Raw genomic sequence first — 66,216 nt, forward strand, 5'->3', positions numbered from 1 at the left:
AATAGTCTGGCTAAAGCTTCTATATTGTGACCATTCTTTACACTAGGTCTGGATATTGATAAAACTAGAAAAAAAACAAGAACGAAGCATAGTATACAGTACATTCTCACAAGCCTTTGTCTGGCTTAGGGCCTAGCAACATATATATATATCAATTCATAACTTCAAATTACTCCAACTCCCCTTATATAATGATCTTGCAGTGTGAGGTGAATCCAAATTTTCTTTTCTGCCGCCTTTACTGCCATCGGAGTAGTTAGGAGAACTTGATAAGGACCTTGTATCTGGGTCCTAGGACTTTTCCTTAGATGCTTCTTTATCATGACCCAATCACCTGGTTGCAATGTGTAGGTGCTGCAATCTGAATTGGGATCTAGAACATAAGAAAACACCTGGTGGTGGACTTTGGTTAATTTCTATTATATATGCATCACATATTGAATCAAGTCACCATGCTCATATTGTAACACTTGTAGGAAATCACATATTGTTCTAGCAGCTATACTAAATAGTATTCCGTAAGCTATCATCCTACATTTCACACTGGGAATGTTCTTGACTATCAATCACATTAAAAATAAACATTCTAACAAACTATTCATAGTTCAATATGATTATATAATTCAGTTTTTACACTCTATTATTGCTTTGGGTCCTATTTATTCTCAGATTATCCAAGATACATTCTAAAAATGTTTTCAATAAAATGTGTACCTTTGTCACTCTCTATACCTCAAGTACTTCAATTGTATGAATTACTTCTGTAATTTATTTTCCTTTTTCCTATTGTTCCTATTGTTTCCATTGTTCTTTTGTGTTTGCTACCTTGCAAAACCATAGTCAATTTGACAACAGGTCTTAGCACAGAACATACCCAACACTTAACCAACTATATTAAATCAATCTTTAGTTTCTGGAAGGAATAACATCTGTGAGGTACTCCTTTCTTTCTTCTTCTAGTACCTTGATCACTTTTCCTGGGCTGTGCACCGATTAGGTATAGGCTCACTAGCCTCCGGTGGTTGTTAGCTGAATTACATATTTCCATTAGGGATGTGCAGGCTCGGACCCTCCCAATTTGCATATGCTGTGCTGCTAGTGTTTCTCTCATATGCCAGCATCATCCCCTTCTCCCTCCCTCCTCTTGAATACATAAGAAACAAAGTGACGACTGGATTCAATCTTAACTAACTGCAGTAATATAGCAGAGCTAAGTTACTTTTAAATTCCTACTGTTCTGTGAATATCAATGACCCCTGCTATCACCTTTCAAGTACATCAATATACAATAAGACCTAAAAATCCTCTCAATTGTTTAAATGTTTTTAGTACAGGCACTTTTTGTACGACTTGTTTCCTTTCCTCCCTTGGGGTCCACACACCCTTTTGGTTAGGTTGGGTTGGGACTTTGGACCAAAAATTATTTCTGTTTGTCTTACTTATTCCTAATATTCTATTATTGATTTGAGTACATTAAGCAAATCAGTCAGAAGCATACAAAAACATCCGGCATGTTTTAAGTAGTTCTGGTTGCATGCCTGTAAACAAAATTAGTTTCAACATCCTGACAAGGGTGAAAGTACCTATCAATCCATCAATCCCTTGATCTGTGTCTTTTTTTTAACAGTTTCTCATGATATTCTACAACTGAGGCTAATGTCTTCTATAGTGGGTTACCACATTCCCTTACACAGCAAAGCCTATAGCATCTGGTTCTACTTATTGGATTTTTCTTTTTTTCTCTTTTTTTCTTAAAGCTAACTTGTTACTGCGCAACTGCATTGACAATATGCATTCCTCAAGCTGCTTCTAATCAGTTCAGTCATCGCTAAACAACAGCCCTATTCTGCCTATATTCTTAGATTTGTAAGATCTTGTTCTACTGGTTTGTCTAAAACAATTAACATCTTAATTTGTAAGCATGCATCATTCAACAGTTTAAAGAAATCATGAACTGAACTGATAAAACATTTTGTTAGGGAAGTTATACAATAATTTTACTATTATTAATCCCTCCTGCAGCAATCAAATATAATTACTGGGGTTTTTTAGAATTACAACTTGTCTCTGCATTCTCTTAATCTCACAAGTTACAGAAACAATATCAGTTTTCCTAGAAAATATCAAATACAGCATTTTACTATTAATGCATTCAAAATCAATCCTCTTTTTTTTTTTCAATGCCAATTTTTATTTATGGGCGTCCCCATGAAAAAATGGCAACTCACTCGCACTAACACATTAACCCTTTCAATTCCTGCACGTCTCCACAAAGCATAGTACAACTTCTCCACGCACAATCATTTACACATGTCACATCTGATCAACTCTACTTTCTCATAAGTTCATTCGACTCTCATTTATCACATACATATGGGCCCATCTCATTCACAAGCAAACATTCAATTCAGCATGGCAGCCATTTTCTGTGACATCATGCATTCCATTGTCATCAGCAAAGCACCTCTATCACAGCAACGGCTTCACAATACAAATTAAATATACATTTTGAGAAGAAAAGAAAAAACAAAACAAACAAAACACTAGTTATATAAAACGCAACATTCCTCTGCAGTGGTAATTAAGTAAGTGGGCATCTGGGGGTCATTTCTATATTCTTATTCAAGTTTATTACATTTCTCAATCAGACCTTTCAGTGTGTCATCTAGGTTATATTTATTAACATAACCTCTGCTTCTCTGCTTCTCATTACATCTCATTTTGTGATGTTAAACCAGTCAGTCTCTAGATGTCAGCCTTTTTAAACACTCATCAAATATCCTGCTTTATGATTCCCATAAAGCTTTGCTAGAACATTCCCTTGTCTAGCTTAATGAGTCAAAATCCCTTATGACTCAAGTATCAGGCCAAATGGCCCCCCTCTTTTAGAGGTGGTTATTCCCGTGCACAGGAATAATATCAAATGTTTATCTATAGGCTGACAGCTACGCAATTACTTTTTCCTGCTTCAGTTATTAACACTATTGACTGGAGGTAACTCTCCTAGGGTCTCCCGTTCTGTTCTTTCAGACACTAATAAATGAAAACACATTTCTGTAAATGTATCAAATCCTTCTCTGATGTACTTTTCTAACTCAAATAGAATTTCATGACGTTATTCTATTTCATAAACAAATCACTGTGTGGGGCCTTATCTAAAGTTAAATCAGTGAGTATTATCAAAGTTACTCTAAAAACACAATTAGGACAGGTTTGTTACATAACAAATAGACAAACAAGACTTTAAACATTCACCCATCATTCACTGAACATATAACAACAGATTATAACACTTTTAAATAACAACACCTTTAGGATGACCAAAAAATACCCAATGATTGATTCCAGCAGGACAGGACATCAGCTGCAATGGGGATACAGCTACCAGGAGAGCAAAACATTTGTTTTTACTCACCCGGGAAATTGTCCTGGCAACTCCGTCCCCAGAACATGATCCCACGTCTGTCCAGTGGTCGGTACTGCTGGGCATCTCAGTGGTACCTCCACGTTGTCAAATCTGATCACTAGCTATATAATGTATTGAGTTCTTTCTTGGTCACCCTCAGGGTCTTGATTGCTATAGGCTACATATGATCATGTGGAGGAAAGAGACACTGGCCACAAATGTGTATATGTAACCACAAGCATCTCCTCCTCTCTGCTTTATTTAACAGACAGACTCACATTTATAGGTTCCGAGGAACACATCTGTTGTTCATTATTTGCAGTGAAACTGATGAGCTGGCAGTCTCAAGACTTCCTAAGATTTGAATAACATTCCCATATATGTACATATGCTTTTCTGTGTATGTAACAGGCTCTGTACAATGAATTAACCCTCTCCTGTCCTGTACATTTACTTTCAATGAATACATGGCATACTTTAAAACAAAATGGCTTCTTATAGGATACAAAATGGCTTCTATACTTTCACAATTTTTATAGTGAATGTATTTTAGCAATATACCAATGACCTGCCTCAGCTTCACACAGAAGCAATTCTATCTCACCACAGCCCCCTGCATCTCATAAGAACCTACTCCATGTCACCACAGTGCCCTGCATCTCATAACAACCTACTCCATGTCACCATAGCCCCCTGCATCTCACCACAGTACCCTGCAGCTCACAGCCCCCTACATCTCACCACAGCCTCCTGCTTCTCACTACTGCCCCCTGCCAGGGGCATCTTAAGAGAGGAGGGGGCCCGTGTGCACTCCCCATGTGGGGTCCCCTCCTCTCCCCCTGGTGGCCATCAGCCGACTGACACGGTTGGCCAGCCACCAGAGCATTAGTAGACTCTGGGCACTAGAGTGTGCCCAGAGTCTACTGCGCATGCACAGAACACCAGCACCCATTATAGACATGCCACTGCCCCCTGCATCTCATAACAACCTACATCATGTTGCCATAGTCCCCTGCAGCTCACAGCCCCCTGAATCTCACCACAGCCTCCTGCTTCTTACTACTGCCTCCTGCATCTCATAACAACCTACACCATGTAAACACAGTCCCCTGCATCTCAAACCCAGCCCCCTGCATCTCATAACATTCTCCTGTTTCTCACTACTGCCCCCTGCATTTCATCGGGTGTGGATTAAAAGATCTACAGTAAAATGGTAGACAATTTCTAGATAGACACCAAATTTTAGAAGTCAATAGGTCAACAGGTACAAAAGGTCGACAGGGACAAAAGGTCAACACACTAAAGGTCGACATGTAAGAATGTCGACAGGTACAAATGGTCAACAGGGTAAAAATGACAACAAAAAAAGGGTAGACAAAAAAATGGTCGACACATTTTTTTGTTTTCTAACCCTAATCTTCACCCTAACCCTCCCCTTGGTGCCTAACCCTAACCCTCCCTCCTGGTGCCTAACCCTAACTATTGGGGTAGGTTCCTGACCCTAACCATTCCTTTTAGTGCCTAACCCTAACCCTCCTGTAAGTGCCTAACCCTTCCTCCTGGTGCCTAACCCTAACCGTCAGGGTGAGTACCTAACCCTAATCAATGGGGTAAATGCCTAACCCCCTGGTAAGTGCCTAACCCTAAAAAAAAAAAAGTGTTGACCATTTTTGTATCTACCATTTTCATGTCGACCTTTTGACCATATCGACCATTTGTACCTGTCAACTTTCTTGCATTGCATGCTGACCTTTATTGTGTCGACCTTTTGTCCCTCTCGACCTTTTGTCCCTGTCGACCTATTGACTGTCTAACATCTGTCATCTATCTAGACATTGTCTACCTTTCTACTGTAGATCTTTAGACCTAGATGTGCCATGTTGAAAGGTAAGCTGCCAGGTGTTTGTGTCACCCACTGCTGTTGCTTATCCAGCTAGCTCAGTCAACCTTCTGGCCTAAACTGGATGAAAACATTATTGTGAGCTGTGATGTGGCTGGAAATGACTGGAAATTAATGTTATTGAAGTTAACATACTGTAGGAACAAAAATGGGCCAAAATTATGAGATTTTAGCTGTTTTTATCTATTTTTGAAAAAAATACAGATCCAAAACGAAAATACGCATGGGTGGTTTTGGCAAAAGCAAAACCTGATGATGAATTAAAACCAAATCACAGGGGTCGGTGCACATCTCAAGTTCAAACACCAAAATCTTCCCTGACCAGTGCTATATATAATACTAAAAACCCCATCGAAATCTGTCAAGTGGTTCAAAAGATTAGCCCAAATGAACACACAGAACCCAGAACCTTGAATTTTATTTTATATATATTGAGATTAGTTTGGTGCATGGTTACAGAGTTTTCTAACACCGTGCAATTCTGCTATATTTTATTTTTAACAGCAAACATTTTATATAATTACTGCCCATGTACAGTGCATCCGGAAAGTATTCACAGCGTGTCACTTTTTCCACATTTTGTTATGTTACAGTCTTATTTCAAAATGGAATAAATTCATTTTTGTCCTCAAAATTCTACACACAATACCCCATAATGACAATGTGTAAAAAGTTTTTGAGATTTTTTCAAATTTAATTAAAAAAAAAAACACTAATGGTGCGTACACATGTAATGATTTTTTTAAAGATTTAACTATAACAACGTTGTTATCATTCAATTGTTTAAGTTTCTGAGTTATAACGATGAACGAAATTGTTCAAGCATGCTCCCATTTGTAGTTTGTAGTTTTTAGTTCATCGTTCATTTCAGACTGTCCAACACAACTATTTTCATTAAGGGAAGTTACTTAAATCGTTCATCGTTCATTACACTTCAAAAAATCTGATAGATAATCTGACAGAAAATCGTCCATAAAATTGTTCAGAAAATCGTTGGTAACAAAATCGTTACATGTATATGCACCTATAGAAATCACATGTACGTAAGTATTCACAGCCTTTGCCATGAAGCTCAAAATTGAGCTCAGGTGCATCCTGTTTCCACTGATCATCTTTGAGATGTTCCTACAGCTTAACTGGAGTCCACCAGTGGTAAATTCAGTTGATTGGACATGATTTTGAAAGGCTTACACCTGTCTATATAAGGTCCCACACTTGACAGTGCATGTCAGAGCACAAACCAAGCATGAAGTCCAAGGAATTCTCTGTAGACCTCCGAGACAGGATTGTCTCAAGGCACAAATTTGGGGAAGGGTACAGAAAAATATCTGCTGCTTTGAAGGTCTCAATGAGCACAGTGGCCTCCATCATCCATAAATGAAAGAAGTTCGGAAACCTCCAGGACTCTTCCTAGAGTTGGCTGTCTGTCTAAACTGAGCGATCGGGGGAGTAGGGCCTTAGCCAGGGAGGTGACCAAGAACCATATGGTCACTCTATCAGACCTACAGAATTCCTCTGTGGAGAGACGAGAACCTTCCAGAAGAACAACCATCTCTTCAGCAATCCACCAATCAGGCCTGTATGGTAGAGTGGCCAGATGGAAGACATTCCTTAGTAAAAAGCACATGGAAACCCACCTGGAGTTTGCCAAAATGCACCTGTAGGACTCTCAGACCATGAGAGACAAAGATTGAACTCTTTGGCATGAATGGCAGGCTTTCTGTTTGAAGGAAACCAGGCACCGCTCATCACCAGGCCAAAAAACCATCCCTACAGTGAAGCATGGTGGTGGCAGCATCATGCTGTGGGGATGTTTTTCAGCGGCAGGAACTGGGAGACTAGTCAGGATAGAGGGAAAGATGAATGCAGCAATGTACAGAGACATTCTGGATGAAAACCTGCTCCAGAGTGCTCTTGACCTCAGACTGGCATGACGGTTAATCTTTCAGCAGGACAACGACCCTAAGCACACAGCCAAGATATCAAAGGAGTGGCTTCAGGACAACTCTGTGAATGTCCTTGAGTGGCTCAGCCAGAGCCCAGACTTGAAACCGATTGAACATCTCTGGAGAGATCTGAAAATGGCTGTGCATCGACGCTTCCTATCCAACCTGATGGAGCTTGAGAGGTGCTGCAAAGAGGAATGGGTGAAACTGCCCAAAGATAGGTGTGCCAAGCTTGTGGCATCATATTCAAAAAGACTTGAGGCTGTAATTGCTGCCAAAAGTGCATCAACAAAGTATTGAGCAAAGGCTGTGAATACTCATGTACATGTGATTTCTTAGGTTTTTTTAATTAAATTTGCAAAAATCTCAAAAAAACTTTTTACACAAGTCATTATGGGGTATTGTGTGTAGAATTTTGAGGAGAAAAATTAAATTATTCCGTTTTGGAATAAAGCTGTAACATAACAAATTGTGGAAAAAGTGACGCGCTGTGAACACTTTCCGGATGCACTGTATATGTGTGTACATTCTAGATTTATTTTTATTATTTATGGTATAAATAAATTCTTTGAATTAATAGATTAATTGGCACATTTGCATATATAATATAAGAAAATTGGTCACATACAACCACCGCGCTGTCTGTTTCTCTATATTTATCTATCGGCAAGCATTGGTTTGATGTGTAAATCATAGTTACTATTATTATTACTAGCTGATGTCCCCGGTTTCACCCGGGTAGACCTAGATATTTGCTATTTCCATTTCCTTCATCTCATTCTAACTTACAGTAACATATATCAAGACTGTGCTGCTCTGTGCACCTCAGAGTAATTTTACTGGTACTTGACCACCACTGCTCTGTTCACCTCCAGGTTATTTTGATGGTACAGTACATGGCCACCATAGAACCATGCACTGTAGGATTACTCTGTGCCTCTTTCCTTGTCGCATTCTGAGATTGCTTCCTCCTTTAAGCGTGCATGACGTTTTTCAGGAACCTTCTACAGGACAAGAAGAGATGATGCCTGTGAGAGGTCTGAGGTGGAGGTGGGCTGAGAGATTGGTGGTATGGTGGACAACTCTTGAGGTTCACGCAGCAGGTACACATCACAACAGCCCTTAGAGAGGTCCTGCATAAAGTGTAGCCTCCTCACGGGAAACGTTCAAAACCAAAACTCTCATAGAGCTCACCATTGCAGATAACAATTGAAGATGAACACAAACAGTTGCTCAGCTGCCACCAGTTCTTGGTATCCATCATAAGTTATGGGTTGTTAAGGAGCTGGTGTACATGTCACCCTACAGTAGCTGTTGTGGTACATGATGGAGAAGTCCACCCAGTCATTCACCACATGCCTCATGATTAGCTCTTACACCTCCCTGGCCATTAGCTGAGTGCCATACATAAAATAGGAGAGGGAATGGAACAGGCAGGCTCCATCTCCTGTCACGGGGACAATGGTGTGAGGCATCAACTCCCCATTAACATTCAAAAACTTGATTATTATGTTTAAAATCCAAATCACAGAGAAAAAAGCTAGTAGAAGTGTTAAGTCAAAAGTGACAGTTCCAGAGACGTGGCTGCAGCGCAGTCCAATATTCAGATAGGGGAGCCACACCAACTGCCACCCAAAATGCTGCCAAACATCACTGGCAGTTGGTGTGGCTCCCCTATTTGAATATTGGACTGCGCTGTAGCCATATGTCTGGAGCCAATACTCATCCCAGGCAATGATCTTACAGGCCCGCAACACCTGATGCTTCGTCACCTAATCACTCAGTCAAGAGGAAACATTTTGCCACTTTCAGCCCTTAGGAGTCAAATTTTTAAATATCTCTGCTTAGTGGGTGCTTAGGTCATGGAAGGAATATACTCCCCAAATTTCATGTTTCTATATCCGGAGGATCGGACAAGTTGATGAGGTTGATGAGTCAGGACATTGCTTTTATATATTAAAATTATAACTAATAAAGTGTCTAATTCAGCCAGAGGCAGATATAGACCTCATGGGGCCCTAAGCAAAACACCAATTTGGGCCCCCCCCTCATCAAAGAATCCATAGCACTATATCCGCCCACCCCATTGTAGCAAACAGGGCCAGGCACAGTCAATGACAGTGTATGCCCCCCCATTTGTAGAAAGCAGGGCCAGGCTTTCAGTGTATGCCCCCTCCCACCCTCAATTTGTAGCAATCAGGGCCAGGCTCAGTTAGCGATAGTGTATGTCCCCCTCCCCCAATTTGTATAAAGCAGGGCCAAGCTCAATCAGTTTATACACCTCCCCCCTGAGTGTAGCAGTCAGGGCCAGGCTGGCCCAGTCAGTTTAGGTGCCCCCTCCACCCCTACCCACACCCCTTATTTGTAGCAGGTGGCTGATAAAGGACTCAAACAGTGCAGGCTGGCACAGTTGGCAACCGCTGCACCAGAAGCACATACCTCAGGGCTCAGGCCCTCTCCACTCAATTTCAGATAGTTCTCCTTCAGTAGATGTATTCAGACTTTGTCAGTTTCTCCTTTCCACTCTCTTCTGGGCATGACCCAGGCTGGCTCCTCTCATTACTGCTCACATGCACAACACACGCACAAGTCCATCATGACGACTCACACGCACAACACATTGATCGGGATGCAGACTTGCGCTGGAGCAAGCACCTGGCAGCATTCTAATTACTGACAGCTTGACGGGGGACCAGGGCTCAGCCAGCCCAGTGCTCAAACATTTCCAGTGAAGCACTTTAGGATTTGCCACTGTTGACGGGCCCCCTGGGACCCCTGGGACAAACCAGGCCCTAAGCAGCCACCTTGATTGCCTAGCAGTAAATCCGCTACTGAACTAAAACTTTTAACATCTATGGTATCTTAGACCGTCCTATGCTAGGGAAAGCTGTCCACAAATTACCCCAGCCTTGCCTTTTCTCCATCACATAACCTCCATGGTGTTGTGGCCCTGGAGTACAGTCTGCATGACATCATGAGGTTGCTACTCATCTGAGTAAAAAGTTTTAGTTGGTCAAATCCATCACTTTGCCAGGGGTGATTAGACTCCTACATATGGTACTTGATCAGTATCATAATTACTGGAGGCCATGCATATATTGGCTTTTGGGTGCCAGCTATCAGGAGGGCATTGACAAGGGAGGAAGGAGCAGTGGTGGATCACTCTGCGCATTTCGTAAGTGAGTTACTGCTGTCATTGCTCAGCAGCCCTTGGTGGTCCCCCAGCAGGGATGGTTGACTTCTGAGTCCATGAGTTTAGCTGCCCTAGACAACTGACACCTATCCTGATACAGTAGTTGTAGACAACCTCACTTGGAAAGAATCGTGGGGAAAAAAAAATATATATATATATATATATATATATGTACAGTATATACATATTATTGTGTGCAAAACTTGTTACAGAGTAAGAATGCTTCCAAAAATCGAAGCGTTAATAGCTTATTTTTATCAATGAACAAAATGCAAAGTGAATGAACAGAAGAGAAATCTACATCAATACAATATTTGGTGTGCCTTTGCCTTCAAAAACAGCACCAATTCTTCTAGGTACACTTGTGCAAAGTCAGGGATTTTGTAGGATTATAGTCAGATGTAGGATTAACCCAATCATACCAAACAGGTGATAACGATCTTTATTTTATTTAGTATGTAGGTTGAAATACAGTCATTAACTGAAACAGAAATAGCTGTGTAGGAAGCCTAAAACTGGGTGAAGAACAGCCAAACTCTGCTACAAAGGTGAGGTTGTGGAAGATAGTTTTATGTCACAGGTCATGCACCATGGCAAGACTGAGCACAGCAACAAGACACAAGGTAGTTATACTGCATCAGCAAGGTCTCTCCCAGGCAAAGATTTCAAAGCAGACTGAGGTTTCAAGGTGTACTGTTTAAGCTCTTTTGAAGAAGCACAGAGAAATGGGCAACATTGAAGACCATAGACGCAGTGGTAGGCCAAGGAAACTTACTGCATCAGATGAAAGATGCATCATTCTTACTTCCCTTCAAAATCAAAAGATGTCCAGTAGTGCCATAAGCTCAGATCTGTCTAAAACCAATGGGACCCAGGTACACGTTCGGAGAAGTCTGGCCAGAAGTGGTCTTCATGCAAGAATTGTGTCCAAAAAGCCATACCTTTGACATAGAAACAAGACCAAGTGACTCAACTAGACACAAAGTCATAGGAACTGGGATGCAGGAAAATGGCAGCAGGTACTCTGGACTGATGAGTAAAAATTGTAAATATTTGGCTGTAACAGGAGGATGTTTTTTTTTGCTGTAGAGCGGTACAATAATGAGTGTCTGCAGGCAACAGTGAAGCATGGTGGAAGTTCCTTGCAAGTTGGAGGCTGCATTTCTGCAAATGGAGTTGGGGATTTGGTAAGAATTAATTGTGTCCTCAATGCCAAGAAATACAGGCAGGTACTTATCCATGATGCAATCAGAGATGATGCAAGGTTTCTTCGCACCCTAGGCATAGCTTAAGCCTAGTGCCTCAACCCCCCACCACACACACTCTCACCTCTTTAGTTGTAAGGGTACAAAGTGCACCTGAACTGTGCACAGACGCTTTTGGGAATGCTCATTTTCTGAGCATGCACAGTGTAAATTCCTATAACATACAGTATGCTAGATAAACAGGTGTGCATTCAACACCGCATCAGCACCATTGTTCATACTGAATATTAGAAGACTCTTGAAGTTATCATCCATCCAATGTTCAAAGCAACTTCTGTAATAATGTGTTAGCTGCTCCAGAAAGTGTCTGACTGTAAAGTGAGCTGAATATACCATAAATGTTTTTAAATACCTCAGGTCACCTCTGTACTTTCAAAGAGGGGGAGAGGGGAAGAGGACGAACACTGCTACCTGTCTGTAATGCTGAACTAGCCAGGCATGTTATACATGAATAGAAAAGTAGGGGAAAGTACAGAGGCAGCAACTGTCCATATACTGTAATCCACTTCTGTTGTCAGTAGCTGAAGGATGTCTCTTTGAGAAACTTCTTTAAGTTTTATGCAGGTGACCTCAGGTCACCTGAATGGCCTCCTCAGGGGGCCCTGCATGCAATACCGTCAGGGAGGCGTCTGATTGGCTCCAAATTTATTCTGCAGCAGGACAACGACCCCAAACATACAGTCAATGTCATTAAGAACTAACTTCATCGTAAAGAAAAACAAGGAGTCCTGGAAGTGATGATATGGCCCCCACAGAGCCCTGATCTCATCATCATCGAGTTTGTCTTGGATTACATGAAGAGATAGAAAGATTAGAGCAAGCCTACATCCCCAGAAGATCTGTGTTTAGTTCTCCAAGATGTTTGGTGCAACCTCCCTGCCGAGTTCCTTCAAACACTGGACCTCATTCAGAGTCGATCGCTTGCTGCAAGCGATCGCTCTGAATGAGGGCAGCCACTTACTTTTTTAAGTGCCGCCTTCTGGTCAATCGTTAGGCTGTGGGTTACCACCTACAGCTCTAGCGACCGACCAGGGTGATGGTCGCGATTGTCCAGACCATCGCGACCATCGGGGCTTGCGACGAGACCCTAAGGTTGGGTCTCGGCACTCGCAAGCCCCAGGGAGCTTCCTGGTCTGATCGAGCAGGAAGCTCCCCACTGACATCAGCAATGATGTCAGTGAGGCCTCCCCCAAACGGTAAGCGTTCCGACTGGAATGCCTCCATTTGGCCGGGCATGCCCCCTACCCGCCCACCAAACGAGGCGAGCTGTCACTCACCATCGACAGCTCGCCCCCTTTTGTGCGAGACCCCTAGCGATGGAGGGCCTGTCACTAGCCGGGTCTCGTGCATGCGCATGTCGGAGCCGGCTCCAACATGCGCAGGCCCAGTGGGGCAACATCAACCTGGTTGCGAGTGCTCAGCGCTTGCGACTGGGTCTGAATGACCCCCCTCTGTTTGCAAGTGTACCTAGAAGAATTGATGCTGTTTTCAAGGCAAAGAATGTTCATACCACATATTGATTTTATTTAGATTCATCTTCTGTTCAATCACTTGGCATATTGTTAATTGGGTTAATTGGGTCGCGTTACCTGTCGGTATCCCGGGGAACGGTTGGTGCTTTGCCTGGTTGGTTTTACTTACACCATGTGGTAACCAGTCCACCCAATTTACAACATTGGTACGAGTACACTCTGTTGAGAAGAGTAACTGGTTTTAATGCCATGGTTTGAATAAAACATACTTTTATGCACTATGGAGCACCCCCATTTGTTCTTTCTTTTCAGATTCCACATGTCCTGAGGGGTCCAGGATTCTCTTACGCATTAGGGGACCAGCAGTCCTTTATAAACAGTGGACTCTAGTACTAGAACTTTTTACATGGTGCGGTGAGCTGTATAATCACTCACTCATTTTATCACCCAAATTGGTATATTAAGTGCCTATCATATCTATCTATATAAAATATATATAAAAATATATACAGTGCTGCTTGAAAGTTTCTGAACCCTTCAGAATTTTCTAGCCAAAATTTTGCCTAAAACTACCTCAGATATTCACACAAGTCCTAAAAGTAGATAAAGAGAACCAACATAAACAAATGAGACAAAAAAATTAGACATGCTCATTTTTTTGGGAAGAAAATGATCCAACATCACATATCTGTGAGTGGCAAAAGTATGTGAACCTTTAGGCTTAGCAGATATTTTGAAGGTGAAATTAGAGTCAGGTATTTTCAAACTATGGTATGACAATCAGGTGTGAGTGGACAACCTGTCTTTTTAAAAGAACAGGGATCTATCAAGTCTGATGTTCACAACGCATGTTTGTGGGAGTATATCATGCCACGAACAAAGGAGCTATCTGAGGACATTAGAGGAAGAGTTGTTGATGTTCATCAGGCTGGAAAAGGTTACAAAACCATCTCTAAAGAGGTTGGACTCCATCAATCAACAGTAAGACAGATTGTGTACAAATGGAGGAAATTCCAGACCATTATTATCCTCCCCAGGAGTGGTCGATCAACAAAGATCACGTCAAGAGCAAGGTGTCTAATAGTCTGCAAGATCACAAAGGGACCCAAAGTAACCTCTTAGCAACTGAAGGCCTTTCTCACACTAGCTAATGTTAATGTTCATGAGTCCATCATCAGGAGGACACTGAACAACAATAATGTGCATGGCAGGATTGCAAGGAGAAAGCCACTGTTCTCCAAAAGAACATTGCTGCCCATCAGCAGTTTTCTAAAGATCTCCTGGACAAGCCAGAAGACTATTGGAACAATGTTTTGTGGACAGATGAGTCCAAAATAGAGCTTTTTGGTTTAAATGAGAAGCGTTATGTTTGGAGAAAGGAAAACACTGCATTCCGGCATAAAAACCTCAGACCATCTGTGTAACATGGTGATGGTGGTATCATGGTTTGGGCCTGTTTTTCTACATCGGGACAGGACGACTTGCCATCATTGATGGGACAATGATTTCTAAATTATACTAGAATATTCTAAAGAAAAATGTCAGAACATCTGTCCATGAGCTGCATCTCAAGAGAATGTGGCTCATGCAGCAAGACAACGACCCGAACCACACAAGTCATTCACCCAAGAATGGTTAAAGAAGAATAAATATAGTCAAGTCAAAGTCCTGACCTTAATCCAATGGAAATGTTGTGGAAGGACCTGAAGCGAGCAGATAATGGGAGGAAACCAACCAACATAACAGAGTTGAAGCTGTTTTGTACGTAGGTATGGGGTGAAATTCCTCCAAGCCAATGTTCAGGACTAATCACCAATTACCAGAAACAGTTAGAAGCAGTTATTGCTGCACAAGGGGGTCTTACCAGATACTGAAAGCAAAGGTTCACTTCACATACATTTGCCACTCTCAGATATGTGATATTGGATCATTTTCCTTAATAAAAAAAATATCATGTATAATTTGTTTGCCTCATTTGATGGATTTGGTTCTCTTTATTTAATTTTAAGACTTGTGAGAAAATCTGTGGTAGTTTTAGGCCAAATTTCAGAAGAAAATTCTGAAGGGTTCACAAACTTTCAAGCACCACTGTATACTGTGGCAATAAGAAATCTTTATTTACCCAGATGAACCATTAGTGAATCTCCAGGAGAGGGGCTCCTACAATCACTAAGAAATAATGTTATCACATTACTTTCTCTTTTGCCCCCTCAACTGTGGTACTGCATATGTGCCATTGGATGTTGGCCTGAGAAGGGGGGGCACCACCATCTATTTTGCCTCCAGGTGCCTGTATGAACTTATGTCCCTGTACTGGATAGAAATAGATGACTCACTATGACATAAACCAAGGATTAAAGATGGCAGTAACCAAACAAATGTACCATCTAAAAGATGTAGGGGAACACATGATACAAAAGGGAGTGGAATAAGAATTGTAGCTGCTGGTGGAGACGTATTTGTAACTACTATAAGGTAAAAGAATTGTTAACCACAAATATTAAGGCCGTCTTTGATAACTGGGATCTCTGTACAGCTATTGGAGGTGCAGCAGTCATAGAACGAGGAGGTATACTGAAGTCAACTGCAGTATACAGTAACTGCTCTATATGTGTAAATGCTGGTACAGATGGGTCCAGCTAGTTTGTTGCTCATAGCGTGCCATTCAGGGCTCCTGTGTCGCGCCATGGAATGTTACATGATGGCTGTACTGTGGCGTACCGTGGTATTCTACAAAAAAAGATAAGCCACGGCATGTAATACACCGCTTAACCTCTGGGTGGCGAGTGCTCCACTGATGAAATTTGTACTACTAAATACCATACTGTTAAATTGGATGGATATCACTGACGTGTGGGCCAATCACATTCACGCAGTGTATTTGCATGTTCGCACAGCCACAGCGGGACGCAAATCGGTACATACATGACTACGGTAGTGTAATTGCCGTGTTCTTATGACTGTATAACCGATACTGTACATTAATGAGACGCACGGAAAGCTTTCAATGAGACAAGATGAATTATTCTCTAATGGTGGGGTACTGTGTTTACATGTACATGTATATTATTTTGAAATGAAGACAATTAATATTAAAAACAGCAGCGGGTGGGTGGAATGCACAAGGATGAACCCGGTATTGACATTGGGCCTGATTCAGACCCGTTGCTAGATGCGATCGCTCGCTTCCAGCGTATGGTAATTCGGCTAAATGACGTCAAGGCATCCGCTCGCAGGACAAATCATAAGCATGCCTACTATGTATTGGCGAGCGATCACTTTGTGTTTGTAGACGCCCACCAGCCTGTCTTAAGATGCCCACTTGTGTACGTCATCTCCAGGAAGTGCATGAAACCATTGGTACCTCGAGCACAATCGGAAGCGATTGCAGTGCTTAAGGTTGACTATACCCTGCCGCAAGCACTGTGAGGACTTCAGTGTATATTTCAACCAAGTGACGCATCCTATGATGCTGGCTGTTAATTATGCACGCCTCTATTCGTACCTTTCGTGAATTTCACAGGCACTCCTGCATTCGTACCTCCACTCCCCCGTTTCAAGTGGCCTACCCCTGTTACCACCCACAAATGGCTTGACATGTCACTCATTTAGCTGCTGTCTATGCTTGGCAAGCGAGAGTTTCCCCATCGCTCTTACTAGTTCGCGCACGTGCATTGTGAAGCGTACGCATGCGCACACTGAAAAACATTGCTCGCTCCAAGCGATCACTTAATAGCGAACGGGTCTGAATCAGGCCCATTGTATACATTGCCTGCTGTAATTCGCAGACATCACATAACATAGACGACAGGTGCGGCTCTTGATATGGCTGGCTTGTGTGGGCTATGGGTTAGGGCGAACTCCTTGCAGAGTGATTGACCCGGATTTGAGCCATGTAAAAGAACAGGTTATTTATTTTTTTTAATCCTCACTGCAGGATTAAAAAGAAATCATTTGGTGGTGTGTGACTTCTGTCATTTATACGGGTACCTGTGTGGACCAAAAAGACACACTCCCAGCATTGCATAAAGACCGAGTAATTGATGTTCAGTATTCTTATCAAAGCCTGCTTAACTCAGTACAATGTCCACAGCTTCCCACCACCTGGCATTTCTATGCTACTTTATGCACTGTGTGCTCAAGAAAGTGGTGTGCGGCACTGCATATGCCATGAAGCGCCCTGCTAGTCTCTATGCTGGTATGGAGTCTCTGTACTGCACATGCCTAGTGGAGCCAGTCAGGAGTCAGACACAGTGCATCCTAGACTTAGATACTATAGTGATTTCGTGACTATGCGTTTTAAGGCGCACACTTGCGTCACTGTTGGCACTGTCGGCGCTGTCCCAGACTTAGATACTATAGTGATTTTATGACTTATAAACTAGTAGTGGTGTCTGAGTGAAAGAGGGGTCTCTGAATTACAAACTCACTGTGCGTATTAAGCCTCACACTTGCGGCAGTGTCGGAACATCAGCACTGTGGTGGCTGCCATCTCAGGGGGTTGCTCATGGGATCTCCGGTGCATGGCCAGTGAAGCCACTCCATATGCCATGTAGCACCCTGCTAGTCACACTATGTTTTGGTGTAAAGAGTATCATAGTACTGCGCATGCCCAGTGGATCAGCTCCTTTCCCTTAAAGCAAGCAAGAGCCTTTCATTACAATAATAAAGAACGCTTTTTTAGCCATTTAAGCAATCAGCTCAATGTCTGCTCTTGTGTCCTGAAAAGGCGAGGAATGGTGACCATTGCCAAGGACACCATTCCCCATCTGCTAGGACAACTAATGTGCCGCTATGAAAGTGTTGGTTCCTGCAGCACTGCAGAATATGCGATGGCATGACTTAGCAATTTGTAGTGTTGTCTTAACAGTGGTGCCTAAAACCATCACTTAGCTATAAGTCAGCCCAGAAAGGCATGTCTCTATATTTAAAACTGACTGTGCATTTTAAGCCGGCACACTTGCAGTACTGTCAACACTGTCGAAGACATGGATACTATAGTGATTTAATGACTAAGAAACTAGTAGTGGGGTCTGAGTGAAAGAGGGGGTCTCTTGATTTACAAGCTGACTGTGCATTTTAAGATGCACACTTGCAGCACTGTCGGCTCTGTCCCAGACTTAGATACTGTAGTGAATGAATGTCTTAGAAAGCTAGTAGTGGGGTCTGAGTCACAGAGGGGTCCCTAGATTGCAAACTGACTGTGCGTTTTAAGCCGTACACTTGAGTCACTGTTAGCACTGTCGGCGCTGTCCCAGACTTAGATACTATAGTGATTTCATGACTTAGAAACTAGAAGTAGGGTCTGAGTGAAAGCAGGTTCTCTGGATTACAAACTGATTGTGCATTTTAAGCCGCACACTTGTGTCACTGTTGGCAAGTCGGCCCTGTGGTGACTGCCATCTCCAGGGGTTGCACAAGTGTGTGACTTAAAATGCACAGTCAGTTTGTAATCCAGTGACCCCACTTTCACTAAGACCCCACTACTAGTCTCTAAGTCATGAAATCACTATAGTATCTAAGTCTGGGACAGCGCCAACAATGCCGACAGTGATGCAAGTGTGCGGCTAAAAATGCACAGTCAGTTTGTAATACAGACACCTCTCTTTCAAACAGAGCCCACTACTAGTTTCTAAGTCATGAAATCACAATAGTATATCTAAGTCTGGGATGCACTGTGTCACTCCTGACCGGCTCCACTGAGCACGCACAGTACTACAGTATGAGACTCCATATGCCACAGCATATTGCACCAGCAGGGCACTATGTGGCATACTGTATGAAGCATCGCACACCACTTTCTTGAGCACATGGTGCATCAGCAGTACAGTGGAATAAGTAGCATAGAAATGCCAGGTGGTATGAAATTGTGAACAATGTATTGAGTTTGGCGGCATTGAATAAGAGCAAATAATGGTTGGGGAGCATTAGTGAATATTTACCCCACCTCATTAAAAGCTGTGCGTGTGAAATATTTTTATAAAAAGTACAGGTCTCACACACTTTAAAACTTTATTAGACATTCTTCTACAGCTCTGATTTCATGAGGAAAATGCTGTACTATAGTGTACCGAATTACAGCTTCTGTCAGTCAATCATCAGGCGGTGATACAAAAAATGCATTGGAAATCTGATGCATGCGCTGTGTAGTTTAGGAAAAGTGACACCTGGTGGACAAAAAGTTGTATCACACATTATGACTTTTTCCACGCTACGTTTCATTACAAAATATTCTGTGTGGCGCAACTCAAGGCATACTGTGTGGCACAAAATGCATGGTGTGCTACATGGTGTATGGAGCAACAAACTACCTTGGCCCATCTGTATTGTAGCTTCTGTGAATGTCTCCTCAACAAAATGTAAACACTGAGGAATAAATGCAAATGTCTATTCAGTTTTGATTTTATTCATTCTCTACCTCTGCCCAGTAGATTATCTTTGAGGTTCATGTTGGGTTGGAACAATAAGATGAAACATTTAGGGAGAAACATGCAGATCACAAGGGCCCAACTTGAAGATAAGATGGCAAAGACTTCCATGGCTATAATGTATTTGCCACGAGTGCTCAAAGTGGCCGGAATGAAGGACAACCAGACACTTAGGAAGGCAAGCATGCTAAACGTGATGAACTTGGCCTCATTGAAGCTGTCTGGAAGTCTCCTTGACAAGAAAGCAACAATGAAACTGATCAATGACAGCAACCCAAGATATCCCAACATGCACCAAAAGGCAAAGGGAGAACCCTCGTTACATTGAGCTATGATGATTCCAGGTTCAGTTACAGTATTGTATTCTGGAAATGGAGGAGAGAGAGTAAGCCAAAGAACACATATCAAAAATTGGACAAATGAGCACAGGAAGATTATCATGTAGGACACCTTAGGACTTGTCCATCTCCTGAGTCTGCTGTTGGGTTTGATAGCCATGAATGCTAATACAACCATGGTAGTTTTGGCCAAGATAATAGAGATGCAAATGGTAAAGACCATTCCAAATACAGTTTGCCTCAAAAGACATTTCTCTTTCTGTGGGTAACCAATAAAATTTAAAGAGCACAGAAAGCAGAGGGATATAGACACCAGAAGGCGGCAACTCAAAGTGTAGTTATTTGCTTTAACAATTGGAGAACTCCTGTAGTGAAAGAAAAGGCACAAGATGAAGACTGTGATCATGGAAGAGATGATACCAGTAGATGTCAAGGAAGTGCCTAATGATCCTTCAAATGAAAGGAACTCAATTTGCTTTGGGATGCATTTGGTCTTCTGAGTATTGGGCCACAGATTCCATGGACATTTGTAACAGTCATCTGAATCTGAGTAAGAGATGTTAAATGATAATCAGAACATTAGCAATCAGCATTTCCACTCATAGTTTGGAACAAACTGGTTTTCACTCACCTGTTTTATTGGAGATTTCGCCATGGGGACACAGGACACACTGGAAGCAACAGATGGGTTCTCCTCGTCTAATGACCCTTCTAAAACCAGGAGGACAACTGTCACTACAGACAGATGCTGGGACCTTTGGAAATATGAACATTAAACAGGAAGATTTTTGTTTCAGAGTAGTTTTATCGACAATCCGTTGACTGCTGTCCTTTAGGCTTTCCATAATATACCTGATCTGTTCCAGAAGGCCATATGATGGCACTTATATTAATGGTGAAGATGTTTCCATCGGTGGCTGCTGTGTCATAACTTCCCACTTTGGCTGTCTTCATTAGCCCATTAGCTCCCAGTTGCCAGTTAACAATATCATACATTGCTGGGAGATCCCCATTTTCATCAAAGAAAACCTTTCTTCCATTACTCAGCACCACTTCTACATTCTGAATGTAGTATGTCAGCTATAGTGATAAAATATATAATATTAGCCTCTAAAGCAAATGTCCATTATTTCATTTATGTCTTCTCTTGCACTTTGAATTAATTACATGTTTTTTTTTATTTTGGCACACCGTTCAGATTATAGGACACTTGACTTTTAAGTTTCAGACTGGATTACCTTCCAGTGTGTTGCCAAACAAGTAAACATAAATGCAAATTAGACCCTGCTTGATTTTACTATTTTATAAAACCAGATTACTTTCCCTGTTGTTTTGCACAGGGTCCCACCTCGCCACAAAGCAAAGTCCAAAATTGCACCACCTGGCCATAAAGCAAAGTCCAATATTCCACAGTCTTCCACCTGGCCACAATGCAGACTCCAACTTGGACAAATTGCACTGACTCCCACATGGTCACATTGAACTGACTCCCACCTGGTCTTTACTCAGACTCCTGCCTGGTCATATTGCTCAGACTCCCACCCAGCTACATTACACAAACTCCCACCAGGCCACATTGTTCAGACTCCCACCTGGCCACATTGCTCAGACTCCCACCTGGCCACATTGCTCAGATTTCCACCTGGCCACATTGCTCAGACTCCCACCTGGCCACATTGCTCAGACTCCCACCTGGCCACATTGTACAGACTCCCACCTGGTCACATTGCTCAGATTTCCACCTGGTCGGACCGGCCATCTGGCATTTTTGGCAAGAAGAGCCAATGGTCTGATGAGCTGGTCCAGTTTGAAACCATGGCTGAGCAGCTCCGCCTCCTGGCACTCTACTCAGCCAGGATGCTAAGAGATGGGGGTGTGCTGCAAGGCTAGGTCCCTGTGACTCACGGCAGTGATATTTCACCACACCCCTATGATGAAAGGCCATGTCCCTTTTGCACGAGCGTGCCTATGGCACGAGCGCAAAGTAGAATGCCAGGGCTGATCTAGAGCCCTAGTCCATCCTTGGTACAGACTACATCCTGGCCATATTATACAGACTACAACCTGGATGCATTGCACAGATTCCCACTGTGCCATATTGCTCAGCCTGCCCCATGGCTATATTGCTTAGTCTCCTACCTAGAAATGAGCGGTTTGGTTTTGAATCAGTTTTTTTTTCAAAATTAGCATAAGTTTGGATTATTTCAGATTTATCTTATCTTATCTATCCAAAACATGTGAGAGCCGGTATAGACAATATGATGCCATTTATGAGATATGAACATATCAAAGTAAAACCGAAAAACCCATCTCACTGACTCACATGGTCACATTGAACTGACTCCCACCTGAACAAATTGCTCATACTCCCACCTGGTATCACTGAAAAGATAATACCTGGCCATATTGCTTAGAGTCCTACCTGGCCACATTGTTCAGATTTCCACCTGGCCACATTGTTCAGACTTCCACCTGGCCACCTTGTTCAGATTTCCACCTGACCCAGGGGCACATGAAGGATTTTTAAGGGGGGTTCCATATTATATATATAGGGCCATAGGGAGGGTAGTGCGGCCGGTGCCTACGCACAGGTTGGAATCCTTTCAGCATCACCGAAGACGAACTGCCCGGCTCCAGAGGTCTGCAGGAAGAGACCTCCTGCAGTGCTGCGCAGCGCAGCAGCAAGGCTGATGAAGATCCCCACCCTCAACCCTCTCCCTAGAGGAAAAGGTATGCATTCAGGGGGAGGAGGGGGGAAGTGATAGGGGTGGCAGTGCAGCACAGGGCACACTGCCATCCTGATATGGCACCCTGCAAACTGAATATACACACTCCTGCAAACATGTCCTTTTTTCAATGTTTCATATTTTTAGATGGGCAAGGGAGAAGATTGCGGATGGCTGTGGTGACAGGAAGATATTCTAACTTTCCTCTGCCACAAAACTCACAGTAACCCCTAGGTTGGTCAAGGCTTTCCATCTGGGGAGAGCTGAAGAATCCATTATCCAGGGGAGAGAACCTCAGTTGGACTTGGAGAGAGGATAGCCCATAAGGATAGCCCATAAGGATCTTACCCTAGCCCCCACATTGAGAGAATTTAAAAACATTAAAATTACACTGGTGGTTGTTTAAATCACACACCTGTAGAAATTAGGTGTTGATATTAGTTGGTTTTGTAGCTGATGTTGAATACTTTTACCATCGAAAGCAGAGAGCCAATGGTTCTTTGCCATCGATGGACGAGTGTGAGACAATTTTTTTCCTGGAGGGAACTGAGCTAAGCCCCCATCCCTCTTCGCAAGCAAAGCCCTGTGCCTGTTTTTGATTGGCCCATGGACCACCATTCCCTACAGCAGCAGAGGCCATTGAGGGGAACAAACCATTGATGTCTTCTGTACCATCAATGGTAACCACCGATGGACCCATCGATGGTAACCATCAATTAGAGATGGCTACTGAGTGAATGTTTCGACACAATTACTCGAACCATTTAGATGTTCAAATGATTCAAGTCACTAAAAGTTTGGTGTATCAATACAGTCACCTCTGTAGCCTCTCTCAGTCAGTCACAGTGAGCCACGATTGCCAGGGCTCTGGGTGTGCACACTGACTCAGGCAAACCTGTGTAGAGCTATCAGCATCTCACTCAGAGTCAGCAGTGCCCCCTGATGACTACTGCTCTGCAGCTTACAAAATCTAAAAGAGCCATCACTCTGTCCATGACTGCCGTTGATGGACACCCCTCTGATGGCCATCCCTAGTAGAAATAGGGAGATTACAGTGTTTATTTTGCTTTCTAATATATTTTTCATTTATAATACATATATATGCAAATTACCATTTATTAATTTCTTAATCTCAACAACGCAGGATAAGAGTGTAAACAATACATCAATAACAAACAAGATGCACTGTGGGCAAAATAATGTGCATATATGCAAATTATCTTACCTATAATGCATTATGATTGTAATGACAAATGCTTTTTTTGCACTTACAGCATCACTCATAGGGGCAATCCAGGGTGCAAATCGGGTGGGTTTTGCCATTCTTATTATCATTATTATCATCATTTATTTATATGGGGCCATAAGTGTTCCGCAGTGCCTTACACAGTACATAAATAAATAGGGGACCAGCAACTAACAGTACAGTACAATACAATACAATACAATGCAGGACAAGGACATGGATAATATGCATTGCATCATTAGTGACCATAACACCCAAATAAGCAACAGAGCAAGGGCAACCAAGTGTTAGTTGCCCTAGTTGGGAGTAAGAAGTAGATGAAAGTAAAGTAAGGAAAAGCACAAGAGGGTAGAGGGCCCTGCTTGTAAGAGCTTACATTATAAAGGGGATTCAGGGGCATATGTATCAAAGCTTGATGTGAGATAAAATTGTGAGATATATATCACCAACCAATCAGCTCCAAACTATCCTTTCTTAAACACAACCTACAAAATGTAAGTTAGAAGCTGATTGGTTGGTGATATACGGTATATCTTACAATTTTATCTCACATCAAGCTTTGATACATATGCCCCTCAGTGTTCAAACGCAAGCAAAGGCATTGCATCTCATAGCCCTCTTTCAGACTGAACTCACTCAATTTTGAATGCAGCAGCAAAGTTGTCACAATGGCTCGCACTCGCGAGTCATTATTCCATGATTGGATTGACCCCACTGTCACCACATTCTCCCAAAGATTAATTTAGAGAAAAAGGCAGCCCATTTGGGTCTTACCCAATTCCCCACATTGGGAATCGTTAAAAACATCATCATTACACAGAGGTAGTTTAAAGGGAAGAATGCAGATATTGCATCAGTTGCTGTCGTGGTGCATTGTGGGCTAAATCATTTTCATATATGCAAATTATCTAGTGAATAATGCATTGTGACTGATGATGTGTTTGCACTCTTTTTCTTTATGGTTGACATATGGGAATCATTGGGTGGTGATTGGTATGTGGTGGGTATTGTAGGGGAAGAGATATATTAGTAGAGAAAAATTACATATTCTCTCTCATTTTAAATGTTTATGATATAAAGTGACATATAAGAAGCCTAACATTCATAAGTTCAGGACACTTGCAGGGGTGCCTCAGGTTGGTGGTCCAGCACCAAATCAAATTATGGTCAATGTAATATAAATATGTGGACAAACAGAAGCTTAAATCTGTCCACAACCACATTACTGAACCTATGGATGACAGGTCAGCACAATTTACTTCACTTTACTACTTTACTACATTTTTTCTGAATTTCTCAATAACAAACATTTGACTTAGGGGTGCCATGAAAACAATGCTGTTACTCTAGGGTTCCATGATTCAAAAAAGTTTGGAACCTCTGCACTAGTCAATCAATAGAGAAGAGCAGACTGGTAAGAGCAGAGGACCAACAAGATCATCATTGGAAAAAATTGGTTTGCCTAGGGGTGGTTTTTGTGTGCTACAGCCAATTTGCACAGACCTTCACCATGCTATATTGCTCAGACTACCTACTGACCAATGTGACATCGATGTTATGATGTCACATTGACATACACGTATGATATGTCTACATGGTCGAAATGCTGACTGTCAGCTTCCCAACAGTGATATCCCAGCATGGGACTAATTAAAGGCGTCGAAATACTGATGCCTATCAATAGCCCTGCCCCAAAATCCCGATGCCCGGCATACCGATCGTAGGTAAGCCGGGCATCGGGAGCAGATAGTGCATGGGGGAGGGTTATGTTTAGGGTCTCCCGGGAGCACTTAGGGTTAGGCACCCTCCCCGTTAGTGTAAGGGAAGGCGTGTGGTTATGGTCAGGCACCCCCGGGGAAGTTGGGTAAGGCACTAGGGGGGGAGGTTAGGGTTAGGCACTAGGGGGGTTAGGCACCCCTAAGGGAGGGTTAGGCACCCCTAAGGGAGGGTTAGGGATAGCCTTTATACTTAACCTGTTGGTATCTCCTTATGCTGGCCTTCCGGCGTCGGTATTTCATCCGCCGAGCTGAAATCCAGCGGTATAACATACCGATTCCATCTACATAGTTAAAATGTTGATGATAGAAATGAAAAGCACAGAGTAAAGAGCCTACAGTCTGTGTTTGTGACATAAGAGTGTCGCTGTCCCCGCAAGTTATATCCCCAGCATTTAGGAGGTCATTCATTTCTGTGAAAGACTTCTCATAAATGCTGGGGATATAACTGTTATCGGAAATGACAAATCCTGAGGTGAGTCTAATAATGAGTACACACGGGACGATCTGTTCAGCAAACGATATCGCTGAACGATCTCCCTTGAATTTCCTGGTGTGCTGGATAAACGATACTGTTCATCCACAAGCCAAAGATATCATCAATGACCAACGATCGTTCCCCCATATGGAAAATTAACGATATTGTCCAGGTTGGCCTGCACTCATGGACGATGGACGATATCGTTATCGTCCAGCGGGAGTGCGCATTGTTGGTCGTCATTACATACACACGGAATGATATGAACGATATATCATTGAACAATATAATTATCGTTCATATCATTCAAAGATATCATCTTGTGTGTATGCACCGTAAGTGGGTTGAGTGTGGTTTATGGCATGTTGGCATTTTACGTTTTCGGCAGTAAATTTTTCCTTCGTAATTAGAGGTGATGTTTTCTTTATGATTGGAAAATGCTGTATAGATATGAGGTGCCCTTTACACCTTCTTTCCTTTTGTCCTCCTTTAGTATATGTATTACTACTCACAGTTGACTTCTGCAATCCCATTCAAAATTTTAGCTTACGTGTGCAAGTGTTTATATACTGCAGGGGTATTCAACATGCAGCCCTACACATCCCTATTAAGGCAAGCTAAATGTGTAGTTCCACAGCAGCTGGAGATGCTGAATATGCCTGTGGTCATTTTAGTATTCAGAGGTGGACTCTTAGCAGGAGCCAAAATCAGTGCAAAATGTTGCAGTCCTTGACCGCTACACACCTGTGTCTTGCTAGCCGCTTCCCTGTTACCTCCCAGAAGTGCCCACTGAAATTCCACCTCTCTGCGTCCAAATTTGCTCTGCATCTCCCAGGGGTATCCATCAGGATTAATGCGCAGTGAGACTTGGACGCATACGCAGACTTAAAACATTGTTTCCTTGTGTCTGACATCGGCACTCCATCCAACTCTGACTCAGGACCTCTGCATATATTTTTGCCAAAAAGAATCTGCACATGGCATGAAAATGCCTGGACTACATTATTTTTCTGTATTGCTGGGGACTACTGTCTACTGATCAGTGTGATCACCAGATAATAGCTTTTATGTGAGCACACTATTTGGAAGAGGGGACCCACCTCTTTTAAATGAGGGAACCCCACTTTTCTATGTTATATGGTGGGGGAGAAAGAGGGAATTAAATTCCCTCCGTCGATCATTTTTATTCTTTTTGTTTTCAAAAACCCACAGTGCTGCCAGGTCATGTGCACTTGTGAATTTGGCATCAGTGATTGCATATAGTGCGCAAAAGGTCAGTTGTACCAGTAGGGGACAAGGTAGTTTCTTTTTGGGGGGGATGATATACCCACCACTGTAGAGGACAAGTGAGGCTCGTCCTCCACTCTGTTGGTGCATATATGAGGACAAGCCCCACATGTCCTCCACAATGAAGCGGTTAATTTTTAATGTAGGTTTAGCATTCCTATAAAGGTAGTAATTTATTTTATACTAGACACAGTTCCTGGTGTTTAAATCTGGTAAAAACATACTTTTTATTGAAAATATCTTACACAACTTTTAATCAGTTTCACAATTGACTTTACAAAACTAACTTTGCTTCTTTATGATTACCACCTGCCAAGGTTGGAAGCTCTGTAAGTTAGCACAGCTCCCATTGTGGAAAGGTCCTCTTCCTTCCGAACAGGTGTTCATGTCATGAAGTGATTTGCCAATGACTTGTACAGAGGTATAGATACTAAAAGAACCCCTTAAACTGGATACATCAGTGTAGACATTGTCAACATTAGAGAGGTCCTCAAATCCGGTACACAACTTGGTCAAATTAACCATTTGATTAGGGAACTGACAACCAAAATTTTTTTCCCAGAATATCTCATTCAAGGTTTTCTCTGAATTAATAAGAGAATGAGGATGGATGAGTCTCACATATTCTCCAAACCCGGGGAGGGTTGAGCTGTAGAAGGCAAAGCCAATCGAACCTGATAGTATGGAAGAGTATTTATCCACCTTTAACAAATTTGAAGTAGACCAAGCTTCACTAGCCACAAAGACCTTTCCAGTAACTCTCTGTCTCAACATCTCATCCAGCAGTAGTGCAAAGTACAGGTCATTAGCGAAAACAAGCACAACCTTCGACTTTGATTCCTTTATGACTTTAGCAATGGAAGGGATATTGCGATTCACACCATCAGCCACAATGAACTTTGTGAAGGCCACACAAGCTCCGGCCTTGAGGATCTCCTTCTTGATGTCTTGAATTCCCTGCTGTCCATAGTCATTTCCGAGTGCTACCAGCCCCACCCATGTCCATGTAAAATGCAGCATCAATTTGGCCAAACCCCTCGACTGAAAAGCATCACTGGGAACAGTCCTGAAGAAGGAGGGGAATCGTGTGCGGTCACTCAGCAAGGAACTAGTAGAGAAATGACTTATCTGTAAAATATTTAGCAAATACCGTACAAAATAAGTTAAATTTGTTTTTTATATGTTGTCTACAAACTTTTATTTATTCAAAATATGTCAACTTTAAATTGACCAAGTTAAACCAAAAATCCAAAATCCAAGCTCCTTCCACTATACTATGAACCTGTTTGTCAAATAACTGTTTTCATTTTTTAATTAAAAACATTTCTTAGTTTATCCTCATTTAAGGCCTACTGTATATCAATTATGAGAGTGAACAGACACATGGTCTGTCATTACTACATGTGACACTTTTTTAGAACTTTTTCACTTTGGAGCAAAAAGCCGGAATCGGCGAAAAATTTTCACCCATGATGTCATTTTGCCAGGGAGAAAAGTATCGCCGGATTAAATTTGAAAGACTTTTCTCCTAGGCGGAAAGTCAATGCAATGTAATAGACGAAAAAGTTTTGCCTATGAATAGCAGGTGGCAAAAAGTGCAGAATTGGGGTTTTGGGGTGCAGCGTTGCGGGAACCCCTGTGCAGCCTTTAGACAGTCCCCCAAAGGTAAACTGCGTCAAAAAAATAGTAAAGAACACCCCAAAAAATAACTTTCATTTTGGGGGCAAAAAAAAAATGTTGGGGGACAAAGTTAAAAACTAGCGAACTTGCCCCTGGGGGGGGTCCCCAAGTATGCCCCAGGTGTTTTTTTTTCATTGCAGGGGCTTGCGGCAGGTGGATTTTTCACAATTTTTTAAACTTAACTTTATTAACTTTAAAATATGTTGACCCCCATTTACCCCAAATTTGCTGGGATAACTTATTTTCTGCAAAAAAAACTCCTGAATACTATTCTGCACCACGTATACAAAAACGCTATTTAGCAACTACTGAGCCCATTTAAAAACACCAAATACCTTCAGCAAGCCAAATCGGGGGGTACAATAGCTAACCCCCATGTCAGAGAATCTTTTGGGGGGTGTCAGGCTGATTTCCCCAAATCTGACAGGACTTTCCTCTTGTTTGAGTTTCGCCGGGTCCCGTTTTCGCGTACTTTCAAATTGAATACGGGGTAAAGTGTGCACGCGCGCGATACTTTTCCGCCTACAAAACAGGCGAAAAGTCCGGGAGATGGAAAAGTATCGCGGGTCCGCTCAAATTGAATATTGCTCATAATGTGTTAAATGTTTTTTTTTTTACAATAGAAAAAGTGGTCCTAGAAATGTGTTTATCTACCGCAGGGCAATTATAGACAGCGCCTGCACCGCAGTAAGGCTAAGTGCACGTTTGTAAAGCAGAGCTGTACTTATGGCTAACTCTACTGTAACTCAGGTCCATTATTTCTGATTGATGTCCCAGGTGTATCGCTCTGTGCGTGCTCCGATTGCATCCACCCATACAACTAAATAAATGTAACTGGGTGATAACAGAGGGTCTGATTCAGCATGGAACGCAGTTGCTTATATGCACGCAATTTGTCTATTGTTGCGTACTGCGCATGCGTATGCATCGCAGTGCGTTAACTAGCCACTGCGCTCGGGACTACGTATGGAGAGGATACACAGACCCACGGCAGAGTGAGTGACAGGAAGTGCTGTTTTGGGGGTGGTGACAGGGGGGTGGACGGGCAAACAGCAGCAGGGGGGAAGGTTAGGTTAGATGCTTCCTGGAAGGGACTTAGGGGTTAGGCTCCCCCCTAGAGGGTTAATGTTAGGCTAGGGGAAGGGAGGGTTAGGCAACCCCAGGGGGGGAGGTTAGTGTTAGGCACCCCCGGGAGGGTTAGGTTTAGGCAGCGGGGAGGGAGGTTAGGGTTAGGCACTAGGGAGGGAGGTTAGGGTTAGGCACTAGGGAGGGAGGTTAGGGTTAGGCACTAGGGAGGGAGGTTAGGGTTAGGCACTAGGGAGAGAGGTTAGGGTTAGGCACTAGGGAGGGAGGTTAGGGTTAGGCACTAGGGAGGGAGGTTAGGGTTAGGCACTAGGGAGGGAGGTTAGGGTTAGGCACTAGGGAGGGAGGTTAGGGTTAGGCACTAGGGAGGGGGGTTAGGGTTAGGCACTAGGGAGGGAGGTTAGGGTTAGACACTAGGGAGGGAGGTTAGGGTTAGGCACTAGGGAGGGGGGTTAGGGTTAGGCACTAGGTAGGGAGGTTAGGGTTAGGCACTAGGGAGGGAGGTTAGGGTTAGGCACTAGGGAGGGAGGTTAGGGTTTGGCAGCCCTAAAGGAGGGTTAGGGGGGGGTTAGGTTATTTAGTACTTACTAGGGGTGAGCGGGTTCGGATTTCTGAAATCCGAACCCCCCCGAGCCCCCGCGATCCGAGTCAGATCCGAGAGAGACTCGACTTTTCCCGCCTGACTCGGATCTGAAATCGAGGCAAAACGTCATCATCCCGCCTTCCGGGTCTCGCGGGTTTTGGATCCTATATAAGGTACCCGCATCGGCGCCATTTTCTCACTCAGCTGTGGACAGTGAAGAGGGAGGGTGGGAGTTAGGGCTGGCTGGGCTGTGTAGTGTAGTGTAGTGTAGTGCAGAGTAGTGTTGTGCTGTGCTGTGCTGCGCTGTGCTGCTGCTGTCCACTATTTCAAAGTCCATAGGGGCTGGCTGTGTTGTGCTGTGCTGCTGTTGTTAATAGGGGCTGTGTCCACTACTTCAAATTCCATAGGGGCTGGCTGGACTGTGTTGTGCAGTCAGTTCTCCATAGGGGCTGTGTCCACTCCAAAGTCCTGTGCAGTGTCCCAGTCCTAAAGGGGTGCTGTAGTGTTGTCCAGGGGGAGCTCTGTCCATCAGGGGTGCTCCCCCCAAGTGCTAAAAAAAATATATTTTTCCTGTGTTTGTGAATTGTGTGCGCAGTAGCCGCACGTGCATCAACAAAGTAGTGCCAAGCGTGCGCCTGTGTCATAAGTAAAGGGCCGGCTGGCTTGACCGTTAAAGGGTGCTGTAACCCCCAAAGTACACTCCAGTCCAAACCCCCCAAAAAAATATTTTCTGTGTTTGTGAATTGTGTGCGCAGTAGCCGCACGTGCATCAACAAAGTAGTGCCAAGTGTGCGCCTGTGTCATAAGTAAAGGGTCGGCTGGCTTGACCGTTAAAGGGTGCTGTAACCCTTAAAGTACACTCCAGTCCAAACCAAAAAAAAAATATTTTCTGTGTTTGTGAATTGTGTGCGCAGTAGCCGCACGTGCATCAACAAAGTAGTGCCAAGCGTGCGCCTGTGTCATAAGTAAAGGGCCGGCTGACTTGACCGTTAAAGGGTGCTGTAACCCCCAAAGTACACTCCAAACCAAATAACAAAATATTTTTTCTGTGTTTGTGAATTGTGTGCGCAGTAGCCGCACGTGCATCAACAAAGTAGTGCCAAGCGTGCGCCTGTGTCATAAGTAAAGGGCTGGCTGGCTTGACCATTAAAGGGTGCTGTAACCCCCAAAGTACACTCTAAACCAAATAACAAAATATTTTCTGTGTTTGTGAATTGTGTGCGCAGTAGCCGCACGTGCATCAACAAAGTAATGCCAAGCGTGCGCCTGTGTCATAAGTAAAGGGCCGGCTGGCTTGACCGTTAAAGGGTGCTGTAACCCCCAAAGTACACTCCAGTCCAAACCAAATAAAAAAATATTTTCTGTGTTTGTGAATTGTGTGCGCAGTAGCCGCACGTGCATCAACAAAGTAGTGCCAAGCGTGCGCCTGTGTCATAAGTAAAGGGCCGGCTGGCTTGACCGTTAAAGGGTGCTGTAACCCGCAAAGTGCACTCCAGTCCAAACCAAAAAAAAAAATATTTTCTGTGTTTGTGAATTGTGTGCACTGTGGCTGCATGTGCATCAACAAAGGAGCAGCGCCAAGCGTGCGCCTGTGTCCCATAAGTAAAGAGCCGGCTGGCTCATTTCTTAAAGGGTGGTGTAACCCACAAAGTGCACTACTCTCCAGCAAAAATAAAAAAATATTTTCTGTGTTTGTGTGCGCTTTAGCCGCACGTATATATCAATATAACATAAATGGAGGACCAAACTTTCTCTGATAAAAATAAAATAGGGAAAGATCAAGAACCACTTCCTCCTAGTGCTGTTGCTGCTGCTGGGAGTTGTTCATCATCCCAGAGAGGAAGTAGGAACACCACCACTTTTACTAAACAATTGACCCTCCAACAGTCCCTAGCGAAGAGGATGAAGTACGACAGCAGTCATCCTGAAGCAAAACGTATAACTGAGGCCTTGACTGCTATGTTGGTGTTAGACGTGGGTCCGGTATCCGCCATTAGTGCAGTGGGATTTAGACAATTGATGGAGGTAGTGTGTCCCTGGTTCCAAATCCCGTCTAGATTCCACCTGCATCCTCAAAGCAGCAGCGACAAGCGTGCGTCTGTCTGTTAAAGGGTGGTGTAACCCTCAAAGTGCGCTCCACAAACAATAAAAATATTCTTTTTTTTCTGTCTTTGTGAATTGTGTGGGCTGTAACCGCACTTGCATCCTCAAAGCAGCAGCGACAAGCGTGCGTCTGTCTGTTAAAGGGTGGTGTAACCCTCAAAGTGTGCTCCACAAACAATAAAAATTAGAGATGAGCGGTTCGGATTCTGTGGAATCCGAACCGCTCCGAACATTGGGGATCCGAGTCCACCCGAACCCTGTTCGGGTGTTCACCGCCTGACTCGGATCCCCGTTCGGGGCCGAACGGCGGCCGCCTGATGTCGGATTCTCACTAGAGAATCCGACATCAGGTCTCCTCGCGTGTAGGGCAGAGCGCAGTGATAGCGCTCTGCCCTACACAGACACAGACACACAGCCACCAGCGGCAGCTGTGTGTTTGTTACAGCAGCCAATGAGAGTCACACAGACTCTCATTGGCTGCTGCACGGAGGGAGCCGGCTGGAGCTCACACATGAGCTCCGTCTTCCGGCTCCTTCCTCAGCGTGTGACAGAGCGGACGGCGCGGGAGCGGGGATACAGGTAAGTTTTATTTTTTTTATTTTTTTACTTGTCAAAGGTCCGGGGGCGCTACTGGGGGGGGGGTCTGCACTACTGGGGGGGTCTGCTACTGGGGGGGGGCTATACTACTGGGGGGGCCATACTACAGAGGGGCCTGCTACTGGGGGGGCTATACTACTGGGGGGGGTCTGCACTACTGGGGGGGGGTCTGCTACTGGGGGAGGCAATACTACTGGGGGGGCCATACTACAGAGGGGCCTGCTACTGGGGGGGGCTATACTACTGGGGGGGGTCTGCTACTGGGGGGGCCATACTACTGGGGGGGATCTGCACTATTGGGGGCCATACTACAGAGGGGCCTGCTACTGGGGGGGGGCTATACTACTGGGGGGGTCTGCACTACTGGGGGGGGTCTGCTACTGGGCAGGGCTATACTACTGGGGGGGCCATACTACAGAGGGGCCTGCTACTGGGGGGGGGCTATACTACTGGGGGGGGTCTGCTACTGGGGGGGCCATACTACTGAGGGGCCTGCTACTGGGGGGGCCATACTACTGGGGGGGCCTACTACAGGGGGGGCCATACTACAGGGGGGGGGCCATACTACAGGGGGGGCTACTACTGGAGCAGCCTACTACTGGGGGGGCCTGATACTGGGGCAGCCTACTACTGGGGGAGCCATACTACTGGGGGGGCATACTACTGGGTGGCATGCTAATGGGGGGCATACTACTGGGGGGGCCTGCTAATGGGGGACATACTACTGGGGGGGCCTGCTAATGGGGGGCATACTACTGGGCAGCATACAACTGGGGGCACTGCATAGTGGACCGTACTACTAAGGGGACTGCATAGGGGGCACCACTGCTGGGGGACATTGTGTAAGGGACACCGCTACTGTGGGCATTGTGTAAAAGGGTCACTACTGTGGGCATTGTGTAAAAGGGGCACTACTGTGTGTCGTAACATAAATAAGAGACACTACTTTATGGTGTAATGTGAATCAGGCCCTATGTGCGGTGTAATGCTAATAAGATTGTGCACTGTGACTCCTAGGGCCGTAGCCCACTTTGTAAACAAGTACTGTGACTCTGCTGGCCGTACCCCACTGGGTGGGTGCACTACTTTTCATTTCTGCCACTGCTGTGTGGCAATGTGTCATAGATGTGCTTTATACTGTGGTGTCTGTGTCGTTGTGCCGCTGCTTTGTTGCTTAGTAACCAGTCAGCTCACTGCAACCTTTGGCCAATAATGTTGAAAACAATATTATAAGCTGTGATATGGTCTAAATTGACTGGAAATTAATGTTATTGAGGTTAATAATACTCTAGGAAGAAAAAAAAGACCAATTTATGTGATTTTAGCTTTTTTTGTCAATTTTTGTAAAAAAATCCAAATCCAAATCCAAATCCAAAGCCAGTCACCGCAGTTTGGCAAATCCAAATCCAAATCCAAAGCCGGACGACGAATTAGAACCAAATCCAAATCCAAATCCGGCAAAAATGGTCCGGCGCACATCCCTAATAAAAATATTCTTCTTTTTTTTCTGTCTTTGTGAAATGTGTGGGCTGTAGCCGCACCCGCATCCTTAAAGCAGCAACGACAAGCGTGCGTCTGTCTGTTAAAGGGTGGTGTAACCCTCAAAGTGCGCTCCACAAACAATAAAAATATTCTTTTTTTTTCTGTCTTTGTGAATTGTGTGGGCTGTAGCCGCACTTGCATCCTCAAAGCAGCAGCGACAAGCGTGCGTCTGTCTGTTAAAGGGTGGTGTAACCCTCAAAGTGCTCCAAAAAATAAAAAATATTTTTTTTATGTGTTTGCGACTTGTGTGCGATGTAGCAGCACATGCAGCAACACAGTAGCAGCGCCAAGCGTGCGCCTGTGTCATAAGTCATGACCAGCGTATGAACTGCTCGCTATTCTTGTGGTTGGTTTTTGCTACCACAATTTTGCGAACAGTTCTGGCTTAAAAAAAACCCAGTGACGTGGTCAATGACGCTGCTGTTTTAAATATGCACACCCATAAAATGCCCGTTTTGACCTTTAAGCACGCCTGCGTTCTGATTTCCACTCCCCGTTTTCAAGCACCTTCCCCTGTTACCACCCACATACGCCTCATCCTGTCACTCAAATTATCAGGCATTCGCTATTTTGCGAGCACATGAATTTCGGCCGCACTGACTGGTTCGCGCATGCGTATAACGATCCGTATGCATGCGCAGATGTGCGAACATCGCTCGGAACGAGCGTACTGCCTCTAGCGAGTGGCTCTGAATGAGGGCCCTTGTCAGCAAAAGGCGTAGGAGGTTGCTTCCACAAAATGTGGAGAAGATGATGTTCATAAAATGAATTATCAACTCTTCCAGGGAGACCAGCCTGCAGAACGTACAGAGGGACCTGTGGTTGTGGATTCCAGCGGGGACGAATTAATACTCTGTGAGGATGAGGATGTACACAACACTGAAGAGGGTGAGGAATCGGAGGATGAGGATGACATCTTGCCTCCGTAGAGCCAGTTTGTGCAGGGACAGATTAATTGCCAGCTTGTTTTGTGGGGGCCCAAACGAACCAATCATTTCAGCCACAGTCGTGTGGCAGACCCTGGCGCTGAAATGTTTGGTTTGTTAAAGTGTGCATGTCCTGTTTATACAACATAAGGGTGGGTGGGAGGACAATTCCATCGTGCACCTCTTTTTTTTCTTTGAATTATGTACAGTTTGGGGCCTAGTTTTTCAAACTGCCATCCTGTCTGCCACTGCAGTGTCACTCCTAGATGGACCACGTGTTTGTGCCGCCCACTCGTATCTCTTAGCATAGTCATCCAGCTACCTCGGTGCAACCTTTTGGATATAAAAACACTATTGTGAGGTGTGAGGTGTTCAGAATAGACTGGAAATGAGTGGAAATTAAGGTTATTGAGGTTAATAATAGCATAGGAGCAGAAAAACACACAAATTCTGTGATTTTAGCTGTTTTTATGCTTCTTTAAAAAAAAATACAGATCCAAAACACAAAACCCAGAACCCAAAACACGGAAGGGTGGTTTTGGCAAAACCAATCCAGATCCAAAACACGAAGAAAGATCCAGATCCAAAACCAAAACAGGAAAAGTGGCCGGTGCACACCCCTAGTACTTACCTTTAGTGCAGTTGGGATCTTCACTGGTGCCGGGCTTGCTGCCTCAGGATTTGAACCGCCGTACATAGGTCCAGAGGTATTTCATACCGATCCCTTACAGTGGGTGGGCTGTATGGATGCTGCACACCAACCACCTCCTCCAGGGGCATCTTAAGAGAAGAGGGGGACCGTGTGCATTCCCCTTCCGGGGCCCCCTCCTCTCTCCCCAACGGCAGGCAGCCGACTGACATGGCTGGCCAGCCACCACAGCATCAGAAGACTCTGGGCACTACAGTGTGCCCAGAGTCTACTGAGCATGTGCAGATCACCTGGGAAATGTCGCAACCACTAGTTATGCAGCAATTTCCTCACTGCACATGCGCAAAACACTGGGGAATTGGCTGCGATGGCCATTTTCCGGCATTTTCAGCAGTGCTGAGACACCTGTAAGTATTAGATAATATGGGTGCAGGGTGTGCAGTGTGGCCCCCCCCTGGACCTGGGGGCCCGTGTGCACCACACACCCTGCAGCCATTGTATATACACTCCTTACCTTCTCTCTTGAGCTAACCCTGACTGCTCATATGATCAGTCCAACAGAGACATAGTAAACCGGTAGCTCAGCCAACATAATTCTGTCATTACAGCACATTTCTATCAGTTACAAAGACATGGGGCATGGGACGTATGATAAGAATCCTAACCCACCTGTGGATGTCTGTACAATCCCAGCAAATGAGCCATAAGAATGGAGGACGACGACATTGTGTGTCCCAGGACAGCGGCCAAAGGCGGCTTCTCCTGGCACCGATAATTGGGTATTGACTGGTTCTGACCCGTCAGCATCCGCAGAGATCCCTCCAGTTCTCTCCTCATAGCAGCACAGGAGTCAAAGGCAATAAAACCCAACGTAGAGTTAGGAAGAAGGTCTGGCCGTCCATTGATCTCCGCTATGGCAAACCTCATGGCCTGGAACTGCTGGTACATATCAAACAGAAACCTGGACAATGAGAAGGGAAAACCTGGGAGTGAAGTTCATGTTCTAGAAGAAGACGTTTTGCAGTAAATTATATAATTTTTCTACTTTCTTTCAATTTCCCAATAGCACATTATTTTTACTATATTTACCTGTTGGTGCCTCATTAGCTTCCATGGGCTGTGCTATGTTTTGTCAAAGATCACAATGTCGACAGTCATTATCTAGACACCATAATGTCAACAGGCAAAATGCAGACATGTTCAAAATGTTGACAGCCAATATGTATGTCGACAGCTACGTAATATAGACACCCAATTTTACCTATTACCCCAACCTTAAACCTAACCCTTACTCTAATCTTTAACCTTAAAATTTCTATTGTCGACATGTTGGCGATGTCGACATTTCATATGTTGACATTTTAACTGTGTTAACATTTTGAAGGTGTCAACATGTTGGGCGTCGACACTTTACACATGTCGACATTGTGCCATTCAATATGATGTCATCCTTTTGAAAGTGGACATTGCGACTGCTGACATGCCGACTGCATCCCCTTCAATAGCCCTAATTTCTTTCCCTCAGGTAACACTAAAGAAACAACTAATTCACCCTTTTAAGAAAACATTGTTCTATGTAATATTAAATAAAACTGTTACAACGGGGAGTATTTCTAGCTAGTTATGTGTTATCTCACATTACTTGGTGGGGTAACCGAGCTTACTCTTAATCATTTAGGATTTTGGAAATTACTTCATACTATTATACCTCCCAACTGTCCCGCTGTCCCACCCACGGGCCGCAGTGTCCCGTGGTGGGGGGGGGAGTTGGGGAGAGCACACACCGCTGCTCTGCGGGTGTGCTGGAGGAGAACAGATACCGTGCGCATGTGCATTCTCTTCTGTATGGACTGCCTGGGGAGTGCTGGGCACGCCCCCAAAGTGATGAAAACAGGGGAAGCAGTGAGGCTCCGCCCCATTTTCAATAGAATCCACCCTTTTTGTGCAAACCACGCCCCCTTTTCAGTCACACGGCACGCGACCTGTCCCTCCTTCATATCTTAATATGTTGGGAGGTATGCACTAACATGACCCTTATTACTGTAAATGTTTAAATGGTTACCAGTTACAAGACTCCTCAGAGACATATATATATGTATAGTGTGATCTTTTATGAATAATTGATGCAGCACAGATGGTGCAATGGTTAACAATACTGCCTCACAGCATGGGATGGGAGCACGTCACTCGGGATGCTGAGAATCCCAACAGGGGACACACGTAAGTATCCTAACCTTCCCTCCTTCACTCCCTAACCCTAACCCTCCTGTTCTGCCCCCTAACCCTACCTCTACCTACCCCGCACCCCGCACCCTAACCCTCCCCGTTAGTGCCTAAACCTAACCCTCCCTATAGGGCCTAACCCTAACCCACCCGGTGGTGCCTAACCCTAACCCCTCCTGTCCGTAGCCTAACCCTAACCTCCCCCCTCCTGCAGCCTAATGCTAAACCTCCCAGGGTGCCTAAACCTAACCCTTCTCCCCACATGGTTAAAGGCTATAGGTGCCCGCTGTACTTACCATCGGGATGCCGGCTGTTGGGATCCTGACATTGGCATCTCCCCTCATGTCAGGATACCGCCGGTGTCGTGTCCGTGGTTCGGAATTCCGGCGCTGGGATTTCGTCAGCCGGCATCCCAATAGTCGCCAATTTAACTACATCCCGTTTGAGATGTAGGAGTATATTTACTAATGTGCGGATTTATAGAAGTGGATATAGCAACCAATAGCAACCAATCAGATTCTAGCTATTATCTTCTAGAAGTTGCTATAAAAATGATAAGTAGTATCTGATCGGTTGCTATGGGAAACATCTCCACTTCTATAAACCATAGCCCGTAATGTGTTGCACATGAGTATACAGCAGACAATGGTGGATAATTGTTTGTCGCAGATAGCTTGGTAAACCAGGCTGGTGATACACTTGGCCAGATGTGATAGTATACAGTGCTCAGTTGTTAGGTGCTGGTGGCAGTTAGCCCACACATGATATATAACTTTAAGTGCATAGGTTTATTGAACTTGGTAGAAACAGCAGGTAGCAAATAATATAACAGGTATAGTTGCAATAGAGTAAAAGCAGCCTGGAGGTGTTGCTAAGCATTACAGTGCACCGGACGCCTGGGTATAATGGACGCTGGCGTGTTGTAGCGTTAATGCCCCCTAATAAAGCGATGGTAGTATAATGTACAGTGGCAGCCTAGGATGCTGATGTTGATACAGGTAGTAACTATAGAAGAGTCTCAGGGTTCCATCCACTTGGTATGGACACCAGGGAGAAAGACGTGCAGAAACGCAGGACGTGCGCAGTAGCCGCATGTTAGCATTTGTCCTGCTGGCTGCCCTCCGGCAGGTTTCAGAGGTCGCCGGATCAGCCTGTCTGCTCGCTTATGGATTGAGGCAGCGCCAGAGCGCACCTCATCCTCCACATCAATCCAACACTCATCAGATAGGAGACAATATATATAAAACACTCTTCTATATAAAATTCAGGTACAACAATGAGTGAACTTAAATAATTGTGTAGTCCCTCGCCTGCTGCTCCTAATCGGGGGGTCAGTCCTACTTTACCACCACCACAAAAATATACTGTATACTACAATAGAGGATAAATTACTATATAATTACATAAATAATATAATAGTAACTATCCAAAAGAGCGCTAGGTAAGGAATAAAAGTATATTTAATGAAAAAACACGAACAGTAAAATATACACTCAAATTAAATATCTATCATATGTAAGCAGTTACAGACCTCACTATATGAAAAAGTTACAATCTTTTAGGTGACATCTGCAGTAGGTATCCCTGTAACCAGTGAGTTAAATAATAAATTTTTACATAGGCATATAAGTTGTACCACACCACCTGTGCTAGGCCCCATTGAGGTGATATATTGTATTCATGCAGTTGTAGTCTGGTCAGATCACCTTTACAGGTCAGACAAGCCATAAATTGAGAGGCCCAACTTGTACCTGTTATTAGTAGATGTATAATGAGCCATTCAGACCTTATATGGTGTTAGTTGTAGACAGCCACATTCCAATAGAATGACCATTATAAGATGTGTAGAGACACTAAGCATTATTGGTTACTGACAATGATGTCCATATTCTACACAAAGGGCTTTGAGAGTTTATCTCCAGGCATTCTAGGACGTCATAACTGTATTTCTTTGTCTGAGTATATCTTAGTGCTTACAGAGCATGTGCAAGAGATGAGAATGGTCCATGCTATGCTGTACCAATCAGTGCTTGATACCCAGGTTGTAACTAATTTGTGTTTAATATCCGGAAAGCCAACACCCATACTATGGTATATAAATCAAGAGCTAGACAAAGGCTACTTGGCTCGTGCATGGACCTGAGACTGCAGTAGAGTACCTACAATGTAAATTGAACTTCCTGGGCGTTATTGAAATGAGGGCTCCCCAGAGAAGATGAAGATGAATTACATTTTATGTTGAAGATGATGAATTACCAGTGTCATCTGAATATATAGACAAAAGTTGAGTATACTGTATACTTTGTATGTTAATTGTTTGTTGTTTGTAAATAAAGTGTGTTAATTAGTACTCACTCATTTTGGTCACGTGTAACTATTCATTTCGATCATAACAAAACCCACCGTTATGCCATCCCAATATTAAATATAAAAAAAACGACAATGGAGTCCGTACTGAGCATTTCATTGGAGAACAAAACAAAGTTACTAATACAAAATTCCTTTCTGTAAGAATCCATTTAGAGCCAGTATAACAGTAAAACTCAAGATAGTAGGAGCAAAATGTAATAGGGTGCGAGTTTTTTGTGTGGAAAAAACTCAGACCTTCTCACACATTCAGAAGGTTAAAACTGCAGGAAAACTCACACCTTGTAATGCGACTTTCATTACAAGGTGCGACAGAGGCATGTGCTGATCAGTGAGATCCGTGAAGGCTTCTGTGTTAAAAAAAAAGTAGTAAACTGTAATAAAAATAAGTCAGTCCTGGTTGTGAAAATATTTGGGGAACTGACCTGGGGTGCCCTGGAGAGGGGGAACCCCTTTATTATTATTATTATTATTATTATTATTATTATCCTTTATTTATATGGTGCCACAAGTGTTCCGCAGCGCCTTACATAGTACATAGAACTAATAAGTGAACAAGAAACAAGTAACTTACAGTACATTACAGTGCAGGACAAGGACACAAATTATATACATTGCTGAAATAGTGATTAAAGCACTCACAATAAGCTGCCGGGAGTTGGCAGTCACGTGTTAGGTGCCCTATGGGGAGTAGAGAGTAGAAGAAAATGTAAAGAGAAGCACATGAGGGAAGAGGTCCCTGCTCATGAGAGCTTACATTCTAAGGGGAGGGGCAGACAGACAGGCGTGACACAGAAGGGGAGGGGCAGACAGACAGGCGTGACACAGAAGGGGAAGATAGGAAGGAAAGAGCATGAGGTGGGTTAGGATGAGTGCTGGAAGGCCTTGATGAAGTAGTGGGTCTTGAGAGCCCGTTTGAAGATTTGTAGAGAGGTGGAGAGTCTGATGGGGAGAGGGAGAGCATTCCAAAGGTAGGGAGCAGCATGGGCAAAATCTCGGATGCAGGAGTGGGAGGAAGTAATCAGTTGGCAAGAGAGGCGGCATGCATTAGTTGAGCGAAGTGGGCGGGCGGGAGTGTGAAGAGAGAGAAGGTCAGAAATGTATGCGGGAGAGGATTTGGTGAGGGCTTTGTAGGCGAATGTAAGAACCTTAAATTGGCATCTGAAGGGGAAGGGGAGCCAGTGTAGGGCTTGAAGGAGAGGGGAAGCAGATGTAGAACGTCTGGAGAGGAAGATGAGCCGAGCAGCAGCATTGAGAACAGATTGTAGTGGAGAGAGGTGAGAGTCTGGGAGGGCAGCTAGGAGAAGGTTACAGTAGTCCAATCTGGATATGACCAGTGAGTGGATGAGGGTTTTAGTGGCATCCTGGGTGAGGAAGGGTCTAATCCTGGAGATATTTTTTAGGTGAAAACGGCAGGACTGCGAGAGGTGCTGAATGTGCGGTTTAAAGGAGAGGGAGGAGTCTAGGATAACTCCAAGACAGCGCACTTTGGGGCTAGAGGAGATAGTTGTGCCATCAATAGATAATGAAATTGTGGAAAGTGATGTAGTGGAAGAGGGTGGGAAGATGATCAGCTCAGTCTTAGACATGTTAAGTTTAAGAAAATGCTGGGACATCCACGAAGAGACAGCAGAGAGACAGTTGGAGATATGGGTAAGGAGCTCAGGGGTGAGCTCAGGGGTGGAAAGGTAAATTTGAGTATCATTTGCATACAGATGATATTGGAGGTCAAAGGAGTTAATGAGTTCACCTAAAGAGGATGTATATAGGTAGAAAAGGAGAGGTCCAAGAACAGAACCTTGGGGAACTCCTACTGTTGTGGAAGTGGAGGGGAAGAGGAGTCATGAGAGGACACAGTGAAGGAACGATCAGAGAGGTAGGAGGAAAGCCAGGAGAGGGCAGTGTCACGTAGACCGAGAGAGTAAAGGATTTGCAGGAGGAGAGGGTGGTCGACAGTGTCAAATGCAGCAGAGAGGTCAAGGAGAATGAGCAGAGAGTAGTGGCCCTTGGATTTGGCAGCAAGGAGGTCATTGCTGACTTTCGTGAGGGCAGTTTCAGTAGAGTGGAGAGATCGGAAGCCAGATTGAAATGAGTCAAGGAGGGAGTGGGAGGAAAGAAAGGTGGTAAGGCGGTTGTAGACAATACGCTCAAGGAGTTTGGAAGCAAAAGGGAGAAGAGAGATGGGTCGATAGTGGGAAAGTATGTTAGGATCAAGGGTAGGTTTTTTAAGAATGGGGGAGACAAGAGCATGTTTGAATGCAGAAGGGACAGTGCTAGATGATAGGGATAGATTAAGGAGGTGAGCCAGATGGGAACAGGCAGAAGGAGACAGGTGGGAAAGGAAACGGGAAGGGATAGGGTCAAGAGGGGAGGTGGAAGGAGGGGAGGACCGGATGAGGGCCATGACTGCCTCTCCAGAAGCAGGGGAGAAGGATGTCAGAGTTGGTGAGACAGAAGGAGAGGGGTGGTAAGGGCAAGAAGGGGGAGGAGTGCTGAGGGTCTGATGAGATATGATGTCCTCACGTATGGAGTCAATTTTAGATGTAAAGTAGGTGGAAAAGTCAAGGGCAGAGAGCGAGGAGGGAAGGCAAGGAGGGGAAGGGCAGAGTAGGGAGTTGAAAATGGCAAAGAGATGCCGGGGGTTTGAGGACTGGGAGGAGATGAGGTTCTTGAAATATGTTTGTTTGGAGAGAGACAGGGCAGCACTGTAGGAAGAGAGAATAAATTTGAAATGGAGGAAGTCAGCCTTAGAGCGTGACTTTCTCCACTGACGCTCTGCAATTCTTGAACACTTTTGTAGGTATCTGGTGCATTTGGAATGCCAGGGTTGTGGTGTGGATCTGCGAGGGTGAGTGGTTATTGCTGGAGCAACAGAATCAAGAGCATAAGTAAGGGAGGAATTGTACAGGGAAGTAGCTTGTTCAGGACAGGAGAGAGAAATGATAGGGGGGAGAAGAGAGTCCAGCAGGGAGGAAAAAGCAACAGTGTCAATAGCCTCAATATTACACTTAGTAATGGTAGCCTTAGGAGTTAGAGGAGGGGAAGGAGAGAGGAATAGGTTAAAAGAGAGAAGGTGATGGTCAGAGAGGGGGAATGGGCAATTGGAGTAATCAGAAATATCCCAATGGTGCGTAAAGACCAGGTCAAGTGAGTGCCCACTCACATGGGAGGGTGAGGAGATCCATTGGGCGAGACCAAATGAAGAGGTGATGGTAAGGAGTTTAGCTGCAGAGGATTCTGTGGGAATGTCAATAGGAATATTAAAATCACCTAGGATAATGGAGGGAAGATCTGAGGAGAGAAAGTGAGGGAGCCAGGAAGCAAAGTTGTCAAGGAATTTGGAGGGAGAGCCAGGGGGACTGTAAATGACAGCTACTCTGAGGTTTACTGGTTGGAAGAGGCGTATAGCATGAACCTCAAATGTAGGGAATGTAAGGGATGGTTCAGAGGGTATTAGCTGGTAGGAGTAACTGGTGGATAGAAGGACCCCAACACCACCACCATGGCGACCCCCAGGCCGGGGGGTGTGTGAGAAGTGGATAGAGCAGCAGGAGAAGTGGTGTCAGAGGGTGAGATCCAAGTTTCAGTGATGGCTAGGAGATTCAGAGAGTTGGAGATAAAAAGGTCATGGGTGGGGACCAGTTTATTACAGACTGACCTGGCATTCCAGAGGGCACAGGATAGAGAGATAGCATTTGTGGGGGAGATGTGAATAAGATTATCCGGGTTGCTGTATCGTGGAGGTAAGCTTAATTTGGGGGACCGATATGAAGCGAGTTTAGTGATGGTGCGGGCACCTGAACTAGAAAGGAAACCTATAGGAGGTGGGCAGGGAGGGAGATGTGGATGGCAGTGGGGTGAAGTGACAGGGAGAGGAGTGTAGGAGGAGGGTTTGGTGGTGGGGTAGTAGGACAGAGGGGGGGTAGAACAGGAAGAAAGTAGAGTAATGGGTGAGGAGTGAAGAGTAGGCAGACAGAGGAGGGGGGAGAAGGGGAGGAGGAGGTGGACGAGATAAGGGGGAAAGGATAAAGGTGGAAGCAGGGGGCAGAATAGAGGATTAGGTAGAGACTGAGTGAAGGAGGGAGTTGACGAAAACCTTGTCATGGTGTTTATAAGTAAACAAGAGGAATGAAATTTGGAAATGTAAATGAGATATGAGTGCAAGAGATTTGTAGGAATGCAAGTGAAAAAAACAGTGATGTATCAAAAAACAGTGTATCAATATGTACGCAGATTAACAAGACTGTTCTAGGGAGTATTAAAAGTGGGGTTCTAATGTGTGCAGAATTTGAAAAATGATGCAGATTGTAAGCAGATAGAGGATGTGAGGCTAGGCAAGAGAGCTGGGATAAAGGACAGTGTTTCAAAGTAGATAGATGTAAACTGACATGGGAAAAAGTAGGATAAGCATTGAATTGTAAGCGAGAATCAGAAGGCCAGCATTATTAATAGCAATAGAAGTGTTCTTGCCGTGATTGTACAGGGAGTCCAGTTATAGTCTCAGTCTTTAGATTGTTGAGGTTTGTTGCTTGATGGACCTTTTCTCCTTCTGTTGCTCCTCGGTTGAAGGCAGGTCTAACGCTAGTTATGCACTTAAAAACACTGCACTTAGAAAAGCTGCACCCAGCCAAGGCTATACCAGCCAAACTACTGACACTTAAACAGGGATGCAAGCAAGTGTGGACACTAATTAATGAAAACCCCCAATTGGCCAGCCAGAGAAAGCTAGCAATAAAAATGGCTTAAGTCAACAATGACCACATACCATACATCTAAGGCTACAAATAAATCAAGCATTCAATTTAGTCAATAGACTGAGAGAAATCTTAATACAATTTAAAGATTTCAAATCATAAGGCATTAGAAACTATAGCATAAGGATTCAGTAAAGAATAAGCTAGTTACCTATGATTATAATTAATAAAGGAGGCACAGGAGGTGAAATACTTTGCAGTCACAGTCAACTTCAGTTACCTATGATTATAATTAATAAAGGAGGCACAGGAGGTGAAATACTGGGGTGAATCCTAACTCGCCAGGGATCCAGAGCCTGGGCTGACTAGTGGTCCGTTGATGAATGCTTTGGTTGGGGAACCCAGTGAAAGGGTCCGACGGCTGTGACATTACACCCCCACTAGAAAGAGTCTGGTGCTGCTTGTGGAAAATACGGGGGGACCCCTACTCATTTTGTCCACCATTTCCATAACTGGCACCGGCTCACTGAGCTGGTTGATGAAAATACGGGGGACCCCTATGTCTTTTTTTTCCTGTATTTTTACAACCAGGACTATCTCTGAAAAGCCTGGTGCTGGTTTTAGAGGAGGACCGCCGCATGTTTTTTTTACTGTTTTTAAACTTCTATAGGATTTTTACACAGAAGCATGCATGGATCTCAGTGATCTGTGCATGTAACTCGGACCTGCTCAGGCTATAATCACTAGCCTGAAGCAGGTCTTTTATTTTATGAGTTTTAGGTCAGTAATAGTGTGTGAGTCAAAGACTCGAAGTCTATTACATTGCCTGAGTTGTATCCTCACAAAGGCAAAACAACTGGATGCAAGTTATGGAGGTGTAAGAAACATGCAAAGTTGCATGTTCTCCCTCCCTATTACATAGGGTGTTTTAAAAATGTGCGAGTATAGCGCTATACTTGCACATTTTGTAAACTCGGACTCTATTACATTTGGCCCTGGGTATCTAAACTGCAATGCACGGTAAAAATAAAACTGTCCAGCTTTTGTGGGCTACATATAAAAGCAGCCAGAATTGACCCTGCATGCAAACCTAATAAATGTATTTGCCCCCCCCCCCTTGTATTGCAGCATGGTTTGTCCAGGTGCACAGTTACTTGCTGTCTTTTTATTGTAGTGCACCATAGAAATACATTTACAATATTGTATATGGGTGGTGACGATATAATATACAAGATGTCTTACATGGTGCAGGCCTCCTGCGTAGGGGCTTCTGTGAACATGAATCTCTGGAAGAGTTTGTCGATGTGGAACGGTAGCAGGGCCCCGATCAGGATATCTCCAGCTTCCATGACACCGGAAAGGTGGGAGGCTCCCAGTCCACATCTCTTATCAGTGCATCGGGAGACTGTAATGATGTGAGAGAGAGACAGGTGCCACAGACACCAGTAGACTTGGGTGGTCAGCCTGTGGCCAGAGAGAGGGCAATGGGTCAGTATCTCTTATAATATCACAGTAATGTTGTACATACAGAAATGTCCAGGAGGCGCCACAAATGTATAATACAGTATATTTAGTCCTTAGAGTGCAATGCTGGTGCTTCTTTTGTACAGTATGTAATTAATCCCCACACTTTGTAATTCTCACGTTGGGGTAGTGTAATGGAGAAGATGGTAACTTCAATGAAGAGATGACCACAGATGGTAGGTCTTTATACAGTCAGGTCCTATAATGAGACCCTTCCACCAGAAGTACTCAAAGAGTAGTACAACAGCTTTTAATGTGAAATAAGGCAAATTAATTTTGCTTTACAATTAACAGACAAAAAACATAAATAAATAACATACAACATAGATAACACATACATAAAAAGGTTACTTCAATTAATAATAGAACACCACCAATGGTATATTGGCAACAATATTCTTTTATCTGGCCCTGATATTGGGGGAAAGGCTCTTGACTGTTAGAAGACCAATATGGCATTTCCATAAAAAATGACCCAACACGTTTCATTCATTGGACTTCATCAGGGGTATAGCAAGCCATAATAGGCAATGTATATGAAATAGAATTAATTTTCCATCAAAACACAGATGATGGTAATAACAGTGTGGTTCAGCCAGGGAATCGAACATAGAGCACTGGTGAGTAATGCTTAGTCAGATGGAGAAACCTCACCTGCCATGGAGCTGGTGCAAGTTTCGATGATGCGTCTGATGGTGCAGAAACACATTCTGAGATGGAAATGCGCCACCGCAAGACACTGCAAGTGATCATCTCAGTATTAAACAAACATTGGCCACAGCATTAGCATAAGGGACACTACAGATACAGATATGTCTTTACTCATCTTTGCTACAGCTGTGCCAAACAGCCTTTCTTGGCTCGTCTAGTCCCATAAGACTCCGCTAGTGCCGGGTGTCTTCTGTGTCTTTGTTTGCCGAAAAAAGCATCTAAGTCACAATGTAATGCAGCTAGGATGCACCAGGAGTCTGCGCTGATTCATTTTTATGTGACACTTGTATATCTGTGAGCAACCGAGTCTCTCAATCAGCGTGTGCGGTGCGAAAATTCAGCGGCTGCAGCTGTTCTCCATGTCAAGTTCCGTTTGCAGACCCAGCCGCAAACAGATATTCTGCATATAACATTAACAACATACACCCGACGCTAGTAGAGCTACTGGTGGCTCATTCATGCCAGGCATATCGCGCTGCATGGCGTATTGAGGTTAGATGAGCAGGGACATATCTGTACCTGGATTTGCCGGCAGTTATAGTAATAAGTGACAGACCGAGGATCAGACAATGGAAGGAGCAGGGTCTATGTAATATGAGGACTGTAATCCTAACTGTTCCCCCTCACTCACAGCCTCAGACATAGAGCAAAGTCACTGTGTACCATATACAGAGGTGGACTATAGAAACACTATACAATGTATCCGAAATAACATAGAAACTTTCACTTTTGTTCTTATATCCTAATCATCAGGTGCTTGTGTTCTACAAAATGTATTCATCTTCTATCACATTCTTTTAAACAATTGGATGAACTCTGGGCCTCATTCAGAGTCTCTCGCTAGATGCGATCGCTCGCATCCAGTGTATGCAAATTTTTCAAAGTGACGCCATGAGAAGCGATCGCTCGCCAAGGCATAAGCACACCCACTTTGGCTGTGCGAGCGATCGCTCTGTGTATGCAGACACCCATTAGCCTATGTAGAGACGCCCATCAGCGCACGTCATCTCCAGGAAGTGTATTAAAACATTGGTACATCGAGCACCATCGGTAGCGATCGCAGCGCTTGTGGTTGCCTTACTCTGCCGCAAGCACTGTGAGGACTTCAGTGTAAAAAGCAGGCATGTGACGTGTACTATGACGCTGCGTGTTAATTATGCACGCCTTAAAAATGGCGTGGAAACACCCAGGCACGCCTGCGTTCGCACCTCCACTCCCCCTTTATTAGTGTCCTGCCCTTGTTACCACCCACAAACGGCCTCTCCTGTCACTCATTACACTGGGCTGTCTTTGCTGGGCGAGCGAGTGGGCTGTGATCGCACAGAGTAGAATGAAGTGTGCGCATGCGCAGTCGCAAACCATCGGGCCGTTTGCGAGCGCGCAGCGTTTGCGAGAGACTCTGAATGAGGTCCTCTGTACCACGCAGAGGGGCTGGTGCATTACGGCTCTTCATACTGCAGATGCAAAATGCATTCACTGAAAAATCCCCAATGCATGTATATACAATATATACAGTACAAAGCTGCAACTAAAGGAAGATATAGTATGTGCAGATGGATAACGTATAGCAGATTACACCGTGCTTACATCACATACAGTTACGTCTAGGTATATAGCCATTTGTTTATTATACACATCCGTAAGTAATCTGTATGAGCATAACCTGATCTCCCTGCAGGACAGCACTCTATAATTCCGGAGGAGCCTGTTTCTATATATAAATCCTGCTATCTAGTGCAATTCCCATGGCTTATAGTGATTCTGGCTTCTAAGCCGTTACAGCGTTACTATGAAGCAGGGGGGTTGTATATAATACTATGGTACCTCGCAGAAAGAAACTTTCCATCAGCTATATGTTCCATCTGATAATAAAATAATGGGACTGACCTCTTTGTACGGTTGCACATAGCGAGTTTTAGCTCATAACGCATACACAGAAGCGCATTTACGCATTTGTGCGTATCTCCTCCCCATCCTGAGTTGGGCGGATCTTTCCCGGACTTCGCTTGGCGTGAAATGGGGGTTTCAGGGAAGGAAGTGGACAGCGACGATGACGTCGCAGGGAACTGTTATATGTGGGAGTGTAGCTGGAGCTCCCTGCGAGTGGTGTATGCAGAGAATGTTCGCCTGTAGCAGACTGATCTCTTGCTCCTAGCATGGGGCTGCTGCAAGTGCCCATACTAATGGTGACGGTTGTGACTGAAGACTCACAATCAACTCCGAAGCCTGGATGGGCCTAATATCATGTTGGTGTGTTTTTTCACCCTACTCTGGAAGGTACACATACTGTATCAAAGCTTGGAGAGAGATAAGTACCAACCGATCAACTTCTAACTGTCATTTTTAATACACAACCTGTAAAGTGACAGTTAGGGGCTGATTGGTTGGTACTTTATCTCTGTGCACTTTTATCCCTCTCCAAGGTTTGATACATCTCCCCCAGTCTTCTGATCGTAGGGAGACTTTCCCTGTAAGCATTCCCCCATCACTCCGTAGAGTCCAGGGATGATTTACCTCATCTTGTCTCATCTTACTCCAGCTCTTCTCCTCTCTGCCTCCTGGTGACACTGACTATAAATAGAGGCGTAAATGTCACTAATGTCTGTAATTCCCAAATTGACAGATAGTTATTCCTCCCGCGGGGAGAGGGCTGCTGATTAAGCAGATGTAGTCACTGTGACTGAAGGTGGTCTGGGGGCACTAAAGCATTGTAACCTAAGTAACCTATTAATGGGATTCTCAAGGATGGGATGGAAATAAATAACTTGAAGCACTTTTTAATATTTGTATTAATAATAATAATACAGATGTGTCCTCATACATCTAGGGGTATATTTACCAAAGCGCGGGTTTATAGAATTAGAGATGTTGCCCATAGAAACCAATCAGATTCTACTTATTTACAAGATAATAATTAATAAATGGACAGGGTGCGCTGACCTAGTCTCAATCAATCAGGAGAATGTATATTACAACAATTTATTAGACCATAACGATCAAAAAAAGAAGCTCAAATGAGGGTCTTCAAACCAACGTAAAACACAGACATCACAGAACATTCTCACAGATCTGCAACATTGTATCATATAAGTAGCTGCCTAAGATGTACTCAGTAGCAAACAGTCTCTGAAAAAGTGTAGCGTTTATTCCTTTTAAAGCTTGAATGTCCAATATGTGTGGATAATACCACTTACAGTAGTTGATATATCAAAGCTGTATACTAAACAGAGGTAGTCCTCTTATATAAAGAGATCCTCCAAATATTCACAAACATATAAACAATAAATATCAGTCTGTCCAAATAGCACTTTTAGGACCTCATTCAGAGCCGGACGCTATTTGCGGACGCTCGTTCTGAAAAAGGGGCCGGATATTTAAATTGAGCGCTCGCTCTTTGCGGTCTGTTGACGCCTCTATGTCTGAGCGAGCGTTCGAAACATGCGCTCGCTATTTTGTAAAGACGCCCCTTGGCCGCTCGCATCATACGTCGTCTCCGCTATTTATTAGATTAATCGAGTACATCGAAAGGCGTATGAACTTCTCACAATTCTTGTGGTTGGATTTTCCTACCGCAATCATGCGAGCAGTTCAGGCTAAAAGACAACCAAGTGACGTGGTCGATGACGCTGCTTTGTTAATTATGCACTCCCATAAAACGCCCGTTTTGACTGTTTGGCACGCCTGCGTTCGGATCTCCACTCCCCGTTTTCAAGCACCTTCCCCTGTTACCACCCACAAACGCCTCATTCTGTCACTCAAATTAGCAGGCATTCGCTATTTTGCGAGCACACGATTTCCGTCCGCACTGACTGGTTGGCGCATGCGCATTATGACCCATACGCATGCGCAGATGTGCGAACATCGCTCGGAGCGAGCGAGCAGCCGCTTACGAGCGGCTCTGAATCAGGCCCTTAATCCATTCGGTGCTGGTAATCAATCTGTACAGATGATGATAATAATAATAATAATAATTACTACTACTAATAATAATAATAATACTACTACTACTACTACTACTTATTATTATTATTATTATTATTATTATTATTATTATTATTATTATTATACAGTTGTGTCCTCATACACCTAGGGGTATTATTTACTAAAGTACGGGTTTATAGAATTAGAGATGTTGCCCATAGCAACCAATCAGATTCCACTTATCATTCATCTAGGCCCTTTTACAAGATAATAGCTATAATCTGATTGGTTGCTATGGGCAACATCTCCACTGATATAAACCGGCACTTTAGTAAATCTAATCCCTAGTTGTGTATTTACTAAAGTGAGATTTTTTAGAAGTGGAGATGTTGCCCATAGCAACCAATCAGATTCCACTTATCATTCATCTAGGCCCTTTTATAAGATAATAGCTAGAATCTGATTGGTTGCTATGGGCAACATCTCCACTTCTAAAAACTCTCACTTTAGTAAATCTACCCCCTAGTCTCAATATGCCATGCGGCTCGGGACATCTGGCGCAAGTGAGCCACGCCGAGAGGTGCAGGGTACTGACCTTTTCTTTCAATTTGCATTGTATTCGCACCGCAGGTGCAGCAAAATACTACTCAGTCTGTACCAGAGACGCAAGGATGGATGCCATGCAATGTTTATGCAGTTGAGCGATTATCAGAGTTCTGCGCACGTCTGAGTCGCATTGCATCAGGTTTCATTACCGATGTTGCTTGCAGTGAGAATTTATTTGCAAAGTGATAGACAGGCATCGGGAACACATTAGAATGATGTAATGATCGACGGAACGATCCCTCATTCCATACTTCATTACCTGCAACATGGTCGCAGGCAATATCGTCCGGTTGAACGTGCAGGACGACATCGCATGCGACCTCAGGAACGCATATATTGGCCATGCACACAGAGCATTGCGGCCGATATGTTGTTCCGGTTCGCCCAGAAACGACATATTGTGCATCTCTCAGTGTGTACCCAGCTAAAGACGCAAAAAAAAGTTGCTCGCCACAATTTGAGTCACGCAGGTCCTGGCGTGCGGAGAAGGGCTGTTTAGAGTGACTGTGGCAATAGTGTATGAGAACACATCTGTATAGCACTTTTTTCCAATAGGACTTAATGTGCTTAATGAACATAGTGCCTGATTCACCATGGATCGCTATTGCTAAAGCGTATGCAGGCGGTCGATTGTTGCATACCCCACGGATGCTGCATCATATCACTTTGCTGTAATTCTGCGTGAGGGGCCGATGGTACTCGATGTTACCGATGTTTATGGAGGTTTGCAAAGTACTACGGATGTGAGAAAGCGGTAGTGGGAGGCAGTGGGTGTCTCTATGCTTGCAGTGCGACGGCATTGTGATTGCAATTATTAGACCTGCGTGCGATTACGGAGCTGCGATCACAATAGTGATCCATGATGAATCAGGCCAATAAACCAAAGGTTCAGATTTTTCAAAAATACAGGATTAGATGTGCATTAAATACTGAAACCCTGAAGATAATGCAGAGGTGTGGCGGCCATTTTAGGTAATCAGTTCCAAGGATTATTCATCCTACCCATGAAATATCCAGCTGAGGCAGCCATTTTAGGTGCACTACATAGCATTACACATACAGATGTGTCCTCATACATCAGGTCACTCGTATTGGATCTCTGACCTTTGCCTTTTTTTTACCCAAACTGAGCCCTTTTTTCTGCATTTTGCATCTTAATTCAATAATAGTGTCCTGAGTACTAGGCATTAGTATTACTGACCCTCTATACCTGCCAGTATATTATGGCCCCTCTATAACCTACACTACTGACCATTCTACACACTACTCTACATTACTGACCCCTCTAAAGGCGCCCACACACATACCGACTTGCTCCCAATCAGCCGATGTACACGATTTCCCCTGAACTCTCCCTGAACTCTCCCCAGGCAGTCGTGGTCACGATTTGGAGTTAAAAATGTCCAATCTGACTAAAGATCTATCTTGCAGCCAATGCATTGTATCCCAGATTGGCTAATCTGCCCTACAGCATGGCAGATCTGAAGATGCGAGGTACGACGAGTGAGGATGCGCATCGGCATCATGATCAAGAGTAGAAACTCACGATTTGGCCATTTTTTACATGATCTGTCATCATGATTCGTCGAAATCGGCCAAATTGGATGAAAAGTCGGTATGTGTGTGGGCACCTTCAAAGTTACACTATTTTACTGACCTCTATAAGCTGTGAAAGCATAGAAGCTATTTTGTTTAGAATAGAATTTATTTTTGTCTATAAGCTTGTAAAATGTAACATGTATGCACAAGGTCATGTGATAAGGAATAGTTATTCAAATGCTTATTTTAGGGTACTCTGCTGTTAATGAATAACAGACTTCTCTACGAATAGCTGAATGTGGTTTAATGTGTATTCTGAACAGATGTGTTGCCTAAGCAACTTGAAAGAATATAAATATGTGAACGGCTGGGACATTAAAGACTGAGAGATACTGAGACCATGCATGTGTCCTGTATTTCTTTCCGGCCATTCCCAGCACCTTGAGGGTGACCAAGAACTCAACTGCCCTAGGGCATGGGCCATCTTCCTCAGCATGGAGGTCCCACCGAGATACCCAGCAGAACTGACATCTGGATGGACATCAAGGCGTGATCTGAAGGTAGAGATACCAGTACAAGATCCCAGGTAAGTAACATTTTTGCTCTCCTGGCATCTGTACCCTCATTTCACCTAACATCCTGTCCTGAGGTCAGTCCTGGGCAGAGCCAGATTTAGACCTCATGGGGCCCTAGGCAAGATACGAGTTTGGGGGCCCCCTCCCTCAAACAATCCATAGCACTATGGACCTCATTCAGAGTTGGTCGGTGCGGCCGCTCAGTCGTAGGGGAGAGGGGCCGGATATGCAAATTAAGCGATCACAATTTGCGGTCCTAAGATGAGATCGTTAGCTGAATGACCGAGGGTAAGAAGCGGCTGTAAGACTAAATAACGCCCCCTTCTCGTTCACCACACACGTCATCTCCTGGGATATAAGGATTAATCGCGAGCATCGGGAACCATCAGAACTGGTCGTAGTGCTTAAGGTTGACCATACCCTCTCCTAAGCACTCCGATAAGGTCAGTGTGCAAACCACCCATGTCACGTGTGCCATGACACTACTTTGTTAATTATGCACTCCCATTAAACGCCATTCGCATAATTAGGCATGCCTGCGTTCGGATCTCCACTCCGCCGTTTTCAAGCACCTTCCCCTGTTTCCACCCACAAACGCCTCATTCTGTCACTCAAACTACCGACCTAGCTGTGTTCAAGGAGAGGGAAATTTGTGATCATAACAGCTAGTTTGCGCACGCGCATTGCGAACTTTATGCATGCGCAGTTTAGCGAACATCGGTGGCGTACGACCGTGCGGCCGCAACGACCGACTCTGAATGAGGTCCAATATGTGAGTTCCTGATTCATGCCCCTTACTTAATTTTTTTGTTTGTTTTAGTTATATATACTTGCGTCAGGCGGCACTCAGAGCGACTGATAACAAATACACACAGACCGCAAGGCTTAGGATCGATGTTTCAATGCTTACAGCATTTTCATCAGGATTGATGAGCATTGAAATGTCGATCCTAAGCCTTGCGGTCTGTCTGTATTTTTTATCAGTCATTCCGAGTGCCGCCTGACGCAAGTATATTGTATTTTTCCCCCTTGCTTGGGAGGTAAAATGGAGGGCACCAGACTCAAATGCTTCCTTTTTTTTAATTTCTTATTTTTTCTTTAATAATTATGATTGTTTTGAATTAATGAAATCTTTTTTGATAGTTCATGTTATTGTAAGTTATACATAGGATATGTAGATTGTAATAGATTTTTGTTTGCTGCTTTTCAAATGCTGACAAATTTAGTTGTAATTAAGGTCAAAAGCACATACCAGAGAAAATACCCCAGAAATAAGAGGAAATGCTCTAGCAAACCAAGCCGGCCAAACAAGCCGCAGTAAAATCCCTACCTGATATTTTGATACTGTGGCCATAACACCAGAGACATTGGACCTGGACCTCTTTAAGTGTTGCAGGCACAGGCTCCTCAGGAAGAAGTAGAAACTTCGAAAATACCAGGTTCACAACTTCATGGTGATGGATGGATGGTTGAGTACCACCTCTGTCTGCCATGTGCACTGTTCCCAGTCTGAGCACAAATACTTCATGGAAGCACTCATTAGTTTAGAGACACTATGGTAAAAATAGCCAAGAAGCACTGGATAGCCCCAGGTTTCAGTCAGGCTGCACAGGCCTACCCCTAATTGTTGCGCAGCCCAGGAAAAGTGATCAAGGTACTAGAAAAAAGAAAAGAGTACCCCACCGACATTTTATCCCTAAAAGAAACTAAAGATTGATTTCTTCCAGTTAGTTACGTGTTGGGTATGTTCTGTGCTCAGACCTGTTGTCAAATTGACTATGGTTTTGCAAGATAGCAAACACAATAGGAACAATAGGAAAAAAAGGAAATAAATGACTGAAGTAATTCGTACATGTGAAGTACTTGAGGTAATAGAGAGTGACAAATGTACACATTTTACTGAAAACATTTTTAGAATGTATCTTGGAGAATCTGAGAATAAATAGGGCCCAAAGCAATGATACAGTGTAAAGACTGAATTATACAGTTAAATTGAACTATAAAAGAGCTTGTTAGAAAGTTTATTTTTAATATGGTTGTTAGTCAATAACATTCCGAGTGTGAAACGTAGGATGATAGCTAATGGAATACTATTTAGTATAGCTGTTAGAACAAGATGTGACTTCGAACAACAGTTACAATATGAGCATGGTGACTTGATTGAATATGTGATGCATATATAATAGAACCTAACCAAAGTCCACCACCAGGTGTTCTCTTATGTTCTAGATCCCAATTCAGATTGCAACAACTACACACTGCAACCAGGTGATTGGGTCGTGATAAAGAAGCATCTGAGGAAAGTCCTAGGACCCAGATACAAGGTCCTTATCAAGTTCTCATAACTACTCCGATGGCAGTAAAGGTGGTAGGATAGAACACGTGGCTACACGCCTCACACTGCAAGATCTTCCCACAAGGGAAGTTGGAGTAATTTGAAGTTATGAATAGATTTATGTTATTAGGCCCTAAGCCAGACAAAGGCTTGTGAGTACTGTATACTATGCTTCGTTCTTGTTATAGTTTTGATTCTACAGTAGCTTTATCAATATCCGGACCTAGTGTAAAGAATGCACACAATATAGAAGCTTTAGCCAGACTATTAGATACTGTAATACTGGCCATACACTAGCATGATTTTGGGCCGATTGCCTGATTTTTGATGGTCGTAAGAGGAATCGTGTAGAAATCATGAATTTTTTAAGGGGGATATAATCCGATGCTCCTAAAATGTATCGTATGATCAGATGTGCAGTACATATAATCCGTCATATTCGTATGCTGATTGTGCCATGTTTTTCACCATGCAATGCATCGTGCGTCCGACCTCTGTAATTTCAGTGACATTTTGAAGAGTGATGATCAGTTTTTCAGTAGGCACACGATCGATCATAACGTGAGATCGTATGTACATCGTGTGTCCAAAGTGCGTTCGGGACTGCCGGGGAGTTCAAGGGAAATCGTAAGATGAATCTTATCTTATGCTGGTCGTACTAGCGTATGGCCAGCATTACAGACAAAATATTTGATGTGTTTGAAATAATTACTAATGAATTGTAATTCCAGGTGAAGGATTTGGGACAGTTTAGGCTGATCTTTGAGTATCTCACAGCTACACAGGGAAGTATATGTAAAATAGTGAGACCTGTTCGCTGTAATTCTATATCTGATTATTTCTCTGACTCAATATATGTACACTTGGAGAAAGTTAAAGAATTGAAAGACCAGTTTAGGAAGACGTATAATGAACCAGAGTATGATATTGATAGTAATGGATGGTTTTCTTGGTTGAATCCAGCAAATTGGTTCAAGGGAACAGGAGGATGGCTTTTAGGTATTCTCATGTTAATAGCTACAGGATTGTCATTACTAGTAATCATTTACCTGATTGTCAGGATAGGTATATGGCTAATAAGGAAAATACTTACACTTGATTGCTCTTCTAGGTTTAAAGTGTCTAAAGAAATATCAAATATAGTAATGATCCTGCTACATGAACACACCTAGAACTTCTATGTAATTTGCAGGACAAGAGAACCATTGTTTGGCAGAGACTTGTGGGAAAAATGTATGGAAATAATTGAAGGCTTTTACAAGAATACGGATGAAAAAGATACAGGACTAAAGGAACTGAGGGAATCATCGCCTATGTGGTCTGCCTAATGAGGTAGCTGCATGGGGCACTGCCCCATGCAGCTACCTCGTTAGGAGGGATACCTTGTTGTGTGAAGTAGGGACCAGATGTGTAGGGGGTGGGTCATGGCTAGGTAAGCTAGAAAGACAATAGTATGTAAGATTTGAATAAAAAGGATGTAAATGTGAAAGCATAAAGCCATTTTGTACAGAACAAGAATCCATCTTGTCTGTAAGCTTGTAGAAATCACACAGAAAACATATGTACACATATGGGCAGGAATGTGTAATTCAAATGCTTAGTCTAGAATTTCAGCCAGCTCATTGTTTCACTGAAGTTAATGAAATACTGATGTGTTGCCTTAATGACATGGAATGTATAAATATGTGCGCTTGAATCATTAAAAGTCAGAAAAGGAGATGTATGTGGTCACACACACACTGGTGTCCAGTGTCTCTTTTCTCCATACGATCATATGTAAGCTGCAGCCGAGAGAGCCCTTAGGGTGACCAAGAACTCAGATCACTTTTCATAGAATATGGACAGATCTGACAATAGGGATACCTGCATTGTGGCATTTCCCTGAGTCGGGGCACAAGGGGGAAAGTGGGTGGATCTTGCAGAGTTCAGCATAAAGCGCAAGTGTGACAGAAAAAAACAGGAACTGCGTATGCACCAGATCAAACAGATAACAGACAAAGATCACTGCTGCAAACAGATTGATCTGTCTTCTGACATACAGTATCACAGTTTCTGCAAAATGGGAATTTCTGAGTTGAAAACTGGATGATGACCGTGAGACCATAAGCAACAGCCCCATTATGTGGGAGTAGCATGGGAGTTTCATGGGCAGGTAATCCAAATTCCATGCATGATCATACTATTTGGATGGAGATAGGACATCTGTGTCAGACTTGAATCTGTTGGTGGACTTGGACTAGAGGTTTCCACAGAAGTGGGACATGAAAGACAGGGCTGGAAGTAAGGTGGTTTGATATAGCTTTTCTTCATGCAGTAGAGAACTGCAGGAGAATGGAAAGACTATGGATAGTACTAGGATTGCTGGACTGCCGAGCAGTACCAGCTATTCAGGACCACTGGGATTTGCAGTACCAGTTATGCAGGGTTGCTAGGTTGTGGAGCAGTACCAGCTATTCAGGAACACTGGGATTTGCAGTACCAGCTATGCAGGATTGCTGGGATGCAGAGCAGTACCAGCTATTCAGAAACACTGGGATTTGCAGTACCAGTTATGCAGGATTACTGGTTTGAGCCAGGAAGTGCTGCAGGTAACAATAGCACTGGAGTCTACAGGCAGATCACTTTCTGGAGAGATTCCTAGAGCAGGATACAGCAGGTCTGAAGACAACAAAGCACTGGCCATCAGGAAGTTCTGTTGGACTTCCTTTATACCCCAGGGTCTACGGTGATAGGCCATTCCCTTTCCTCCAGCCTCCTGTCTCTCACCATTGGAGTACTGTGATCATGTGACTCAGAACTAAGATGGTGGTGCCCAGGTCCAGCTCTACATGGGACGCCGATCACTGCGGCCACTGAGAAAAGAGATGACCCGCAGACATCGGGTGCCAGCGGAGATGTGCTGGGGCACACTCACAGAATGGGAGAGGTGAGTGAGTGCCCGGCAGCACGCATTCATTTTGTGACAGTCTGTTTCTGATGGATCCTTTGCACCTACAGTAACATGGGGCTGGTGCAACTGCAGAGTGGAACCCAGTGGGCATGACAGGTTTCCACTTTCAGTCACAGGGATTTTTGCGCACTTCGTTGAATTATAAAATTAGCCTACAGTAGAAAAGTAGAATACCATAGGCATACAGAAAACCAGAGGCAGATTAGGCCATCAGGAGGATGAGACACTTCCCACTAGGCTGGAGCCCCCTCTCTTCAGTGAAATGCAAGATTTAAGGGGAAACACTGGGTGCACGTGCCCTGGGAAATCCCTACCTCACAGGACCACTGCCCACTGATTGGATTAGCAGCTACTGAGTGACAGTGATTACCAGGGAAGAGGACATTATAATGAATCATGGAGATCAGCTGCTATTGGGCACCACAGAGTCACATAAAAGAGGGATTTTACACACATTGGAACCAGCTTTGATAACGTTTCTGCCTTTGAAGGAAACGCGTTAGATTTTCCTGCTGTATAGAGATACTCTGTGATCTGGAGAACTGCTGTGACTTGTCCGGTACTGATGGTTTACATGTACCAGCCAGATAGAGGCATTTATCAGGCACCGGCTCACATGGAATCGGTATGATTTACCGCTGGACCTGTGCACGGCGGTTGGAATCCCAACAGCAGGAGGCCGGCAGAGGAGGAAATCCCGATCGTTGAAGGTAAGTATATACTAACCTAATTCTAACCCCCTAACCCTCCTTTAGAGTGTCTAACCCTAACCTTCCCCCCAGTGCCTAACCCTAATACCCCCTCTAAGTGCCTTAACCTAACCCCTCTTCCCCGCCGCCTAAACCTAAGTCCCCCGGGGGAGGTGCCTAACCCTAACCTCCCCCCGGGGGTGCCTAACCTTCCCCCTAGCCTAACCCTATCCTCCTGGTGGGATGCCTAATCCTAAATCCCCCCCGGGAGCCCTAAACCTAACCCTACCCCCCCCCCCGAGGCTGTCCGCAGCGGCACCCGGCATCCCTTCGATCGGGATGCCGGGCGCCGGTCTCCCGGCGTCGGTAAAATGACAGGCGTCTATATTTAGATGCTGGTCATCTAACCCTCGCCGGGATATGACAGTCGGGAAGCCGGCTGTCCGGCTTCCCGTCTGCATACCGCTCACACACCAGGATATGTGCTGCAAGTGAGCTCCAGTATCAGTGCCTGAAAGCCTATAAGTCAGAATGGAGCTATGCGCTATTGATTACACGCTCACAGTACCGCTATTATGTACAATCTTCAGCTGCAATCACCTCAGGTATCCAGAGCTGCTCATTTAGTACTGACCTTGTACACTGCTTGACTGGGACCTGTGGTTCTAAGGACCGATTTAAATTATGATTCACCAGCGATAATAGACAATTGCATTGGTAAAATGGGCCTAATTTACAGGTGCAGACAAAACCGATATTTGCGTATTTTAGCGTTTTGTTTAGACTGCGCATGTATATGAGTCGCACTGTGCATGCGCCGAATTAGATTACCAATGGCAGTCGCAGTGTGAATGACAGTCAGGGAGCATTTTTGGGAGGTTACGGGGGTTGGGGTAGCAAACACAAGCGGGTCAAGACCATTTTCAGGGCGTGTCACAGCCTGCAGGTGCAAGGTTGTCCACAATGGTAAAGGCTTACTTGCGATGTAAGATCGATGATGTCACCGATGTACGTCTTTGAGACGGCACTATTGGGCGTCTTAGTACAAATTCCTGAGTACGGAATCGCAGCCACGACGGGATTTGTGTGCATCTCTGAGACGGGCTCAATGTGTTCCTCATAGACTGGTTCAAATTAACCTCATATTTATGAGCAAAAGTCTGGTGATTATACTTGAGCCGTTACTCACTGATATTTAGATTACATATGAAAAGTCACTCTATGCTATATTCTCCAATGACGTGTGTTCATATGTACATTTTTCAATTGAGATTTTTTTTATTGTTATATCTAGTGTACCATACTGTATATCAGAATCGGTATGAAATACCAACGATTGAATAGCCGCCAGTTCTCATACCGACGCCGGAAGCCCGAAGGTAGAACATCCCGACAGCAGCTTGTAAATTAATCCTCCCCTGACCCCCCCAACCCTAACCCTCCTTGGGTGGTCCCTAACCCTCCTGGGGTGGTGCCTACCCCTAATGCCCCCCCAGGGGTGCCTATTCCTAACCTCGTTTCCTGCACCCTACACCTAACCCTCCTGGGAGGTTGCCTAACCCTAATCCCCTTCCTCTAGCCTAACCCTGACCCTCCTTGGAGGGTGCCTAACCCAAAGTCCCCCCGGGTGTGCCTATTCCTAACCATCCCCACCACGGCTACAACCTAACTGTCCCCAGCTTTCCTCATTCGGGATGCTGGCCATCAGGATTTCAGAGTGGGGCTAAAGATAGGCGTCTACATTTCGACACCTATCTTTAGTCTTGGGTCGGCCTTCCGCCTTCAGTAAATTAACCACATCCCCTGTATATCAATTTTTGTGAATTACAAATTAGCTATTTATTATATTATTGCTATTTATATTGGTCTCTTGTGAATCAACCATGGTTACTGCTTTATTTTATTAGTAATTGTTTATTTACAATACAATAGTATTTCCAACGCTCTGCAAACCCCTTCCCTTTCATATCCTGCTTATGCAAATTAATTCCCTTTCTCTGTTTGAGTGAGCAACTTTTTGATTATCTATACTTACACTGTAAGTGCTTTTTTTTTCTATTTTTATTTTTGTTGATTCCAGCTAATATTAAAACACTGCAGGAGGCATCTCTTGGGAGCAGACGCCTCCTGACAGCAATAGCGATCCAAGTGCAGCGTCCATAAATGCTGCTCCGGATCACCATCGCGACCATGTGTTGCGATGGCGGCAGCACTGGCCAGACTGAGCAAGCTTCAGCTAACTGAGTCTGGCAGCTAGCAAGGCCACAAAGTTTGCATCCACCAACGCAGACCCTGCCCGCAGCACTACCAGCAAATGGAGGCGAAACGCCCCCGTCTCTGGGAACGCTGGACAGCCACACCCACGCTCTGCCCCCCAAACGCAGCTGCATTTTAATCATGCTGCAGTTTGGGGGATCTGTGAGATCGCAGGACCCATTCTGCACAATGGATCCTGGGCGTGCGCAATTTTACAATAATCGGAAAACTGCGTTAAGCAACACAGTAGTGTGCGGACCCGAATCAGGCCCCTTTATTGGCAGAACCTATAGCTGTTTATATCGGTGGCAGCAGCATGTGATGGAGGTCAGTTCACACTTTGAATAGTTTATCAAGGTCTTTGGTTTATTTACTAGGTAGAAAAAGAGGGTGTTGAACAACACAGGGTCATGCTTGCCGACTTATAAATTCTCTTCCCTGGGAGGAGCCTGGGGAGGAGAATCAGGTGGGTGGAGTTGGGGGTGGGTCTGGCTGGCTTGCATTATTAAGCCCCGACACCCTCGAGGGAATTCGCCATGAACGCGGGATATTTATAATAGGTGGCGGGGCTAAATGACGCAATTCTTAGACCACGCATCATTTGGCCATGCCCCCAATGCACGGACCTGCTGATCCCCGGTAATACCCGCCCCATTCTGCCAACTTCACTAGGAAGAGGGTAGGAAGAGGGCAGTATGCGGGAGAAGTGCATACCCTTCCGGAGGTGAGGGGGGGTTACCCAAAAAATTGGGAGCCTCCAGCGACTTCCGGGAGGGCAGGCAAGTAAGCACAGGGTGAATGCTGCACAACCCAGGTACATGGAGTATGATACAGATTCAGCCGGGAGCAGCATAACAGCGTACTGTGTCTGGGCTTCGCACAGGGTAATATGTATGCAATAGTGGCAATAGTAACTGTAGTTACAGAAGCAGTGATGACACAAAGTAAGAGGTGGTGACACAGTGGAAAGCGGTGGTGACACAGTGGTAAGCAGTAGTGACACAGTGGTAAGTGGTGGTGACACAGTGGTAAGCAGTGGTGACACAGTGGTAAGCGGTGGTGACACAGTGGTAAGCAGTGGTGACACAGTGGTAAGCGGTGGTGACACAGTGGTAAGCAGTGGTGACACTGTGGTGAGCAGTAGTGACACAGTGGTAAGTGGTGGTGACATAGTGGTAAGCGGTGGTGACACAGTGGTAAGTGGTGGTGACACAGTGGTAAGCGGTGGTGACACAGTGGTAAATGGTGGTGACATAGAGGAAAGTGGTGGTGACATAGTGGTAAGCGTTGGTGACACAGTGGTAAGCGGTGGTGACAGTGGTAAGCGGTGGTGACACAGTGGTAAGTGGTGGTGTCACAGTGGTAAGCACTAGTGACACAGTGGTAAGTGGTGGTGACACAGTGGTAAGTAGTGGTGACAGTGGTAAGCGGTGGTGACACAGTGGTAAGTGGCAGTGACACAGTGGTAAGTGGTGGTGACACAGTGGTAAGCGATGGTGACACAGTGGTAAGCGGTGGTGACATAGTGGTAAGCGGTGGTGACACAGTGGTAAGTGGTGGTGACAGTGGTAAGCGGTGGTGACACAGTGGTAAGTGGTGGTGACACAGTGGTAAGCAGTGGTGACACAGTGGTAAGTGGTGGTGACACAGTGGTAAGCAGTAGTGACACAGTGGTAAGTGATGGTGACACAGTGGGAAGTGGTGGTGACATAGTGGTAAGCGGTGGTGACACAGTGGTAAGTGGTGGTGACACAGTGGTAAGCGGTGGTGACACAGTGGTAAGTGGTGGTGACATAGTGGTAAGTGGTGGTGATATAGTTTTAAGTGGTGGTGACACAGTGGTAAGCGGTGGTGACACAGTGGTAAGTGGTGGTGACACAGTGGTAAGTGGTGGTGACATAGTGGTAAGCGGTGGTGACAGTGGTAGGTGGTGGTGACATAGTGGTAAGTGGTGGTGACATAGTGGTAAGCGGTGGAGACACAGTGGTAAGTGGTGGTGACAGTGGTAAGCGGTGGTGACACAGTGGTAAGTGGTGGTGACACAGTGGTAAGAGGTGGTGAGGGTGACACAGTGGTAAGTGGTGGTGACATAGTGGTAAGCGGAGGTGACACAGTGGTAAGTGGTGGTGACAGTGGTAAGCGGTGGTGACACAGTGGTAAGTGGTGGTGACACAGTGGTAAGCAGTAGTGACACAGTGGTAAGTGGTGGTGACAGTGGTAAGCAGTAGTGACACAGTGGTAAGTGGTGGTGACACAGTGGTAAGTGGTGGTGAGGGTGACACAGTGGTAAGTGGTGGTGACAGTGGTAAGCGGTGGTGATACAGTAGTAAGTGGTAGTGACACAGTGGTAAGTGGTGGTGACATAGTGGTAAGCGGTGGTGACACAGTGGTAAGCAGTAGTGACACAGTGGTAAGTGGTGGTGACACAGTGGTAAGCGGTGGTGACACAGTGGTAAGTGGTGGTGACACAGTAGTAAGCAGTAGTGACACAGTGGTAAGTGGTGGTGACACAGTGGTAAGCAGTAGTGACACAGTGGTAAGTGGTGGTGACACAGTGGTAAGTGGTAGTGACACAGTGGTAAGTGGTGGTGACACAGTGGTAAGCGGTGGTTAGACAGTGGTAAGTGGTGGTGACATAGTGGTAAGCAGTGGTGACACAGTGGTAGGTGGTGGTGACATAGTGGTAAGTGGTGGTGACATAGTGGTAAGCGGTGGTGACACAGAGGTAAGTGGTGGTGACAGTGGTAAGCGGTGGTGACACAGTGGTAAGTGGCGGTGACACAGTGGTAAGCAGTAGTGACACAGTGGTAAGTGGTGGTGACACAGTGGTGAGCAGTAGTGACACAGTGGCAAGTGGTGGTGACACAGTGGTAAGTGGTGGTGAGGGTGACACAGTGTTAAGTGGTGGTGACACAGTGGTAAGTGGTAGTGACACAGTGGTAACTGGTGGTGACATAGTAGTAAGCGGTGGTGACACAGTGGTAAGCAGTTGTGACACAGTGGTAAGTGGTGGTGACACAGTGGTAAGAGGTGGTGACACAGTGGTAAGCAGTGGTGACACAGTGGTAAATGGTAGTGACACAGTGATAAGTGGTGGTGACACAGTGGTAAGTGGTGGTGACACAGTGGTAAGAAGTAGTGACACAGTGGTAAGTGGTGGTGACACAGTGGTAAGTAGTGGTGACACAGTGGTAAGCGGTGGT

At 44.5% G+C, this 66,216-nt stretch overlaps 1 protein-coding gene across 1 annotated transcript; it reads right to left on the reverse strand.

Moving 5' to 3' along the window:
* Positions 1-19,589: 19,589 nt before the first annotated feature.
* On the reverse strand, positions 19,590-47,305 carry LOC148505900 (extracellular calcium-sensing receptor-like). Its single transcript, XM_088447618.1, has 6 exons — positions 47,150-47,305; positions 37,293-37,584; positions 27,770-28,588; positions 20,801-21,028; positions 20,580-20,703; positions 19,590-20,494 (listed from the first exon to the last, which is right to left on the reverse strand). The coding sequence occupies exons 1-6, from the start codon at positions 47,254-47,256 to the stop codon at positions 19,590-19,592; spliced, it is 2,475 nt and encodes an 824-aa protein (XP_088303744.1). The 5' UTR covers positions 47,257-47,305.
* Between the last annotated feature and the right edge of the window lie 18,911 nt (positions 47,306-66,216).

Source organism: Taudactylus pleione, unplaced genomic scaffold, assembly GCF_031769625.1.
Source record: "Taudactylus pleione unplaced genomic scaffold, aTauple2 ptg000435l, whole genome shotgun sequence".
NCBI lineage: Eukaryota > Metazoa > Chordata > Amphibia > Anura > Myobatrachidae > Taudactylus > Taudactylus pleione.

What these genes read in the sequence shown, in the direction of transcription:
- LOC148505900 (XM_088447618.1), bottom strand. Translation starts at nt 47,256, where the DNA reads ATGGAAGCTGGAGATATCCTGATCGGGGCCCTGCTACCGTTCCACATC. An exon ending in AGAGCTTCCAACCTTGGCAG is followed by an intron (nt 21,029 to 27,769) that starts GTGGTAATCATA and finishes TTATCACTATAG; the next exon opens with CTGACATACTACATTCAGAA. An exon ending in CGAAATCTCCAATAAAACAG is followed by an intron (nt 20,495 to 20,579) that starts GTGAGTGAAAAC and finishes TCTCTTACTCAG; the next exon opens with ATTCAGATGACTGTTACAAA.